This window comes from Macaca fascicularis, chromosome 1 (genome assembly GCF_037993035.2).
Source record: "Macaca fascicularis isolate 582-1 chromosome 1, T2T-MFA8v1.1".
Lineage (NCBI taxonomy): Eukaryota > Metazoa > Chordata > Mammalia > Primates > Cercopithecidae > Macaca > Macaca fascicularis.
The window spans coordinates 14,309,699-14,370,646 of NC_088375.1; the positions used below are offsets into that span (position 1 = coordinate 14,309,699).

The 60,948-nt window shown below is 46.7% G+C and overlaps 1 long non-coding RNA gene and 1 pseudogene across 1 annotated transcript; one reads left to right on the forward strand and one right to left on the reverse strand.

The window, feature by feature from the left end:
• Positions 1-1,986: 1,986 nt before the first annotated feature.
• Positions 1,987-4,643, reverse strand: LOC135970722 (uncharacterized). Its single transcript, XR_010586593.2, has 2 exons — positions 4,103-4,643; positions 1,987-2,383 (listed from the first exon to the last, which is right to left on the reverse strand). It is a non-coding gene; the product is annotated as an uncharacterized lncRNA (long non-coding RNA).
• A 31,536-nt stretch (positions 4,644-36,179) lies between these two features.
• Positions 36,180-60,380, forward strand: LOC102127934 (uncharacterized; annotated as a pseudogene).
• The last annotated feature ends 568 nt before the right edge of the window (positions 60,381-60,948 follow it).

Below are 60,948 nucleotides of genomic sequence, written 5' to 3' on the forward strand. Positions count from 1 at the left end.
GCTTGCAGGGTTTGGCTTGCACGCCCTCTCCCTTAAAGAAGACCAAGGCGGAAGGGAGAGGCTGTGCTTCAGAGGGGAGCCTCAGGCACTGCTAGACTTATTAGGAAAGATATTGCTGGGGTCTTGGCAAGCCGTGGGTGCAGCGCTCCCCATCAGCATTCCGGTGCGGCTGGTTACCGTCACCCTGCCTCCTCCCCGCCGGCCTGCTAGCCTCTCTGTTCCAGATCCAAACATTTCCACATTAGGCAGCCTGCATCTATCTGCATTTCCCCGGCAGTGGAGGGAAAGGCGCCTCTGTGACCCGGGATGACGGATGAAGGAGACTTGCCCTCCTCCCACACAGGTGCACTTGCTCTTTTCTGGGTTAGCCTTATGGTCTGGTGTACAGGCACTGGGCAACATTTAGCAAGCATTCCTCAGTGTTCTGTTTGGTAGTTAATGCTATTGACACAGACGCCTTTGAGAGCACGTGGGAGAAGTTGCTGCCTCCGTTTCCCCCTGCGTTACAGCGCCTGGCACAGTCTGCTGCCCCCTCAGAAGTGGTGGGCGACTTTATCTCCTCTTTCATCCCTAGCCCTCTTCCTTGAAGCTGTCCTGACCTCTCTTTTGGACCCCGCAACGTGAGCAGAGGTTATTACTCATTATATACACACACTGCATCTAGACCCGTGCATGTCTTCTTGGTGTCAGTGACACACCACATTTCAAAGACTTCATGAAAAAGAACGTGAGGTATCTCACAGTGACACGATAAAGCTTTGGACAACGTGGGTTAAGATAAAAATAGGTCATTACAATTAATCGTATCTCCATCTTTTGACCCTTCAGTGGCTCCTGAAATCCGTCACACACGTGGCTTGCAAGTATTTTTGTCGGACAACTGTTGTAGATTGTCCCATGGTGAAACAGTTCCCTCTGGGCCTACAGGACTGCTGTAGAAGGGTCCTGAGGTCCTGTGCCTCCCTACTTTGCAGGTGGTTGCAAACTTCTGTGCCTACTGCTTCCTCTCACTGGATGTTTCCTTCCTGCCCTCCTTCCTGAGGAACTCCTAGTCCCTGTTCAGGATGCAGAGCTGGAGTCTCCTCTCCAGGAAGCGTTCACATTGTTGCCAACATGACCCCCTGCACAAATGCAGCATTAGGCATTGTTGGTCTGCCTGGCTGTCCCTGGGCTATGCTGTCCCTGAGGGCAGTTTTTGTGTCTAATCCCCAGAGAACGCACGCTTATCCAGACGTTAGTAAGCGACCCTAAGGGGTGGAGCAGTCAGACTCCGGTTTTATTTATTTTTCCCCTGCAAGGAGCAATCAATTATTAACAGAAGTCATGATACTTTCGTTGCTGTTATCAGCACATGAAAATATCAACCAAGGCTGGGTTTCAGAACTGCCTGGTACTATTCAAAGGAAATTGTTTAGTAATTCTTATTTTATTAAGAGCACTAGTATATTCAGATCAAGTAAAATTTCACATATAACAGATTCATTCTTCTATATGAAATGTTTGTGGGAAATCTATCATGCATCAGGTGATCTCAGAAGGTGGAAAGGTGTACATGTCAACCTCAAAGGCTGCAGTGTCCAACATGGCACACAGCTTGTGTGGCTCTTAGCACCTGAAGCACGTCCACAGTGAGATGTGCTGAAAATGTAATATATACCCAGATTTGGAAGACTTCGTAAAATATCTCACTAGCAATTTTTTTATATTGATTGCATGAGGAAGTGATACTATTTCGGGTTGGTTAAGTTAAATATATTATTAAAATTCATCTCACCTGTTTCTTTTTAAAAGTGGCTTCTAGAGAATTTTAATTGACATGTAGCTCACACTATATTTCTATAAGACAGTGCTGTTCTAAGGCGATTATGCTTTGTTTGTTTTGAGACACTCACAGGTGTATGTGAGCATTTCAACCGGGTTTATAACAGCTTAGGAAACTGGGAACTTTGACTCAGAACTTTCCCGCCAAGCGACAAAACATCCGTCCAGTGATAAAATTTTAATTCTAGTTCCTCCAGCTAGATCTTGCCTGGAGGACCTATGTTGACTTCCTCTCTCCAGAAATGGCCCCACTGGCATTCTGGGGGAACTCCTGCATTCTGCAGGGACTTGCCAGGTAGTAATTACAGGTGTGTAGAGACCCTCCTGCTTCATACACTCACTCATCATTATTTACTTTTGCCAGGCACCAGTGGCGTGATGTGAGCTCCGCTGAAAGAAGAGAAGACTCAGCAAGCACATCACCTTGAAGCTGACCTGTCAGCCAGATTTCACAGCACCTGCCTGTTCCAGCCTGAGGGGCTGCGATGCATTCCTTGGGAAAGAGCGCTGCAGATTCCGTCTCCAGGCCACAGTCCAAATCCTTGCTCTTCTCTCGAAGGTTCTGGAAGACAGAATGGAGGCATCTACAGAGCAAGGGACATGTTTTCTACCTGAATTGGCTTTTCTGACACCTTCAAACCATCTCTAAGAAATTGATTTTTTAACATACACATAGACAGGTAAACATTTAAATCTGTGCCATAATGTACTTGCACTTCGAATCCCCCGGAAGTCCTAAGTCACATGCTTCTCTGCATAGGGGTTCTGTCTGAAGCAGAGACCCCTGGATTGGAGCAGTGGGAAGAATCCTGATGAATCAAGTGTTCCTGCCTGTTTACATTAACTGGGCCCCCCGCCTGCCCACCCCACATGCTGAATACTGCTGGGGAGAAGAGAAGAAACGTTTATTAAAGGCAAGGAAAAATTAGGGCCTTTTCATTGAGGTCAGAAGATTTTTGAGGTTGGATCGGCTGGCCAGGTGCATGGCCAATTTTCTTGGCTCCTTAGAAGCAGCAAAGTATTTGAAAAATAATGGAGCCCTTAGTCCTACCAGTAAAAACCCATTTATCTTGGGAATTTTTTAAAAAGTGCTGGCGATGGAAAATTTCCGATGAGATGCACTTCTTCCTGCCTGAATGTCTCGAATGCCTGCTGGATTCGTCTCCCCGTTAAGACACTCACACTTGCAAATCTGTGCTTTTCAAGGTGGGGAGATGAAAATAAAAAGTCTGTGAGATGTATTTCTGGGAGGCCCGAAAACAGGAAGCAAATTGGAACCACAGCATGTGGGGCACGGATGCTGGATTCTGGGGGATGTTTGCTTATTTGGAAAGGCTGCAAACATTCCATCCTACCCACTGCTAGGAGCTCTGCACTTTGCTAACGTCCCATGGAAACCAAGGTTCTCTTTGGGACTCGACAGGACTGGCTTATTTTTCTCAGCTTAAATTGTTTTTATATGGTTATCCTCAGTCCTTTTTTCAGTTTTGGGATATTTTCATACTTTTTATTTTTAAAAAACCCCAGAACATCTTGATTTTGAAAAGGTACATTCACCCAAATAAGGTGCCCAGAGCATAGACAAGGCTGCCTCAATATTTCATGTGTCAACAGCCAATGCCCCCGGTACGTGCAGAAAAGCCTGAGAACAAGGAAGGAAGAAAAAGGTCCGGTCCTTACTCTGTGGGTGTTTAAGCATCTCTCAGCCGCCTCCTCTGACTTCTCAACTATGTTCACCTCTGTGGCCTCGAATGGAGAGAACTGGGGTTATAGAAGAGGATATTAGGTATGCCGGCTATAGAATGAGGAAGGCATTTCAGGATGCGCTTGGGGAGGACATGGAATGAATGGCAAAGGGGATGTTTGTCCGTGAGGGTGGTCCCCGATCTCTGGGTGAGGGACGTCTGTGCAGCTCCCTTCACGGCCTCTCATGGCCCACACAATAGGCAGTGTTTTCCACACACAGCCCCTGGACAAAGTCACAGAGTGGTGTTGGTATCATTTGATAGGAGGGGTCCTAAGGGACATTCTAGGAAGTTCTTCATCCGCTTAGGAAGGTGCAGGCTCTGCAGCCATTAAACACAGTCTACCAGTCAGAGAAGCCCAAAAGCTGCTGCTCCCGCTGTTCTGCGTGGTGTGGGAAACTGGCATGGGCACAACTTGGGGAGCTCTCTTTGATCTCATTTGTCTGCATTGCCCATACCCTTCGAGTCACCGAGTGTCATCGTTCTCCCCTGGGTTGTCTCTGTCTTCCTTCCTTTTCTGTCCCCATGACTCTTACCTGTGTCCAAAACTACGGCGTTTCAGGTGAAAGAGCCAGTCTGCAGGAGCTGCTTCGAGGAAAGCCTTGCAAGACTGCCGTCTTCAACTTGGTGCTCAAGCTCCCCTCTGGCTTCACAACTTGCATGGTTGCCTGGGTCAGAAACAGGTTCTCCAGGAACCTTGGTGTTGCATTCAGTCCATAGGCCTTGGAAGACACTCAGTGGCTGACTATTAGATCATCTGCCTGTCATTTTGGGGATGTGAAGGCTGAGACTCAGAGAGGTCAGGCAACATGTCTGAGGTCATTGAGCCAATTAGTGGCAGACCCAGAGTTGTCACCCAGATTTCCCGACTCCCCATTCATTCCCCAGAACCTACCCATGCGGAAAGTTCTGCCAGGCTGTTCTCCATCACCAGTGGAGAGACATTGGCTTGAGCACTCGGTTTGGTTTTGAAGTTAACTTATTCAGACACACTTGAGCATGCAGTGAGTCGCTGACTGGGTTCGTTCCCAGACCTGTGGACTCAGTGCATCACCTCACCAAGCCTCCTGCACACTCAGCTTCTGCCCTGGACAACTGCGCGTTTTGAGAAGCTGGAGGAAATTGTTTGGCATGGTGTTCTAGGCCAGCAGTCATGCGATCCTGAGCTAGGCCTGGCTCCTATAGGCTGGTGAGAGCCAAGTGTTCACTGTTCAGGAATGTTTTGAGTTGGTTAACTATTGGTAGCTTGAAAGTGGCCATGGCAGGGGTATTTATATCATAGAAACTGGTACATGTTGCAAACTGCGGTTTCATGTCTCACCCTCCAGAGATGTGATTTCCTAACTCACTACTGATTCTGAGGTAGGACCCCAGCTTAGGAAGGCACTTGCAGGCAAGACTGTTGTGTGGTCATTAGAAAGTGGAGAATGGCCCCATCAGATGCAAAGGAGACTATCACATTTGGAAAAAAATTCTGCCTATTGCGCAAGAGGTAAGAGTCACTGAGACATCCCAGGTGAGTTCCAGAGAAGGGCAGAGCTGTCCAGCTTTATCAGTGGCAGTGAAGGATGGAAGGGGCCCTGATGGTCATCTTGGGACAGCTTCTTAGGGTCACCCAGGAGCCCATGAGCCAGGTATGCCACTCTGGGGTGGGACAGAAACCCCTGTAAAGAGCAGGCAGGCACTCAGTCACCCAGGACCCTCCCCAACACTCCCATTCCCTGCAATCTATCAGCACATCCTATCAATCCCGTCACCAGTAGACATCTGATCGCGCCTTCTCTCCCCTGCGACCGCCGCGACCCAAGTCCAGGTTCCTGCTACATCCTTCCTAAAAGGCCTTCCCCTGCACACTTGCCTACCTCAAATCAACTGTCCCCACATAGCTGCAAAAGTGGTCATCTGAGAAGGAGGAGGAAGAGGGGGAGAAGAAGGAAGAGATGAAGAAGGAGAAAATGAAGAAAAAGAAGAGGAGGAAGAAGAAGAAGAAGGAGGAAGAAGGGGGAAAAGAGGAGGAGATTATGTTATGTCACCCCTTCACCCTTCCCCTGCACACACACACAGACACACACACACACAGACACACACACACACACACACCACAAAAACCCTTCAAGAGCTTCCCATTGTACTTAGAATAAAATCCATGCTTGAGTAAACTCTGCATGATCTGGCCCCTGCAAACCTCTCCAGCCTCCTCTTGCGGGAGCCTCTGTGCTCACAACACTCCTGCCACCCTGGTCTTCTTTCAGGTCCTCGGATGCTGGCTAAGATCTTCGTTGCCACAGGACCTTTGCACCTGGTCTTCTGGCTCAGCTTGAGTGTAACCTCACAGGGCCATTTCCTGCTCACCTGGTGAAAAGTCAGGCCTCGTCTGTTCTCTGTTTTAGCTCCTAAATTTCCTTATGACATTTATTTCAGTCCGCAGTTCTTTTATTTACTTGTCTGCTTACCTTTTGTTATAATCTTTTTTTATACTTCCCCCAACTTCAACAGATGCTCCATGGAGAAATGGGTTAACCAGTGCCTTGCCAGTGCCTGGTATATAGTGGTGCCCAGATAAAGACTTGATGAGTGGGCTGGGCGCGGTGGCTCAAGCCTGTAATCTCAGCACTTTGGGAGGCAAAGGCGGGTGGATCACCTGAGGTCAGGAGTTCAAGACCCACCCCGGGCAGCATGGCGAAACCCCATCTCTACTAAAAGTACAAAAGTTAGCTGAGTGTGGTGGTTGCGTGCCTGTAATCCCAGCTACTTTGGGAGGCTGAGGCAGGAGAATCACTTGAACCTGGGAGACACGGATTGCAGTGAGCTGAGATCGCACCACTGCACTCCAGCCTGGGAGACAGAGTGAGACTCTGTCTCAGGAAAAAAAAAAAAAAAAAAGTTGATGAGTGGTTCATTCTACTGCCACCACCTATGGGAAGACAACTCAGGAATGTTGAAATGAAAGAAGTGCTTGGCTTACTCTGAGCCCCAGCTGGGCACAGGCATCTGTGTTGCATCCAGGTTCAGGTTGCTCTTGGACTCCGAGGACTCAAAGCTCCTGGAGGGCTAGCAGGGAGCTTTGCACACATACAACCAGTTATCACCAAGCAATTGGGGATTTCTGGGTACAAGGGGTTATATGGGTTCAAAGTGTTCCTGTTAAGCTCACCCAGATGGTAAACCGTATTTCAAAACTGCTTGAAAATTCTTACTTGGTGAGCATGCAGTTCTGCGTCCCTTTTGGGCAGAAGATTGGGAAGGCAGCCACCAAGGCCGCCTGCCGAGTGAACAGGGGGAGGGGGCACGCCAGGTGACGTGTGTGCAGAGACCCGCTCATGCCTGACCCACAGTTAGTGCACGCTCACAGTGGCTCCAGTCTTGTCCTAGCGACCCGACTGGCCTGGTTTGTTATTGGAACTAGAGCTGATGATTCACTTTAAACAGATCCTTAACCTCACAATTTGTTTTTCTTGAAATGGTCCTGAGAGGTGCTTTCCAAGAAACGAGGAAAAAACTGACTGCACAGTGGTGACTTGTCTGCAGAAAGCAGTGTGAGTGGATGGTTCATTCCCGTGGCAAAGCCTTTCCCTGTCACCCAGTGTCGGGGACAGTGGAAAAACGGGCCATAGCTTGGGAAACAGGGGTGCTCTGTAGTTGCCCTAGCAGAGGGTCTTCAGGGAGAGCTTATGGGAACCCACGGTGTAGGGGCGGGGGAGGGGGACAGGGTGTGTTCGTTTCCTAGGGCTGCCGTAACAAATTACCACAAATTTGTTAATTTGTGGGGGGGCCTTAAAACAACAGAAATGTATTGTCTCACATTTCTGGAGGCTGGAAGTCTGAAATCAATGTGTTGCAGGACCACACTTCCTCCTTGCTGCTTTCTGGCTCCTGGTGCTTGCCGGCAGTCCTTGGCAGTTCTCGGCTGGCAGTTGCATCTCTCCAGTCTCTGCCTTTGCTGTCACGTGGCCATCTTCCCTCCGTCTCTGTCTCCGTATCCAAATCTTTTTCTCTTTGTGAGGACACCAGTCGTTGGATTTAGAGATCTAAATTAAGCCCTAATCCAGTAGGATCTCATCTTAACTTGATTACATCTGCAATTACATCCTATTTTCAAATAGGGTCATATTCACAGGCACCGGAGTTAGGACATCAACATATCTTTTGGGGCTGGAGACTCGATTCAGCCCATCACAGGAGAGGTCCCCTTGCTACTAGGCGGGTAGTCGTATCACACACACATCTTGTAAACATGCTGAGCAGATGAGAACCCCAAATCTCTGATTTGGATAAGATGTGATTCCAAAATGGAGGGTGCGCAATTTACTAAAACGTTTTGAGACTTAGAGCAAGAGACTGCTGCAATTTAGGAAGACTTCCTCATTCAAAGATTCTCAAATACATATTCCAGGGGTCACGGGGGCAGACTGAATAATGAGCTCTCAAGACATCCACGCCGTAATCCCGGGAGCCTGTGACTATGTTACCTTGCATGACAAATGGGACTTTACGGATGTGTTTAAATGTCGGATCTTGAGATGAGATGATCCTGGATTCTCTGAACGGGTCTTCTGAGAATTACAAGGGTCCTTACAGGAGGGAGGCAGGAGGGTCAGACTTAGAGAAGGAGACGTGATGGCTGAAGCACAGACCAGAGCGCGAGGGGTTGGAGGATGGAGGGAGGATCTAGGAGAGGAATGCAGGCAGCTTCTAGAAACTGGAACAGGCAACGAAATAGATTCTCCCTTCAGAGCCTCCGGAAGGAGCTGACCCTGCTGGATGCTTCAATCCTAGCCGGGTGAGACTGATTTTTCCCTTATGGCAAGTCAGTTGATGTGTTTTAAGCCCCTAAATTTGATAACTGGTTACAGCAGCAATAGGAAGCATTGTAGTCACACAGCCCAGTTTGACGTCTTGTATTATTTTAACAAACTATCCATCAATCCACCTGTGTATCATTTTAGTCCGCTAACACCGAGAATAGAGAATAGTACGAATAGTACGTTACATGTGGAAGACCTTAACAATGAGTTGTTGGATGAATACTCTGAGAGCTTACTATACACTCGGTAGTATGCTGAGCCCTTCGGATACATCCCTGTTCTCCTGTCTATCAGTGTGGAGGAGAATTGGACATTGAATTTTTACAAATAAAAAGTAATTTTACAAATAAAACACACATTGATTTATGTGACAAGTGCTGTCAAGAAAACCACAAGGAGAGGTGACACAGTAGAGTCGGGGAAACCTAACTGCAACGCGGGGTCAGGCAGAGCCTTCCAGGGCACTCCCAGCTGAAACCAGAACTGGACACACCCTCGCTTGGTGCCAGCTTTAAAGACAAGATACTTTGCCCAAGGAGGTGACCCGAGTTGAGCACTCGGAGTGTCCATCATCTTTTCTGAATGGTGTGAGGTTGTCTTTTGTTCCTGGAGCTCATGTGGTGCAGGCCAATCCCCGCTCTGAACTTGAGGCGGTGACGCATTTTCATCTCGGTTCTGCCGTGGGTTTAGTAAAGTGACCTTTGATACATCGCCTGCCCTTCCTGCATGCTGTTTGTGCTCTAGCCGACAAGCAATGATCTCACCAGCCGTCAGCGCTCTGCAGGAATGAAGAGTGACCAGGACGGGGAGGGCGGAAAGGAGCAGTAGCCTTATTGCCACGGCCTTCCCCGGATGTGCCTCTGTGCCTTGGGTCACCCCTGGGGTGACTGGCACCTTCCGAGACAGAGCTGGGGCTGAGGGCTAGATTGTCATTCACTGGGCACCTCTGCACCAGGGAAGGGGACAGGAGCTGAGGAGGGGGCACTGAGCAAGGCGGAATCCCTGTCCCCAAGCAGCTGCTGACAGGTGGAGAGACAAACGCAAATACTCAGAAGGCAAACACACAGTGTCCAAAGCAGAAACAGCACGAGGGTCGTGCGCTCTGCCCCAGGAATTCAAGTGCACAGAAGGAGCTGGGCCTGGAGGGATACTTCGGGGTTTGGCAAATGAAGGTGAGGTCGTGCACTCTGCAGTGGACAACGAGAGAGACGCCTCCCCACACATCAGGGTTACACGTGGCTTGGGGTACGGCTTGCCGCCTCCTCCTGTTCCTCCCCACATGAGCAAGGGCGAAGTCTATTATTTCTCAAGCAATTCCTACGTCTCTGACACTGGTAGATGCTGGACACGTGATGCCTCCTCTAGCCTCACAACAACACTGTCACATCATCACCCCCATTTTTCAGACGAGACTCAAAGAGATGTCATCACTTGTCCAGTGTCAGATGGCTGTGAAGATCCCAGCACAGTCTCCTTGCATTCAAGGCCCTGGCTCGACAGTGAAGGTGGAAGCTGGGGTTCCTCCCCAGCCCCTACCTGTCGTGTGCATACCTGGCCTTCTCTGGGGGTGCATTTCCTGACTGAGGAGCTTGTCTGCGTGTGTGGCTCAGAAGGAAGCCTAGCTGGTGAGTTCAGAATAGGCCCCGTGTGTGATTTGGTGACCTGAGGTCACAGGATACAGACTGCGTCCCAGGAGCGCCTGCCATTTTAGGGGTGGCTCAGGAAAGCCTCTAAGGTCGCCGGAGGAAGTTGTCCCCTCTCCACTGCTGCAAAGGAGAGTTGGTCATGGGGCCAGGCAGACACTCTCCGGACATGCTCATGGAAGAGCTCTTTGGGAGAAAAGCCACTCGAGCATGCCAACAAGAGGACTTGGGGGCCAGAAAGTTCTGCCACTTGCCACTTGCCAACCAGAAACCTGCACCTCCTAATCACCCCCTCTCAGCCCTGCCTCATCAAGTGGGGTCTTGCAGGAACTGCCGGCAGCTCGGCCACCATGGGGGAAAACACCCCAGTCAAACACAGGCTTTCCTGTGTCTTGGCATAGAGGGAAGAGCCAACCCCGCCCCTGCCCCTGCCCGCTATGGTCTCAGGATTCACTCCTTGCTGAAGCATTTACAGGGGAGCCAAATGCCCTCTCACCCAAGGCCCTTCCAAGGCCCTCCCATGTCCTTTGGGTGAATCAGTTTCAGGAGCACCCATTTGAGGGAAAACTTGGTCCCCAGGAGAAATGGCCACAGAGAGGTGAAGGGGTGGAGGTACACTTTGGAGCAGGGCCAAGGCACACGGGGGTGGGCTCCAGCCTTGAGCCTGTCCTTCTCCATGATCCTGAACACACCTCTTCTGGAACTGGGCTGGAAGTTGCCCCTCAGGAGACAGCGGGGGAAGGAAGTTTCGTCCGGATACTCTAGAATGCAGGGTGCCCTTCCCATTCAATCAGGGAGGCTGGTCCAGGCCAAGAGCATCCTTGGCCTTTGTTTAAGCTCCCGTGGGTTCTTGGTTGGCCTGGAGAGGCTGAGAGAGGCCCATGGGACCTCTTTCCTCGTGACCCTTCATTGCCTTTGGATCCAACTCACTTCAGTGCAAGCCTGTGGCCTGCAGGAGAGGCCCTGAGGTAGAGGCACTCAGCCCTGGTACCGTGAGGGACCCTTGAAAGTTTGTGCTCTTGTTTATGGTCTCAAAGACAAGAGGCCAAATTCCTCAGCTGACATTTTTGCTGTCAGGACATGCCAATGTTGTTCAGTTTTTGTTTTGCTTTGCTTATGATTGTCTGGTACCTTGAGATGACGCTGAGTGTGCCAGGCTGTAGGGTGGAGATGTGGGTGGGAGCAGGCAACAGACTGGCCCTGATATTCCAGGTCTGACCACATTCTCTGACGTCAGCTGTCTCTCTGTTCATCTCCTCTGAAGGGCAATGGGCTCCGTGAGGGGAGAGCCGAAGTCTGTGAATGCCCAGCTTCTGAGATACCATAAATACTGTTCACTGCATGAACGGGTGAATTGCAAGTAAGTTGTTGAACACAGTGGCAAGGAGGCTTCTTACTATTTTGGAACCCCCTCCTCTGGCAGGGAAAGTGATTACCAACCTGGAGGTCAACCAGGCCAAGAGGGCTTTGAGATCTATGACACCATCTCCATCTACTGGGTTTGGGTTACATGTTTTAAGTTGCTCAAACTTCCTCTGAAATCATAACAATTGCAATGAATGACGGCCCACCAGGCACTGCCCTGGCTTTTTGCACACACTATCTCTTATCCCTATAAGGACGACGTGGGATGGCCATTGTCATGTTCATTTCACAGAGGTGAAAATTAACACTCAGAGAGAGTAGGCATCTTGCTCAAGGCTAGAATGGGGGTAAAGCCAGTCATTCAATTTATTTATTCAACAAATATTCATTGCTAGCCTGCTATAGGCCAAGCCTCTGGCACCATTCCAAGTTCCAGGAGAATAGCAGTGAGAAAAATGGACAAGAATTCCTGCTCTCCAGGAGCTTCAGTTCTAATGGAGGAAGCAGAGCAACACACAAGATAAAACACACAGCATGCCAGAGGTTGGTAAGTGCCAAGGAGGAAAAGTGGAGAAGGTGGAGGGGAGGGGCTGGTGGGCGGAGGGGAAGGGCTGTTGGGCAGAGGGAAGCTGAGGAAAATCCCACCATGAAGGTGACATTTGCCTACAAACCCGAAGGAGGTAGAAGACTGGCCAAGAAGAGACCTCAGGGAACAGGGGCCTAGGCCCAGACCCAAGCATGAGGGTGGCCAGGGTGTTCTGGGAACAGGAAGACCAGCACTGCTGCGGGTGGGAGGGGATCTGGGGGAGATGAGATGAGACAGAGTAAGGGTATGTTGAGGGGTGACAGATCATGGAGGGCCCCAGAGGCCGTCCTGTGGATACAGGAGCCATTCTTTGAGCAGAGAAGTGACATAATCCATTTTCAGTTTCTGCAGGATCCTTCTGGGCTCTAGGCTGAGAGTGGACTGAGGGATGAGGGTGGAGGCAGGGGCATGGATTAGGAGACTATGGCTAGTCCAGGCAAGGGGGATGGCAGCCTAAATCAGGGCAGCAGCAGGGTCAGGTTTTGGAAATGTTTTGAAAATAGAGCTAGTAGGATTTGCCAACAGATTGGAGCGAGGTGCCAGACCAAGGGTTATCCTCAGCAACTGGAAAAAAAGAGTTAACCTTCTGCATTAGGCTGTCCCAGCATTGCCATAAAGTTATACCAGAGACTGGGAAATCTATAAGGAACAGAGGTTTAATTGGCTCATGGTTCTGCAGGCTGTACAGGAAGCATAGTGCTGGCATCTGCTTTGCTTCTGGGGAGGCCTCAGGAAGCTTCCAATCATGGCGGAAGGCAAAGGGGGAGTGGGCATGTCACATGGCCAGAGCAGGAGCAAGGGGGGAGGTGCCACACACTTTTAAACAACCAGATCTCATAAGAACTCTCTCACTATCTGTAGGGCAGCACCAAGAGGGATGGTGCTAAACCATTCACGAGAAATCTGCCCCCATGATCTAATCGCCTCCCACCAGGCCTCACCTCCAACATTGGGGATTACAGTGAACATGAGATTTGAGTGGGGATACAGATATGAACCATATCATATTCCCTGAGATAGGATGGCTGGGGGTGGGGGGTGAACCGTATTTGGGAGGGAAAATTAGGGGCTCTGTTTTGGACACAATCCATTGGAGTTGCACGTAGCCATTCCAGTGGAGAAGACAAGTGGCTGACTGGCTCTCTAAGCCTGGAGTTGAGGGGGCAATGTGGGCTGGAGACTGGACTTTGGCATCTACAATCATGACTCTGGATTAGCTCATTGATGTGGGCAACAAGTGTGAACAGAGAAGCAGGAGGTGTGAAGACTGAGGTCTGAGGTGTTTAAGGAGAAGAGGAGGAACCTGCAAAGGAGACAGGGAGCAAGCAGGGAGGCAGGTGGAGAGCCGGGCAGGTGGGCTGCAGCCAAACGAGGAGAGGGGGAAGAGAAATGGGGGAAGGGGAAAGACGGGGAAGGGGGAGAAGGTAGGAGGGGGCGGAGGAGGGGGGAAGAGGAGAGGAGGAGGAGGGGCAGGAAGAGAAGGGGAGGAAGGGGAGGAGTAGAGGGGGAAGTGAGGGAGGAAGGGTAGGAAAGGGAGGAGGAGAGGGGGAAGAGGGGGAGGAGGAGACAGCGGAAGAGGGAGAGCAGGAGAGGGGGAAGAGGGGAAGAGGGGAAGAGGGGAGGAAGAGTGAAATATACCTGTCCTGGGATTTGACCTATATTAGAAAATCACTGTGCAGTGTACTGAGTGGCACTGGAGAAGTAAACCTAGAAATAAATTGGATTGTATGACAAGAGATGGGTTCAGAAGACGCAACTGACCGGGAGGAGGGAAACTGGACCAGACTTGGCTGTAGATTGGCTGTGCAATCTTGGACAAATCACCCATCATGCTTTCCTTCCGTATTACATGGAAATGTCTCTGATACCTACTACCCTTACCTCACAGAGTAAAGACCCAACGGAGATGTCATGAAAGCATTTTGAAATGCTACTGAACACTCAGCTCAGTGCCTGGCACAGAGTAGGTAGAACTCAATGGTTGGAAAATGTACTTGGCTGTTATTGTGCCTTTTACATGAAAATATGAAAAGCTAAATAAACCTGAAACATGTTGGGGACTGAGTGAGGGGAGACGAGCACGTTCTGAGAGTCCTAGGATCATGCACTCTTAGAGTGCCCTTGCTATTGTTTTACCTCCCGTTCTGCAGAGGAAGGGCTTGGGCTTGCTGTGAATTTCTCCCTTGCCTACCAGTATTGAGCCAAATAAGGTTTCTGCTTCACTGCAAGGATGCCAAGGATGCCAAGAGAATCCACTGCTACTCCAGTGAGACAAAAAACATATCCAGCGTCAACACTGCCGTCACCATTAGCATCATTGTGGCCATTAGGACGGTTGGCAAGGCAATAGGTTGGCACTACTGCTAGGCAGCACCATTAGTCTTCTTAGTGATTTTTCATAATGGACAGTCTGCAGCTAAAAGCACGAGCCCTGGAAGAGCTCATTTCATCAGACGTGCTGCAGGCAAACACTCCTCCCTTCATACCTTTCCCGCCTGTACATGTGGGGTGATGCCTGTGTTGGGAGGAAATATAGACACAGTGCCTAGAGATTCCAAAGCCCAGTCTCAGAATCCGTGTTCCCTTTGTTTTTTGGTATTTCCCCTCCTTTCCTCCTGCCCTTTAGATCCTGTGCATTTGTGGGTTTTTCCTTTTCTGCTCAGCTCTGATCACTTATTTGCTTTTGTTTTTGGAGAGCTGTGTCCTCTCATTACTCACCCACCCGCTTCATTAGAGATTGCTACTCACCTGCAGTATCTGTGCTCACCTTCTTCCACAATAATCAAAAGCCTGTCTGGCACACAGCTGTCTAGTTAAAAACTGCTTTCCCTGGTATCCCTTGCAGCCTGGTGTGATCATGCAACTAATTTCTGCAAGAAGAGTTTGAGCTTTAGTGTGGTGTGACTTCTAGGCCTTTAAGGAGAGCGGCTTAGTCCTTCCACTCTCCCACCTTTCTCTTCCTTCGCCCTTGTTGGAGTGTGGTTGTCATAGTGATGGTGAACCATCTTGGACCACACGGATGATGGCCACACACTCAGGATGCTGGAGCAACAAGGTGGAAGGTACCTGGGTCTCCACTGCTTATCCTTGTGAAAGGTAAATGCAGCTCCATCTTATCTGAACCTAGTATTTTGAGGTTCTGTTAGAATTGCTGCACCTGTATTCTAACTAATGTCTTCTTTAGGCTCTTTGGCCCACTTACCAGATTGCAGGTTGCAGGAAGACAGAGCATGGTTTTGCTCACCATTAGGTCATCGGGCCTGGCACAGATTGCTCAACACATAATAAATAGTTGTTGGAAGTGTTAATGAGTTACGGTTTTACTCTGGTATCTGGACTTCTGCTTTCCAAAGGATGAGTGGCCCTTGACGCATTGTTCCCTTGGGCGACTGCAGCCTCTGTCATGGGCCAAGTATGGAATGTCCCCAGGAAATAAAATCTCAGAGGAAGACAGAGCTCCTGCCCAGCCAAAAGTCTCCCTGGAATTGTAAGCCTCCAATTAGGCTAGAAGATACAGTCTTCCTATCTGTTGTAGAAACAGAAAATTATTTAGAGGATTAAAACAATCTCCCGGCTTCATGTGTGAAGCCTATTTGAGAGTCAGAGGGTTCCAGCAGAGGCAGGAGGATCATCAGATACACCTGGAGCTCTGGGGATGAAAGAACCCATGAGGGCCTCATAGATTACAGAGTTTGGACTCCTCCAGGGAACCATGATCCAGTGTGCTGGCCTATGGTTCTTTGTGATCCACGGAGTGACAGTGTCCATAATCACCTGATGTGCGGTATTTCCCTGACTTGAGCCTTTGCTCATAACCAGCATAGCCCACAATCTCCAGCCTTATCCCTCAATTCCTGACTCCTGCTTTCCTGTCTTTACAGACGAACCCCAGCTGTGCTAATGGTCCTGCAACCTCTCAGCTCAGGGTCATGCGACCTTCTCTCTGCATGAATCTTGCCTCCTCTGCACCCCACACTTCCACACCACTTCCTCATAAAATGTGTTATCTGACTGCACAACCCTGGAACTGATGTTCCTCCTGAGTGTTCCCAAGCATTCTTGCTATTCTACTTCCTCTAGAAGCCAGGGAGCTTCAGGTGACCGGGTCTGTGTCTTGGGCACCTGCCTTGGTGAGTGACCTCTGGGAATTTCTCACCAAACATTTGTTGAATGAACTAGGAGATGAATAAGCGAATGCCTCTTCTGCCTTCTGCCTACCACGAGCATGGCCTTAAGTGTTATCTGTTGCTTGGCCAAGTCTTGGCCTTGAGTCACCAGTGAGGTGCCCGGCCCTTATTCCTGATGAATAAATACTTTTAGACTCCTGATTATTTTCTTGCTTCCTGATCTATTCCCTAATCTAGTTCTCTGATCTCCCTACTGAAACTTGGCTCCATATTGAGTTCTTTGCCTTATATCCATACTTGCATGGCTGCTATTTGCCACCCAGAGTCCCTGTGCTGGCAAATTCAACATCTGGAGCATTATCATTTTGGTACAATTCCTGGGCACAACTTGCTGAATCTTAGGTACTTATTGTTTCTATCTGGAATACAAGAGGGAGTATATTATGAGGATGATGGTAAACCCAGATCATGGTGCTCAGAGCAGATCTGAAACTCTGGCAGCGTAACACCTCTCTCCAGCATGGACAGATAAGGGTGATTATTATTTAGTTAGACTTTTCATTTTGAGAGAATTGTAGATTCACATGCAAATGTAAGAAATGATGTGGAGATCTATGTACGTTTTATACAGTTTCCTCCAATGGTAATACCTTCAAAACTATTGTATGATTTCACAAACAGGACACTGACATTGATAGAGTCCAGATTTAGAACATGTTTGTCATCACCAAGTTCCCTCATGTTGCCCTTTTGTGGCCACACCTGCGTCCTCTTACTCTCCCCATCTCTGCCACATCTTTAACTCCTGACAACTACTCAACTGTTCTCCATTTCTTTGATTTTGTCATGTCAAGAATTTCATATGAATGGAATTACACAGCATGCAACTTTGACTTTTCTTAATCAGTACAACCATCTGGAGGTTCACTCAGGTTGTGGCATGTGTCAATAGTTTTATCTTTTGTTGCTGAGTAATATTCCATGATAGAGATGTACCGCAGTTTGTTTAACCACTCACCTTCCACCTGAAGGGCAGCTGGGTTTTTCCCCTTTGGGGTGATTACAAACAAAGCTGCTACAGACATTCACATGTGGGTTTTTGTGTGAACCTAAGTTTGTTTTTTTTTTTTAGCATGGGGAGGCGGGGGGATGAATGCCCAGGAGTGCATGCTAGGTGGCACGGGACTGGCACGTTTAGTTTTATAAGAAACTGTCAGACTGTTTTCTAGAGTGATTACACCATTTTACATTCTCACCAACAATGTATGAGTGATCCAGTTTCTCCATATCCTTGCCAGCATCTGTGGTTGTCACTCTTTTAGCCATTCAGTAGTCATGTAATGACATCTCATTGTGGTTGTAATTTGTATTTTCCTAATGGCTGATTTTAAATTACCTCTTCATATGCTTATTTACCATCTGTATATTCTCCTCTTCAGTTAAGTACCTCTTCATGTCTTTTCTCAGTTTTCTAATTTAAAAATTCTTCTTTTTTTTTTTTACTATGGAGTTTCGAGAGTTCTTTCTATATTCTACTTACTAGTCCTTTGTCAGATAGGCAGTTTGCAAATATTTTCTCCCAGTCTGTAGCTTCACTTTTCATCCTCTTAACAGGGTCTTTCATAGAGCAAATGTTTTAACTTTGATGAAGTCTAATTTAACCATTTTTCCTCTGATGGCTCATGCTTTTGGCATCAAGTCTAAGAATTCCTTGCCTAGCCCTAGCTTTCAAATATTTTCTCTTTTTTTCCTCTATAAGTTTTATCGTTTTATGTTTTACATATAAATCCATGATCAATTTGGAGTTAATTTCTGCGTAAAGCGTGAGACTAGATTGAGGTTTATTTATTAATTTTTTGCTTATGAATATTGATTGCTTCCACACCATTTGTTGAAAAGGGTATCTTTCCTCCATTGAATTGCCTTTGCACCCTTATCTAAAGTCAGTTGGAAATTTTGCATGGGTCTATTTCTATTAACTTCCACTGGTCGTTGTATCTATCCCTTCACTAACACCATGTAGCCTTGATCACTGTGGCTATACGGTAAATCTTGACATTAGGTAGACTAATCTATCCCCTTTCACTTCTCTTTTTCAAAATTGTTTTAGATATTCTAGTTTCTTTGCCATTTTATATACATTTAGAATAATCTTGTCTCGATCGATGCAATAATATTGCTGGGATTTTGTTTGCAGTTATGTTAACCCATATATCAAGATGGGGAGAATTGACGTCTTTACTGTTGAGTCTTCTGATTCATGAATTTGTTAATGTTTCTTCATGTATTTTAGCTCTTCTTTGGTTTCTTTCATAGGAATTTTAAGCACACAAGTACTGCACATGTTTTGTTAGATTTACATCTAAGTATTTCATTTTTCTTGAGTGACTGCAAATGGTATTGCATTGTAATTTTGGTGTCCACTTGTTCATTGCTAGTATACAGAAATAGAATTGAGTTCATATGTTTATCTCTTACTCTGTAACATTGCTGAACTCACTCATTAGTTCTAGTTTTTATTTTTTGTTTGTCTTATAGATTCTTTGGGACTGTCTATGTTCATAATCATAGGGATGGTTTTATTTCTTCCTTTCCAAACTATCTGCTTTTATTTTATTTTCTTATTTTATTACACTGGCAGAACTTCCTGTAGGAAGTTGAATAGGAGTGGTAGAGTGGTCATTCTTGCCTCTCCTTGATCTTATAGGGAAAGCATTCAGCCTTTCATCATCAAGTATAATGTTAGATATAGAGTTTTATAGATGTTTTTTAGCAAGTTGAGGAAGTCCCCCTCTATTCCTATTTTTCTGGGAGTTTTTCTAATGAATGGGTGTTGAATTTTGTCAAATGGGGGAAGAGGGTGGTAATTCTTCATTATTCCTTACTGTAATAAGTCTGTCAATGTGAATGGGCATGCTATTATTAAGCACCTATTGGATGTTCAATGTTGTGCTAGGCCTTGTGAGACATATAGGAACCTAAAAATTTGGGCCTTGCCCTTAAGCACTAAGGAAACACAATTTCTAAACCACAATTTAGCGTATACCGTAAGTTCTGCAGAAGGCCCCAGGCGGCGGAGGCCAGTGTTACTCTGGCTACAAGGTGTCACTTAGATGGCTCTTTGGGAAGGAGTAGAACCTAGATACACAAGACAGGGGAGTGAATTAGAGAAAATTCGATGGCCTAAAATTGTATTTTCTAACAAGGACAATGGTAAGTTGATAATTAGTAGGATACAGATAGCTTTTGATTAATGAAGTGGGATTATCTCTGTTCTGTGGATTATCCCTGACAAATGCTTAATCCTGAACTTCTTCCCTTCCTGAGCATTTGGGCTCTCTTTTCTGCCATCCGTCAACATGTTCAGGGGAATGCAAACTAATATTACTATTAGCTAAAGAAAAACATAATTAAGGAGGGCAATCTGTTGTCCCTAAATTGTATCATCTCTTCCAAACTAAATATCAGTGATATGGGTACTATCTTTTGTTTGGAGATTCCACACCACTTCTCTCCCTCTTAAGGCTCAACAAGAGATGACTGTGACCATGATATACACAATACATTTCTTAAGCTGTCTCTCTAACAAGTTAGCTAAACACTTGGGAACTAAGAGTAATGCCTTAGAGATTTTGGAACCCATGACATCTGATTCATTGGTCTTGTCCATATTTGTATGTGTTTCCTCTGACATAAAGCAATAATATAATAGTGCTGTCATCTGCAAAATTAAAAATCCTGGCACATTATTCATGGGTCATGCTTTGGGTTGTTGTTCTAATGGGTTTGATGGATTTGTACAGATCTGGTCCTCTATCTCACTTTGTCCTGCTGGTGACCAGTGGCTTCTCTTGGAGGCAGATGGCCAGGGTTAAGGGTATAATCTGAGGCCATGAAGGAGAGTGAAATTAACTGCTCCCTTCACAAGGGGATTGGACCCCTGACCTTCACCTCATTAGCACAGCACTCCAATGCAGCAATTCCCAACCTCAATTTTATATCACCCCAGGGTGTTTCCACTTATCTCAAGCGGGAGCTGCAGAATTCCTCCAACAAAATTAATTTTAATTCACTTTAATTTAAACATTAAATATGGACCATGAGGCAGGACCTTGCAGGAGTGGGGAAGAATGGCTGTTGTTAATAAATCCCACCACCACAATGCACTGTTATCCAAACACCCCAAAACATTCTCTAGAACCCACTGAACCAAACAGTGTGGGGAGGAAGAAGTCTATAAGTAAGTAGCAGGCACGGAAGGCTTTTAAATTATGGGGGAAGCAACACCCAAGCCTACCAAACATCTGCATTTCATAGAGACTGTTTCATGTGGTCAGCTGGGGTGCACTCTGACATTCCCTGGGCCAGATGGGCATATTTCAGCTCCCGTCCAGCCAGCCCATCCCTTTTTCCTCCTAGGGACTGTGATGCTTTGCATAGTCCCAGGAATTTTCTGCAGGAACATTTTGTGATTTACTAAGAAAATAAATTGGTCTTTGTTGCTGGGGCTTTCTCCTGGGTCAATACAAAAGATTTATCACCTCCATGCTGGCCCAGGGAGAGGTTGGCTCAAAGTACTCTCTGGCCACTGGCTTATTATGGAGGCAAGCAGGGTCCCAGCAGAATCTTTGCAGGGCAGGCCAGCAGCCTGAGTGTAAGGCAGGGGAAGTAACTGTAGGAATCAGTTATTAACGAACATCCTTAAAACTCTTTTTTTTTTCTTTCTTTCTTTTTTTTTTTTTTTTTTTTTTTTTTTTTTTTTTTTTTTTTTTTGAGATGGAGTCTCACTCTGTCGCCCAGGCTGGAGTGCAGTGGTGCCATCTTGGCTCACTGTGAGTTCCGCCTCCTGGGTTCATGCCATTCTCCCACCTCAGCCTCCTGAGTAGCTGGGACTACAGGCACCTACCACCATGCCCAGCTAATTTTGTTTGTGTGTTTTTAGTAGAGACGAGGTTTCACCGTGTTAGCCAGGATGGTCTTGATCTCCTGACCTCTGATCTACCCGCCTCAGCCTCCCAAAGTGCTGGGATTATAGGTGTGAGCCACCACGCCTGGCCGAACATCCTTAAAACTCTTCATTGTAGTTTATTGATAACATCCACATGCATTTTTTAAAGGAGAATAAGCATAGTTCCTTACCCTGGCTGTGCACTTTATATAATTTGTCAAAGAGTTTTGCATGCATTGTATCTCATTTGTTCTTTACCTACCCAGAATTACCATCTTCATTTTATTGAAGAGCAAATAGACTCAGAAAGCTTAAATGACTTGCCCAAGGTCACATAGCTAGTAAATCACGGTGGTAGCACCAGATCCCATGTCTTCTCACATACTGCGCCCTTTTCCCTACACTAATCTTATCTTGGTTTATTATCAACATCCAATGCTTTTGGCAGGGAAGGGTCCAGCATCTTCATTTTACAGAAGAACAAATTGATGTAATTAAGCATTTTGAGTCCTGCCTCTTTTTCTGATGGCACCATGTACCTTTCTTGCTGAAGAGCAAGGAGTTCTTTTGCAGGCACACTCACTTCTGCTCTCAGAGGCCAGGCTCTCAACCGTCATCATCAGTGCCATGGTGCTCGTTGGGCCCCACCCTGCCCTCTGTGTCCAGTGGGGGCTTGCGTCAGCTGTTTCTGGATAGTGAGGGGGTCATACGTGAACAGTTCCTTCACATCTTTTAAAATTGCTCTTTCAACTCTGTAAGTTCAACTAGTCAAAACACTCTCCTTCACACTCCTTCAAAGATGAGTATTTGTTCTACATCTCTTTTTGTAGTCACATTCCGCAAGTGCACACTTTCCCACTTGGGTCCTTAGACACACCCTTTTCCAGGTATGATTCACTTCCTCAAGCTCCATTCTAGACACATATATCTGGTGCCACCTTACCTAGAAGAGGGCTTATCAGGTCCTCCCACCTGGAATACAGCTTAGCCAGAGTTGATTTCTAAGGCATGCAACCAAGAAACCGGACTGATATAAATGGGATATTATTGATTTTATCTGCCTGAGTCTATACATTTCTGAAAGCCATAGAAGGAACTCTATTTTGTTGCATCCAGAATGGTGCTTTGCATATAGTGAGTGCTCAAGGCATGTTTGCAGATGGTGACAAGGATGATTTGATGTCATTTTAAAGGCCGGACATCCAAGAGGAGGTCTGTTCTCTACGTGTGCGTGCACGTACACTTACACACACTCTCTGACTTGTAAGATGCCCTTTGCAAGAGTCCATTTGGGAAATGCAGTGGGCTCACTGAAAATTGGAAGAGACTCAAGGCCATGGGCCAGCTACACCACGGAAGCCCCACAGCCAGCCAAACGTGCTCACTGGCAAGTCAAACCCAAAAGCTGTCATCAAATTCTGCTTCCTGGCAGTCCTGATCCAACAATGCTCTGAAAGACAAAAGAAGCAGAAACTCAAATGAAGATCACCAACGTGTCTTTTTGGGCAACTAGCAGATTGAGCAGAGGGTCAGCACAGACACCAGCAGAGAAGAACATTCTCCTGGCAGGACTCTGCCTCCAAATTCGGCACCACTTCACAGGATCTCAGCCTCACACCTTATGGGATTTATTTTTTTTTTAAAGATCCAACATTTGTTCCTAATTATTCTTAGTAAAACTGCCTTTCTTGATGCGGCACCCATTCCCTCATTCATTCACTCACTCATTCATTCATTCAATGAAACCCCTGTCATCCACGCTCTGGGCTCTTTCTATGGCCCCATGAGATGATCAAGAACTCTGGAAAACAGGTAAGCCATTATCATCAGTGTATATGAAATTATCATCAGTGTATACGAAATATGAAGAAACCCAGTTAGACGGAGATATCTCCTACAACGCATTAAAATCAGAACTCAGACAAGACTCAGATGTTCTAACTTCAAATTCTGAGCAGTAGCCCCTGGATAAAGGATTGTGGAGAAATACTGACCAGAAAAAAAACACTCTTAAAGGGCATACTATGGTGTTTTAAGACAAGGTTATTGGTAGTGCTTGTAACCCCCAAAATACTGTTTTGGAAGTCTGTAGTGATTTTGCAGAATGGCTTTGAGTTACCTCTGGATGTTATCAATCATCGGATAGTTTTCAGAAGAAATCCACTTTAATTTGAGTTAAATAATATGTCATTTAGCCAGATTTCCCCCTGCCTGCTCCCGACCCCCATAGGAGTGAGAAGCTATGGCTTGGGACATTATCTCAGCTTCATGGGAATTGCAGAGAGGGTACCACAGCTTTAGCATTTGCGGTGTTGAGCCTAAACAAAAGGAAAGGGTAAAAAACTTGGGATGGACAGAACATGGAACTACTGTTAAGAGCTTATTGCATAGAGGCCGGGCGCGGTGGCTCACGCCTGTAATCCCAGCACTTTGGGAGGCCGAGGCGGGCGGATCACAAGGTCAGGAGATCGAGACCACGGTGAAACCCCGTCTCTACTAAAAATACAAAAAATTAGCCAGGCGCGGTTGTGGGCGCCTGTAGTCCCAGCTACTCGGGAGGCTGAGGCAGGAGAATGGCGTGAACCCGGGAGGCGGAGCTTGCAGTGAGCCGAGATCGCGCCACTGCACTCCAGCCTGGGCGACAGAGCAAGACTCCGTCTCAAAAAAAAAAAAAAAAAAAAAAAAAGAGCTTATTGCATAGAAAAAGAGAAATTTGAGTTTAAAAAAAAGAAAAAAGGAAGAAAGTAAAGGGAGCCCAAATGGGAACAGTTACCAGAGGAGATTCCCTGGAATTTGAAGGAAGCAGGTTGAGGGATGGTTTCCCAAGCTGAATAATTATAAGAATCACCTGGTACTCTGTTTAAAGCTATCAGTTCCTAGGGCCCCAGTCTTAGAGATTGCATTTAGTGGGTATGGGTTGAGGCCCAGAAATCTGTATTTTTAGCAGAAACCCAGGTGATTTTTATAATCAGGAAAGATTTGGGCAATGTCTGCGTTTGAAGATGTTGTCTCTCAAAATGAAGAAATAACTGGACAAAGCCCAGTCCAAGACAGGGGCTCTAAGTCAAAAAGGCAAGAGCAAAAACAACATGAGCCTTAAAAAAATGTGAATTGGCAAAAAAGCAGCTGTAGCTCATATTTAATAACCTCCCATGGCTTCCAGAGAAGCAGCTGGGTCTGCAGAGTCCTGTTTGTGTACAGGATGAATGGAGCCTGTGTGCTACTCGGGATGCCCCCACAATACGCACATTATCACTGAGGTGCTCCAGCGAGGCATTCATTATGCACTCCCCCTGCCACCCAAAGCCTCAGGTCAGGTTTGCCTTGGACACTCTCCCTTCTCCCTTCTGCCTTCTCTGAGGCTGAGGGGCTGCAGGGGTGGATGCCTGAACTCCCTCCCTCTCTCAGGGATGCCTCAGCTCTATGGGACTTCCTCTGGATCACTGATTGCATTTTCCTGCCTTGGGGCATCCAAAAGGCCTGCCTCTGGGAAGGGGGGTCTAGAGGCATGAGCTTGTCTGGACAACAGAAGCTCAATCTCCACCTCCAAGCAGTTCGGTCCCTCAACACTCTCTGCATTAGGAGGGGAGCCTCTGCAAGTGTGAGGACCAGAGGCCTCTAAATACAGTTTTTTTCTTTTCTTTTCCTTTTTGAGATGGAGTCCTGCTCTGTTGTCCAGGCTGGAGTGCAGTGGCACCATCTCCACTCACTGCAAACTCCGCCTTCTAGGTTCAAGCGATTTCTGGCTAAGTTTTGTATTTTTAGTAGAGATGGGGTTTCACCATGTTGGCCAGGCTGGTCTCAAACTCCTGATCTCAAGTGATCCGCCCACCTCGGTCTCCCAAAGTGCTAGGATTAAAGGCATGAGCCACCACCCCAAGCCCTAAACACAGCCTGAGGCTGGTATCCCAGGAGGCCTTGAGAAATCTCAGGTTTGCTGCTGACAGGTGTGCCAGGAAGCGACCTGGCTGCTGTCTGCAAGTGGCAAAACCCTGAAAATCCCAGAAATAAACAATAAAATGAAATCCTCAATGGTGAGTATACAGTACTATTGTTTATTCAGCCAGGACCTGTGCTAAGCTTTCCACCTACATTATTTCATTTATATTTCAGAGCAATCCTTTGAAGTAGTCATGCTTATATCAATTTTATGGATGAGGTCAGAGACTCCTGCTGGTTAAGTACCTTGCCACTATCACACAGCTAGTTAGTAAATAAACTTAAAAAAATGGAAGTATTATGTACATAAAGACAGGCATAGTGTACAACTAAATGTGTTATCATAAAAGTGAACATACCTGTGGAACCATCACCGAAATCAAGACCTAGAAGATAACCAGCATCAGAAAAATCCCAGACCCACTCCAATAACCTCCTCTTCCCCAGTGGTGACCATTTTTGTCACCAAATATTAGATGGCTAGTTTGTGAATTTTATAAAAATAGAATTCTACACTGTAAATTCTTTTTGTCTGACTTTTTTTCTCCACTCAATATTATGTCTGTAAGGTTGATCTAATGTCATTCATGTACAAGTAGTTCGGTCATTTTTAATGCTATAAAGATGTTCATAGGATGAATGTATCACAATTTATTTATACATTTTTCATTTTGCTGGTTATTTGAGTAGATTTTCATTTTGCCCTATGACAAATAATGCTACTTGGAATGTGCTTGGATAGTTGACCCTTAAACAACGAGGGTCAGAGCAGTAAAAAATTCATGTATAACTTTTGGCTCTCCCAAAACTTAACTACTAATAGCTTACTATTGACCAGAACCCTTACTGATGACATAATTGATTAACACATATTTTGAATGTATATACTGTATTCTTACAGTAAAGCAAGCTACAAAATAGAAAATACTTTTAAGAAAATTATAAGAACGAGAAAATATATTTACTCTTCATTAAGTAGAAGTGAATCATCATAAAGGTCTTCATCCTCACCATCTTCACACTGAGTAGGCTGAGGAGGAGGAGGAAGAGGAGGGGTTGGTCTTGTCGTCTCAGGGATGGCAGAGGTGGAAGAAAATCTGTGTATAAGTGGACCCACGCAGTTCAAACCCATGTTGTTCAAGGGTCACCTGTACATGTGTTTTGTTGTACATATTTCGGTGTGGGATATACCAAGAAATGGAATCCATGGGTCATAAGGTATGTGGATTTTCAGCTTTAGTAGATACTGTTTACATAGTTTTGCAAAGCAGCTGTACCAGTTCAGTTTCAGCTATGAAAGTCCTGGGGCATCCACATCCTCACCAACATTTGATACTGTTGGTCTTTTTTTACTTTTGCCATCCTAACAAATGTGTTTCAGTTTGCATTCCCTGATGACTAATGAAATTGAGCAGCTTTTCAAATGCTATTGGTCATTTGGATATCTATTGGCTTATTCAGGTCTCTTGCCCATTTTTTATTGGGTTGTCTGTCTTTCCTGGTGATTTGTAGGAGTTTCTTTATATTTTCTGGCTATGAGTCATTTGTCATTTATATGGATTGTAAATGTCTTCTCTATGGCTTTTCTTTTCACTCTTAATAGTATCTTTTGGTGAAAAGACGACTCAAATTTTAATGTAGTCCAATTTTTCAATGTTTTCTTTTTTGATTCTGTTTTTGTTTCTGTTATATGTAACTACAACTCACTTTGTATATTGATATTTCAATCCAAGAACCTTGCTGAATTTACTTATTCTGTTAGTTTTTCTATAAATTATTTTGGATTTTCTACATATGCAATGATATAGTCTGTCAATAACGGCAGTTTTTTTCTTTCCATTTCTTAAAATTTTATTTGTTTTCTTGCTTTACTGCAAAGGCTAGGGCCTCCAATACATTAATGAATAAAAGTGGCGATAGGAAGCATCTTTCTTTTATTCTCAGTATTAGGGGAAAAGTATCAATATTTGAACATTTATATGATATTTTCTGGAAGTTTTTTTTGGTAGATACTCATTCATGTTAAGGCATTTCCCATCTAGTCTTACTTTCCTAAATACATCTTTTTTCCTTTTATTATCATCAAGGGTTGAATTTTGTCAAGTGCTTTTTCTGAATCTATTGAGTTGATCAATGCTTTTCTTCTTTATTCTGTTATGGTAAATTACACTGACTGATTTCTGAACACTGAAATAATATCGCATTTCTGGAAAAAAAATATCATGTTGGTTATGATGTACTGTCCTGTTTATACATTGCTGAATTCAGTTTGATAACATTTTATTTGGGATTAGCAACCATGTTCAGGAGAAAGAAATCACCATTTTCTTTTCTTGTCAGGTATTAAGGTTATAAAACTCTCAAAAATGAGTCAAGAAGTCATTTTTATTTTCTAGAAGAGCTTTTGTAAATACTGATGTTATTTCATCTTTAAAGGCTTTGAAGAATTCACTGGTGAAGCCAGCTGGGCCTGGAGTTTTGTTTTTTTGTTTGTTTTGATGAAAAGGTTTTTCATTATGGATTTTGTTTCTTTAATAGATATAAGGCTATTATATCAGATATTCATTTTTTATTTGGGTCAGTTTTAATAAGTTGTGTTTTCCACAGAATTTGTCTATTTCACTTAGATTTAAACATTTATCATCGTCAATTGGTTCTGAACAGCTTTTTACCTTATTTAGGAGCCACAGATTCTATTGTTAGGGCTTCCTTTCCATTCCTGATAATATTTGGGACTCTTCTTTTTAAAAAAAAATTGTCTTATCATGGGCTTATCAATTGCATTAATCTTTTTTTTGAGTCGAAATTTCGCTCTTGTTGCCCAGGCTGGAGTGCAATTGTATGATCTTGGCTCACTGCAACCTCCACCTCCCAGGTTCAAGTGATTCTCCTGACTCAGCCTCCCGGGTAGCTAGGATTATAGGCGCCTGCCACCACGCCTGGCTATTTTTATGTATTTTTAGCCAAGACTCGGTTTCTCCATGTTGGTAAGGCTGGTCTCGAACTCCTGACCTCAGGTGATCTGCTCCCCTCCACCTCCCAAAGTGCTGGGATTACAGGCATGAGCCACTGCGCCTGCCCCTGTATTAGTCTTTTTTAAAAACTTTTTTTTTCTTTGTTGGTTTTTTTAATTGTATTATTGTTTTCTACTTTATTAACTCCTGCTATTTATTATCTCCATTCTTATACTGTCTTAGGGTTTAATATGCTGTTCTTTTACTAAAATCTTGAGATGGAAACTTGGTTCATTGTTTCTTCATCTTCTCTTTTTTTCTAGGAAAGCATTCAAGGCTATAAATTCCTCTTAAGCATTCTTTGGCTGCATCCCTTATATTTCGATATGTTTTAGTTTTATTACCTTTTTATTGAAATATTTGCTAATTTCCATGGTGATTCCTATTTTGATTCGTGATTGTTTAGATATGTATTAGTTCATTTTACATCACCTTAATCCAACCAAGCACTGAGCTCCTTAAAAGTGGTGCAGACTTTCTGCAGGCTGAGTTCTTCCTGGATCACCCCTTTGTGGGGAGTCTCAACAGAAGACCAGTGGTATTTAACCCAGCTCTTCCTCCTTGCTGGGTTCTGAATTCCTTTCTGTGCCTCAGCCCCATAAGAGTCCTGGAAACTCTGCTCAACTTCTCAGTTTCCGAGCCACTGCTGGGGAATCCACACACGCCCAGGAGAAAAGTGGCTGGCACCTTTCTGCTCACACCTTGTTTCTGGGATCTTAGTGCCTTAGTTTCTCACTGCATTGCTGGGTTTTGTTGTTGTTGTTGTTGTTGTTTGTTTGTTTTTTTAATTCTTATTTATTTATTTATTTAGGAGCCAGAGGTCTTGCTAGGTTGCTCAGGCTGGCCTCAAAGTCTTGGGCATAAGTGACCCTCCCGCCTCAGCCTCCTGAGTAGCTGGGACTATAGGCTGCTATTAGCTAGTAGTTTTTGATGTCTTCAAATAGATTTTGAAAAGATGTTTTGTCCACATTATCCAGTGTTCCTGGCACGAAGGGCGTCTGATAAGCCAATCTACGCTTACCAGCAGGGGACATCCCCTGGAACCAGGATTTAGGCACAGATGTGCACACCCGGACCCCAGAGCCCACACCCCTGCATGGCAGGAGGAGCTGCCATGTTGGAGTACGGGCCACCGAATGCGGAGTTGAAAAGGAATGTGAAGCCCTTTTGCTCTCCAGCTCTCTTCTTCATCATCTTCATTATTCTGGATCTAGTCAAGCATTGCCATTTATCTAATCTCAGTTCTAAAATGTGTTGAACACAAATTTCCTAGTTTCTTAGTAAAATTAATCTTTTAAATCACTTACTTTCTAATAATTGTTCACAGGGCATCTGGGACCTCTTTTTCAAGTTCACCTTCTCCTGGTCTGAAATCAAAATGAAAACAAACAGAATCCAAGTGTGCTGTAGCTCCTGACTCCCCTCCGTGGGCTCGGCCAGCCCCTGCGTGGAAGCCTCCGCGTGGGTTCACCAGGCTGTTGTTCGGGCTCTCCCGAAGTGCCTGCTTTTCCGTCAATACATATGGCATGACTGGCCACATCTCCCTTTTTTCTTTGGGTGCCAGGAAGCCTGGATGGTTGAGCCAGCTTTACTGTCCGACCACAGCAACTATGTCAGTGTGCAGATAACTGAAAGTGCCCTTCCCTCCCTGGCTTGGCTTCTCCCTCTTACTTCTCTTCCCAAGCTCTGAATTTGCTTTATTTTTGTGTATTTTGCCATGATATTGTCTCTCTGTGTGTCTTTACATAAAACTTGAATTACTCCAGTTCTGCCAATCTGTGTCATCACTTGGCATTTTTATTTGTGTTCATAATTTTTCAGTCACGGAGACATTTGAAAGACAACAAAATCGATCCTGGAGAAACAGAGATGTGGGCACTATTGTAATTTAGAGAATTTATTGTGAAATTGGACTTTTATGAATCTTTGCCATACATATTCTGTTGCTTAAGGTTTTTTGTAACAAGGTATGTATCTATTGCTTTATGTGAAAGACACTTTTCAAAATTAAAATCACTAAACAGTGTTCTGTGATTAACCAGGAACAAAGGGAGATGGACAACTGCTCAATGAACATGAAACTATGAAGATCAATGTTTTTTCAAGGTCATGGACAAATTAAAGTAGTTAAGTGTTAGAAACAGAGACCATCATGCCATTCCTCATGACTACAATAGACCAATATGTAACTCTAAGTGTATTTCCTTTTAAAAAAATTAACTAACAAAGATGTAGTTAAAGGTGCTACTCCACTACTTTTGATACTATAGTATTTACTGTCGTATTTATTTTTCTATTTTATGGGCATAGCCATCCACAGAAGGGTCAGTGAGAGAGAAATTTCACTGCTTTCCTCTTCTATCCATTATTTTTGTTGTTTCATTTCATAGCTATTACTAAAAATAATGTCACAGAGAAGCAGGGTGATAAAAGGATCCTCTCTGGGGGTCAATCCACGAAGAAAGCTGGAGAAATATCTGCTGAACAGAGTTCATGGCTTCATGTTCTATCTGAGCAAGTCTCATCCTGCTGTCGGCTCTCTTGAGGCTGAGCCAGGTCTTTGCACACCTTTCCTCTGGTTGATGCTTTTAAATTCCCTCTGTCTTCGTCTCTGCTATTGAGTTCGGTCTCCTCCGTGAGTCCCCCACGGGGCCTGGTGAGGACAGGTTCTGTGTGAGCAGCTTTCTGTTTTGAGCCTGTGATGTCTGGCCAAGGAACGCCTGTCAGCTGCCTGGGCTCCATCTCAGTCCAGAGACGTCTTGCTGTGTGGTCTTAAAGCAGGTCACTTCACCCCTCGGTATCTCTCTCTGTAAAACCCAGATAATAATACTTCCCAAATAAAGAAAGGGTTTTCTTTAAGCCCTTTGAGCTCCTCAGATGGAGCTCACCACAGAAATGCCAAATGCGGCATTGTGATCTGCGCTGCCTCCATGTGATTAGGTAATGTGAGATTGGGGTTCATTATGCTTTGTCTGGAATGAATGTGAGCCCCGCCACAAAGCACTGGGAACTCTCAGTTACATAGAAACCCTATGGTAAGCTTGGATTGGCTTACACTTAAATAAAGCACACCAGAAAAGAGCAGTAGTTTCGACGAACCCGGCCCTCAATTAACACTCGTTTGATTTCTTCTGCTGAGTGCGGGCCGTAAGTAAAAGATGACCCAGTGACAGGTGCAGGGGGCATAACCAATACTCTGAGGTGGCTGAGCTGGGGGAAGGGCAGCTCCTCTGCAAAATGTTTCAGGCTCCCAAGGAGGCAGGCCCAGAGTGGGCAGGTCTGGACTTACCGCTGTGCAGAGAAGGGGGGAAATTCAATAGCTACCATTTATTGAGTTTCTACTAGGTGCCAAGAACTCTGCAACGTATGTCATTCTTCTAAACCCTCCAGACAACGGTATTAAACCATATTAATATTCTGAAAACCAAAACAAACACCCACTATACTTGAAACATTTTTTTTTTTTTTTTTTTACATAATGAAAGCCTTTATCTGTTTGGGCCCACAGTTTCAGCCAGAATTTTGACCTGGGGCCTCCTCACTGATCCTGAGGCTTTAAGACCACACAGCATGGGCCTGCGAATTGCAAATGGGAGGCTTACTTTTCCCATTCCTATCCAGGCCTCCAGAAATGGCTCTGGAGCTAGATCCAGCCTCCTTTCTTCTGAGGCCTTGGATACGTCCCACTTAGCTTGACAAACTTTTACCAGAATCCTCTGATTCCATTTCACAGTCAGTGCAAAGGTAGGATGTTGGTTGTGTCTTCCTTCAAGCTGATTATGAACCAGGGGTGGAGACTAGGAAGTAAGGAGCCCTGGAATCAGAGAAGTCAGGGGCAAGCATCTTTTTGGCTTGAGGTTCTCCAGGCACCATAAACCAAGTAGTGTGCATACTAAGAAAACAGGCTGGACAACAAGAGGAGAGAGTGAGGGTCCTTAGGATTGGCTGCTTGTACCATGGCCCCCAGTGGCTCACTAGAGACAAGGGGAATCCCAGGTAAGAAGACTCCTTCGCTCCCCAGTGAGGAATCTATTGTGTCAATTGCTAGGAAACATGCTCAGTTGAACTGACCCTCTATCACCTTACGTGTGTGTGGAATCCATTGTTAGGGAAACCATGGTGAGAAGGGAAGTGAGATGCTCTGGATGGGTGCTGAGCTGAGTGCTGATGGAATGGGCCTTCCAGAAGAGATTGCATATTATCCAAGGAACTGTCATTGCCTGGAGAGTCCTGGGCTGACTTGCTCTCTTAGGAGCTGATGTTTAGGGAATGGGAGAAGCAGCTGGTTTAAAACATCAAACAATGTGAACTTCAGAATCTGCCAAATCCTAAACGTTTCTTGCCAAGCACCATTTTTTCTAGATTGTGAACTCATCTGTGCTTCAAAAGCAATTTTGTTTAAATGGCTTCTTCCCCTTACTCCTAATCCTTGGGAAGCTGTAATACACAGGCAGTAAAGGGGACTCCCCAAGAGATACTCACTAGGGCTGCTGTGAGCCAGACACTGGGCTGACACTGCATAGCACCGAGTGTGTGGGAGACCAGAAGTCAGGAACCTGCTTTCTCAGGGGAGGGGCTGGGTCCCTGCAAGGAAACAACATGTGGTGTGTGTGGCTTCATGATCCACTGGCCGAGGTCTCACAGAAGATCATTTTGCAAATTTCTCCTTCCTTCCTTCCTTCCTTCCTTCCTTCCTTCCTTCCTTCCTTCCTTCCTTCCTTCCTTCTTTCTTTCTTTTTCTTTCTTTCTTTCTTTCTTTCTTTCTTTCTTTCTTTCTTTCTTTCTTTCTTTCTTTCTTTCTTTCTTTCTTTCTTTCTTTCTTTCTTTCCTCTCTCACTCGCTCTCTCTTTCTTTCCTTGCTTTTTTTTTGATGCAGTTTTACTCTTTCACTCAGGCTGGAATGCAGTGGTGTGATCTTGGCTCACTGCCATCTCTGCGATTCTCCTGTCTCAGCCTTCTGAGTAGCTGGGACTACAGGCAGGCAACACCAAGCCTGGCTAATTTTGTATTTTTAGTAGAGACAGGGTTTCACCATGTTGGCCAGGCTGGTCTCAAACTCCTGACTTCAGGTGATCCACCACCTCGGCCTCCCAAAGTGCTGGGATTCCAGGAGTGAGACACTGTGCCCGGCCTGCAAATTTCTGTTTCTAATTGAGCCAGCATTGTCCCCCAAAGGTTCACTGAAAATCGCTGACATGAAGTAGGTTGATGAATAGGAGAAAAGGCATACACATTTATTTAACGTATATACACAGGAGCCTTCAGAATGAAGACCCAAAGATATACGGGAAATTGTCCACTTTTACTCTTAGGTTCAAGAAAGTATGGACGGTCATATGGAAATATGACTGGACAAAAAGGGTCTGATGGAATGCTAGACCGAGTGGGAAGCCCAGCAAGGCCTGTCTGCCTAGATTCTTCCTGGCATTCATGCAGCATTCCTTCCTTCTGGGTATGGGACAGGACCCTTTCTGGAATGGGGGTCTTATGACCTACAGTCAAACAAGATAGGTCAGATGAGTTCTTTACAGCCAGTTTTTACACAGAAAGGTGGAAGGAAAGCTAGAGTCGTATTTTAGGTTTTATGGCTGGCTTTGGGGAAAAGGGGTTCTGGTTTTTATACCCGCCTTGGGGAAGAAGGATTCTAGTTTCTATTGCTGGCCTCGGGGAGAATGAGGGGCAAGAGATAGGAGGGCGGGAGAAGATCAGAGAAAAATTTTGCCTCTGAGGCTAAGCCTTCCTTTTGGAGTATTGTTTTCTGAGTCCCAACACTTGTTATTTGGAATAACTCATTAGAATGCAGAGACTGGGACTATGTCATGTATTAACATCTCCCAGGGAGTTGTCAGCCTCCCTCAGCAAATGCTTCCTGAAAGAATGAATGAATCAGTGAGTGAGTGTTGGCCATGCAAAGTCAGTAGTTTTCTGCCAACCCCATGAGTTCCACGAGGAGTCTCCAGAGATTCCTTGCAAAGAACTTGGTACTGGGGTATGTACTTATAATATCTCCTTCTTTTTCCTTCTATTCTATCATCCTGTGTCTTGTCCAGACTCCAGGAGTTCAGTGAGAAAGGAAAAAAAAGAAAACCAGGAAAAAAAACCATTAAAAAAATCCCACTGCAGGAAGATTCTGCTGCCTCTAGACATTAGGAAAACCACTGGCCTAATTCATTTGCTATGGTGGCTTTTTCATCCTCAGGACTGGTGCTGCCTGTGTAGTTCAGCCTGTGAAGGCTCCCTTTCAAGTAGGCCAGCTGCGTGGTATTCCAGACTTACAATGTGCAGGGCAGATGCGGTGCCCCCTTGAAATACACTTAATGGTGGTCACCAAAATCCAAAGGCAAACCCCCACAAAAATCTAACTTAAAAAAAAAAAAAAACCTTTCTAGATATCAGTCCTCATCTGGATATTTCATTAGGATCCTGCGACATCTGGGGACCAGCAATGGAAAGAAGGAAAGAAACTTCCATATGTGGAGAGCCTATTATATGCTCGCATTGTGCTAAGCCCTTTCCCATATGTTATCTAATGTAATCCCCCATAAAAACCCTGCCAGAGTGGAATTATTCTTCTCATTTTACAAATAAGAAAACAGTAGCTTGGAGATGCTAAGTTACTCGCCCAAGGTCACATAGTAAGTGGGAGCTGCTGAATTTGAATCCAGACAGTGACATTATCAAGGGGTGGTTTGGGAGGCTTTCATTGTAACTGTCATCTGTAGCAGCCCCCTTCTCCACAATTATTCCGATAAACACACAATCTAAGTCGGAAAAGCCTGTAGGAGGCAAAAATGAAGCTTCAATATGTGCTGCCCTGCCATTTCCCTTTCATTGAGATTGTTGCTGCCCCAAACCCTGTCTACACAGGCATTCTGGATTCCATACTAAATCAAGATTTGTCTGGCTCCAAAGACCACGTTCTTTCCAGCACAACCAGGACGCCTCTTCTCTTAGATTCCTACCAAGAAGACCTTGTCTTCTTGAAATCTTTACCTAGAAGAGCCAATGAATCAGTTTAGGATTTCCCTAATGGTGGCTGGCACCACAGGTTCCAAAATGTCACCAGCCAGCTCAAAGTCACAAGCCCTTTAAAAGCCTCTGCACATCTCGGGGTATACTGACACGAGGAGTCACGGTGGGTAAGCATCACTAGGTTGCAGAAGTACTGGGCTAATGGTGTGGACGAGGGTTTCAATTTACTTGGAAACATCCACGGGCCAAGGTTCAGTTCATTTTAGGTTTCGACTAAGTTTTTCCAGGTTGTAAATGTAGAGAGCAGGGGTGTTTAAAGTGACTGTCCTGACACAGGCTGTTGTTCCCGAGGGGCCACTCTAGCTTCCTTCTTGGAACTGTGATGTGGGTCCAGGGTTCAGGCCAGCCATGGTCTTGGATTCCAGATGGGAGTTCATTTTGAGAGACCAAATGGTCATAAGTGAACATGTCATCATGGGCTAGCTGGAAAACACGAACACCAGCTCAGAGTCCAGGAATTCAGGATTGTAAATCCTCCTTCCCTCAAGGTGGTTCACATACGACTACTAGCAATTGACATTCATAGCTCTTGTAATTCACAGTATTTTCATGCCTGGGACTCTGTTTTGATCCCTGCAAGTACAGTGTTATGATACTCCTTTTATGGATGATGAATTGGAGACACCAAGAGGTTCAGAGCTTCTTCCAAAGTCATAGAGCCAATGAGTTGTGAAGACGAGGGGCTCAGTCTTCTGATTTCATGCAAAGGGTTGATGTGACATTTTCAGAGCCTAGTTCTAGCTTCATTGTGCTGGAAAGTGGTCTTTGCCTGAGGACAGCAGGGTGCTTCAGAGTCCAGCCTGATGCCTTTTGGCAGCCACACACCCTCCTGTGAAGGCACCGCAAGCTCCTTGGGATGGAGACGTGTTCCAGGTGTGGGAGTTGCCTCTAGAGAAAAGGTGGCTTCTTCTGGCGAGCCACATGCAAGGTGTCTCGCTGGCCACTGTGAAGTGGGGAAAGATGCCGGGAATAAGCCATGATCTCTGCCAGCGCTGGAATCACCAACATCCTTGAGCTTCCTTCCGTCTGATGCAGAACCTGAGGACGTGGCCATCTCTGGGTGATGTTCCAGGAAAGCAGGAAGTCTTCAGACCTGACTGTCTTCAGATTTCAGCATGGGCTCCCTGCCGAGCCATCTCAGGGGTATAGGGAACATGGATGCCGCCCCGGAGGCAGCTCTCAGGTATGCATCCCCCCGGTGGCCTGGGCCTCTCTGGGGCTGGTGGCTGAGGCTGGAGGGACAGGCGCTGAATGAGGCTGTGTACTAGATTTCTCCCCTTTCCACACACGGGTCTTACCCAGGCAGGTTCAGGGGGTGCTCTGAGGGACAGTGTGCTGTAGGGAACAAAGAAACAGCATCCCCTTCTTCCTCTGAAGGTCTGCTGAAAAATCAACTCACAAAAGATTAATTGGAATAAAGGCATACAGATCAATATGCACATGGGGGAGAACCATGGAGTGATTACCCCACCATCTGCATCGAGGTATAGAAGCTTACATCCCATTTTATAGTTACAGAGAGAATGGGGGCTCAGAGCATGGCCCAAACCAGGCTATGGTGGAACAGCAGGTTATGGTTGCAAGATAGATTATTGAGGGGAAGAAGGGGAGTCCTGGCTAACAAAGGTGATCTTGTTATGCAGGTGAAATCCCACAGATAGCAGCCCTCTAAGAGAATAGATGATAATTCTTTTTTTTTTTTTTTTTTGAGATGGAGACTTGCATTGTCGCCCAGGTTGGAGTGCAGTAGAGCAATCTCAGCTCACTGCAACCTCCGCCTCCCAGGTTCTAGCAATTCTCCTGCCTCAGCCTCCTGAGTAGCTGAGATTACAGGCATGCGCCACCATGCCCGGCTAATTTTTCTATTTTTAGTAGAAATGGGTTTCACCATGTTGGCCGGGCTGGTCTCAAACTCCTGACCTCAGATGATCTGCCCGTCTCGGCCTCCCAAAGTGCTGAGATTACAGGGTTAATCCTTTTTTAGACCTTTAAACATGTCAGACTCTCAGTTAATCTTTCCTAGATCTGGACAAGGGAGGGTCTTAGAGAAGGCCTGGTTGCATCTCTGCAGATGCAAATCTCCCCCACAAAAGACAGCTCTTCAGGGAACCTTCTGTTTGCTGGCTCTCTGAACAACCATCTCAAAATATGTCAAAGACCTATGTTTTCTACTGAAATATTTTTATTTCTTCCAGCGCAATCTGGGATCTCAGGGCCTGACAGCAGATAAGTTATCTGAAGGCGCGGCATGCAGTGTTCCCTGCAGACAGAAGCTACCTGGTGCCCCAGTGATGTGGGAGCCCCTCAGTTCCTGCGCTTCTTGCTGCCTGGGCACATGTCCCTGGAGGACGGCAGGCCCTCCTGCCTCTCCCCTGTCTACTCTTCACCCCCAGGAGCTCTGCTTCTTGAGATAAGACCACCGCTTCCCTCCAGCCAATGTGGTGCTCTTCTGATCTCAAAACCTTGCACTTCCAGGGCTCAACATACAGTGAGTTCTCAAAGATTCGGTAAATAAATGTACAAATGTCTCCCGTTACAGCCACCACATTCAGTGGGGTAGATCTTATGATCATTTTTCTGAGGAAGGGTGCTGTGCTGATGCTCTCAGTCTGCAAATTGCAGAGCTGGGAATCCAAAGAAGGCACCTGCTCTCTGCCCCACCCCACCTCCCACCCCACCCCGGGCTGCCCCTCTCCTCCTCTGGTGTCAGCTCCAAGCATTGTTGGAGTCCCCAGGGGCCCGGATGCTTCCCTGTGTGCCCTGTCCCTGAGGTGCTCACTGTCTCAAATCAAGACACACAGCTGGGTGTGAGAGGTCAGGGAGCCCATGGGAATTCCAGGGGATGCCCTCAGCAGGTTTTGTGTGAGTAACAACTGGCTCACCTAGTCAGGCCTGGGACAAAAGAGCACCTTCTGAAGGGTGACTGGCTGTTGTGCCGGCCTTGTGCTGGAAGAGGGCCTCTGAGAGCACAGGGAACTGCCCCTGGGCATTTTCTCACAATTGTTCCGCGGGTTAGAGGCTGGATCCCAGTAACCGTGTGTGGCCACTCTGTCCTTCTTCAGAGAGAGATTCAACTTCCGGAGCCAGGGTCACCCCTAATGGCTCACTTCCCTTCCTTCCCCTGCCAGGATTTTCCCCCAGATTGTCTTGGGGTTGTCTCAGCCCTTACCACACTTCATCCTTCCCAGCAGTAGCCTCCCGGCCCCACACAGAGTGTTCCACTCTTTCCAAAGACTCAGCCCACATTTCGGGGTCTCCTGCACCCCCAAATGTGGGATTGGTAAGATGCGCGCTTCCTGACGTGGGTTTCTTCTTTCATTTGCAGTTAAAAACCATGACCACAAAAGAGACATCCACAACTCGCTGTAATAGGCACTTGCATAATAGGCTTGGGGACAGTGTTTGGGGGAACAGGATAGGGTGGCTCTGTTTTTCCAACAGTTGTGAGATTCATTTTGGTGAAGTAAGAAGGTTTTACAGGGTCCTCTAAGACAGAAGGGGTTTCCTGAGAGGGAAGTCGGCTTATCCACCTGCCTCCTCTCGTTCACCTGGTGCTAGCTGCTACTTTCCATCCTCTGCCCTCTGCTGAAGGGAGAGTTTCAACATCTTTAATTCCTTTCTTTGCTTGGCAAGATGTGCCGTATTTATTCAACTTGGCATCAAGGTTAAGCACATAGACCCTTGTCAGAAGCCAGACAGCGAGTGTTCAAATCCCAGCTGTGTCACTTACCAGCTCTGTGACCTTGGGGATGTGACTTCGCCTGCCTTGATTTCCTCATCTGTGAAATGGGGATAATAATAGTACTTACCCCATAAACGGGGATAATAGTATGTACTTCATATAATAAGGATTACATGCAAACATTTAATATACATAAAGCTCCTTTTTGTTTGTTTGTTTGTTTTTAGAGACAGGGTCTCAGTCTGTCATCCAGGCTGGAGTGCAGTGGCAAGATGCTAGCTCACTGCAGCCTTGACCTCCTGGGCTCAAGCAATCTTCCTATTTCAGCCTCCTGAGTAGCTGGGACTACAGGTGAGTGCCACCATACCTGGCTATTTTTAAAACTTTTTAAAATATAGATGGGTTCTCACTCTGTTCCCCAGGCTGGTCTTGAACTCCTGGCCTCAAGCACTCCTCCCACCTCAGCCTCCAAAGTACAGGGATTATAGGCATGAGCCACTGTGCCCAGCCAAACAGCGCTTAAACTATACAAAAGCTCTTAAAATAGTGCCTAGCACTGTGTTTACCCTTGTCACTATCTACTTGGATTCTCTGCCTGTTGGTTTCCACTTTGCATAATTATTTGTGGACATTTGAAATGGTCAAGTTCTCGAGAGCCAGTCAGGCTGATTTACCTCCAATGTACGTGTAACATGTTTTTTTCTTTTCTGGAACTGAGCAACATCCTCCAAGTTTGTCCACTCTCCGGGTGTCTTAACTGCCCCCGGTAGAGAGGCATTTAGCAAACAGAAACAGATTACAGAGACCCTCGCGGCCACATGCAATTTGCAGTTGCTCTCAGGAGTGGGTGTGGTCACTTGTTCCCTTTAGCCATCATAGCAGCTGCCTGGGTGAGAGGTCAGTGTGCCAAGCGTTCCTGGTGGGAAATGACTTGATTTCCCATACGAGCCCCGACCTTCACTGGCCTCTCCCTCTTACTCCCATTAACCACCGTGTGTGCCGGTCACTGCTGCTGAACCCATCCACAGGCCTGCCCAGCAAAAGACAATGACTTCTGCAGGGCTGGGGAGGCCGTCCTTGTGCGAACAACCGAATCTACCTGTGTGTGTGGCCTGTGCTGGGGAAACATGGGTGACTTGAATGATGTCAGACAATCAATGCAATTGAAATATGTCAAAAAGGGCTCTGCCAATGCACCCTGCTCGTATCTACCTATACAATGTGAGGCCAGCTTATGAACCGGAAGCATTTCATTCAACTGAAGTCATTTGAAAAGGAATATCTTTGGCACATCCTTGCTGCCCCTTCCCCCATTGCAGTGTCCCTGGCTGTGTGGCTGGCAGCTTGACTCTCGGTGAGTTGCAGCTGCACCTGTGCCCACTTTCTTACCATAGGAGTAGGTGATTCTCCTTTGGGCACCTCTGGCTTTGCACTGTAAGAGTGAAATACGGTGTGGTCCTGCAAGCTGCTTCTCCAGTAACATGAAAAGCATAAGAGAGAGGCTCTGGGAAGGGGCAGATGCTGCAGGTGCAGTGATGCCATCTGTCAAGGACGGTGCCCTGTGCCTGGGGAAGTACATGCTGTAACTGGAGCTCCACCTTGGTACCCCACTGCTGGACCCTCCAGAGAGAGCTCTGACAGGTATAAAGTTTCATATGCTCAATTCCTTTCCCACTGGACTTGTGAGAATTGTATGAGGAAGGCCACTTTGAGGATAATATTCACGCTAGCAATAATGGCATGAAAAGCAACAGTAATAGTAGCAACCATTGTCAAGGTACCAGTTTTCATGCTTAATAGCACAATCATCTCATCTCAGCAACCCCGGAACCAAGCAAGCTCAGTGCTGTTCATCTTCATTTTGCAATTGAGGTAATAGAGGCTCAGTTAACTAAAGTAACTTGTCAGGGGTACAAAGTAAGTATAAGTGGCTGAGCTGTGATTCAGATCCAGGCCCATCTGATGCCATAGCTCATTCTTTTCTCCATGACATCAGGAGGTCTCCTCCTCCCTTGTGTTGCTCAGAGTTCTGATAAGAATCAGATTTCTAGGTGAATCACAAGAAGGTGACCATTCTGGTTAGATAACAGGGGAACGGGCCCCATCATGGCAACAGACTCCTACGACTCATGCATCACAAGAAAGGGCTCCCTACAGCTTTGACAGTAGGGTGCTTCTCTGTTCACCTCCTTGCTCCCCTCCCATGAGAAGGGCTGTTTTCATCCTCATAGCTATTATTTTTCAAACATCAGTTTTAATTTGGGGTACCCGCTCTCTTTGGGAGATTGCAAAAATTAAATCGTTTTTAAGCAACCCAACAACACTTCTGGGGTTTGTAATAAACTTGTGAAATTTGCGGAACTTGGTGGTTGAGGTTCTCTCCGTCCTACTTCCCTGGGGCCCCCAGGAGCTTTCGAGTTGGTTCTTCATGCCCTCTTGTTTGGAGCTGCTTTTGCCAACTGGGCCCAGCCACTGCATCTTGGACCAAGGAGGTGATGAGCCCTGAAACAGTCCAGGGTCTCTAGGAGAGCAACCCCCAAACCATGTTTCTGGCCCTGCCTTCCCTCTGTTATTCTGGGAAAAAAACCGACCCTACATGGGTGGGAGGTCCCATCTGCAGAGACCAGCCTTGTTTGTTTCCATAGGATTTGACTACTGAGGGGCACAAAAATACATAGCCAACTTCCCCTTGGAGAATTCACTGTCTCCCCCTCCAGCAGATGACTCCAGGGTCCCTGGAAGCATAGGAACACACTCCAATGGATGACACTGTTTCCTCTCGTCTGCAAAAGAAGATCCTCTCCACTCACAGAAAACAGCAGCAAGACGGTTTCCAGGCACCAGCTGTCATTGGGCTTGTACCGTCACAGTCCAAGCTGAGCACGCAAGGCACGGTGTGTTTCTGGCTCCCCTTAGCTGGAAGCTCAACTTCATGTGGCCACGTCTTAGATGGTGTCAAGGCCTATAGGGTAAACAGAACTCTCTGAGTCACCTTTCCCTGCTGTTCAGGACCTTTGATATAACAGAGACGGCCATTGGCTCCATAGGGGGATGATGGGGAAGAAGGGCCCAGGAAGGCACTTTGCCTTTGTGTCTTGTCCTTGGTATTTGGTGGCCAGCACCCCTGTATTTTTCTAATCCTGTTAGCTAAGAATCTGGAACCTGGGCCAGAGGCCTGGGTTCTAACCCTATCTCCAACCTTTCTCTACCATGGATACGCCCTGTACTTTCCCTCGTCTGTACAGTGGAGCTCATAATCGTACCTACCTCGTGGAACTATCATGAGTCTTAAATGAGCGTTACCACGCATGAAGTGAAATGCTTACACCTGGCAGATAGTAAATGTGTATTATCAATTTACACTATTATTTGACTATATTTCTACCATACAGAGCAACTATTGCCTGGTCATACGTCCTAACAAATAAACTGTGGTGACAGACAAGTAACTGTCTCAGTGCTTGGTGAGACTCAGAGACAAAGGATACCACTGACCATCAACAGAATAATGCCCCCTAAAGATGTGTAGACCCTAATCCCTGGAACCTGGGAATGTGTTAGGTTACATGGCAAAGGGCAAAGGAAGGATGCAGGCGGCCTGGTCTCTTCTGCAGCTGCTTTCTAAAACGCCAGGACTTTCTTCCACCAACACATTCTCTAGGTTTGATTAGATTTAGGAGGCTGCTAGCATCTGCAACAATAGAAAGAGCGTATATTATTTGGGATGCTTGTGTGGCTTATACAGCTCCCAACCCGTTCGGGAGTCTTAACACAATGTGCTAAAAGATGCTGAAGGCTGGGTTTCCATTTCCCAGACAATTCCATTCTCTTTAAGAAAACTGCCAATAATGATAAAAAACATTCCAGCCAAGTGGAGTCTTGCCTGAATGAATCCCAGGCCCTGCCGCCTTGCCCGCTGGTTCTGTCAGCCGCCAGTGTTCTGGAAAGGCTACCCCAACATCAGGGAAGCCGGATCCTCCCCCACGCAGTGATGGGTTCTAGGCCATTTCTGCTGCCTTGGTCTGGGGGTTTACCATCCTCAGAAGCTCCCAGTGCCTGGAGATGTCTCACATCCTGGCCGAGCCTGCTCCCTTTACCAAACAAGGTCAGGATTTATAACTGCTTTTGTGGTGACATCTGGCTCATTTTCCTCAAGTCCCCCTGCCACTCTTTACATATATATATATGTGTGTGTGTATATATATATCTTTCATCTAAAGTCATTTCATGTCAGTTCAATTCCTTCTCTCTCTCTCTCTCTCTTTTTTTTTTTCTAGTTGTTTGTTTAGCCTTTGGAGATGGAGAACGAGGAGTAAGAGGACTCATTACCCACAGCTAGTGACTTGGGTTAGAAGTGAAAGCACTTCTGCTGGGCCCTGACTTATTTATTTATTTTTGGCCACAGAACCACAAGGCTCGGTCCCCAGCGAGCCGCCCGAGGACATCTTGTGGCACCATCTGTTTGCCCCCACCCGCCCCCACCAACCGCCAGGCTCCGATTGTTGTTGGTGGTGGTGTTTTCTTCTTTTTTTTTTTTTTTTTAAAGTTTTTGTTGACTTTATACATTCTGTAGCTCTGTGTTTTTTAGACTCGGCTTGCTCATGTAAACGCAAAATCAGGACAAGCAGAATAAACAAAGAGAGGCTGGCAGAAGGCTGGGTGTGTCGCCTCAGGGCTGCAGATGTTCTGGGGCCACACTTAGGAAGGCCCCCGTGTGCATGCAGGGCGCTGGCCGGAGTGCCTTAGGATGCGTCTAAAAACTTCTCATTGCCTCGGGGATTAAAATAGCCACACTTCCTGCTCCTCGGAGAGGGTATGCACAGAATGTGGGTGACTCACCGTCGGTGGTTTTCGATGTGTCTGTCATAAGGAGGTATCATCAAAAGCCCGGCCTGTTTCAGATGTTATTTTTTCCACCCTCAGCCATGCAGTGCTGGGAGAGCAGAAGGCCTAAAACCAGTGTTTGTTTTGAGCGGGGAAAGTGAAGGCCGAATCAATTGTGCCGCAGCGAGTAAAAACTGAATGCGCGAGGGGAAAAAAAAAAACTGCAAACAGTGTGAAGACCGAGTTTCAAAGTTCTTGTTTTCAAAAAATTTAATTATATTTCAACTAAAGCCAAACTGTCAAAACACGGGAGAGTGATCTGCCTGCTTTGAAAATGCATTAGCCTTCTTATGTAAAAGCCAATAATTGATATCCAAGACGAAACCAGAGCTGTGGGGGTTGGGGGAAGAAGGAAGACAGCCTCTTAGAACTGCTCAAAGGACACTTCCCTATCAACCACGTGCAAAGCTTTAGATCTAAGTTTGTGAAGTGGGAAATTGGAGAGGAGAACAAAGGCGAAGCTAAAACGCTCCATGAATGGAGAGGGTTTACAATATCAGGCCTGGTTTATGAGACGTGTGGGCCCAGGGGCACTGTGAATTAGAATTTACATAAGCGAGAACCTGGAAGAGATCCTCAAAATTCTCAACAGCTTTGTAAATAACAGCAGGCTGTGCCTTCTTCCTCCTGAGAAATGCCAGGGTGTGTCTGGGCTGCCCCCAGGGCCGGGCTAATGCCTGGGCCCTCTCCTTGCTTCCTGCCCAGCTGGTTTTCAGGTTGTCTGATTGTCTTTTTTTTTTTTTTTCCCAGACTTCACTCAGCCACTTCCTCCAAAAATGGACCCTCGGTGGCTAAGTCTTCGCCCTCTTCATCTCAGTTCCCATTCCTGCCTCTCCTTCAGTGATCTCCTAGAACTTTCTAGTTTCTAGCACAGAGATTCTTAATCGTGATCTTTTGATGGGCTGAGAAGTGTGTGTATTCTTAAACCACTCTCAGATTAAATTAAGCTTGCGCTAAATAAAAAATACTGATGGAAGCCATATAACACGTATTTGGGATAGAGCCAGAGCAGGCATCAAACAGATCATGAGAGTTTGAATAAAGTATCAAAGGGCTGGGAATGACTGGCCTACTGCCTGGGTCCCCAAAGGCAGCCACCATTTCCTTCTTGGGCCAAGCCACTAGCTTCTGGGAGTACCAGGTTCCTCCAGCATCTCTGTCGTTTCCCCTTGATTGCTGATCTTCGAAAACAAGCCCAGGTACCTATACTGTGAATGCTATCAGGCTTTAGAACCCTTTCTTCGTCTACCCTGCTGACATGAGACAGTCATCTTTCTCCCAGCGTGGCTGATCCCCACAAATATGATACATATCCTGTAGCCCAGTGTCTGGTAGAATGGACTTTCTGGTCTATGGTCTAGGACTCTCTATTGACCTTGGAAGAGAGTTGCCAGATAAAATACCGGATGCCTAGTGAAATGTGAATTTCAGATAAACAACACATCCTTTTTTTAGTGCAAATATACCTTAAATGTTATAATAAAAAGAATGCCCCATGCAATATTTAGCGCATACTTACACTAAACAATAATATGTTGTTTATCTGAAGTTCGCATCTTACTGTGCATGCTGCATTTTTCTTTGCTAAATCCGACAGCCCTTCTGGAACCTCTTGCATTCCGAATGAATGTGGCCTCCACAAGCCATGCATGAGAGTGAGTTCTAAAGGGAATGGGAGCCAGATTGGGGCTGTGTTCTCTTTGTAAGGTTCTCATTGGTGCAACCCATCACGCCAGTCATTCTCATTCCTGCTCCATGCCTGGGGTGCTCCGTTCACACCCTGTCAGCGTGCTGGTGATCACTGTCATGGCTCTAGATCTAAGAGAGCCACGACAGTAGTTCTCAGCTTTTCGGGCTGAGGCTATGTTTGCTCATCTGGGGGCCTGGCACACAGTAAGGTACTCAATATATACATAAGCAGAGCTGGTGGCATAGGAAGCAGAAAGCTGGCACCAGGCTTCCTCAGGCCATGTCCAGACAGCAGAGCCCCCCCTTTGACGACCTCCAAATGTCTGGGAAGCCAGCGGAAGCCACCGCACAGCTCACACACATAATGATAGCTTTCTCCTTTCTTATCCCAGACAGTTTGGATGCTGAAAAAATTGCTTGGGGGAATCAGCAGAGGGTGAGGGAAGCTCAGAAACCAGCCGGGAAGGAAAACAGGAAAGAAGCGGCTCTGATTAAAAGCAGCCAGCTCCCAGCTCCCTCTGCAGGGCCGGGGTCCTGCTGGGAAGGGGAGGCTGTCCCCCTCGCCCGCTGGCGCAGGGGGCAGGCGGCTTGCACAGACCCTGCAGACGAGCCCGGGGGCTCTACAAAGAGGAGGGTCAGGGTTTGGTCAAGCCCTCTCCACAAGATGCCCTTGCCCTCACACCTCTCCTAAGTTCCTTCCTCCCCCACCCAGGCTCGGGGCTCGGGTCCACAGCGTGCATCATCTGAGGGGCTCTGCAGAGCCACCTTCCGTTTCTTTCATCGCAGAGAGAAGAGCCTCCTTTCAAGTTATCTAACACTTGCTCTCAGCACACAGCATTTATTGTTAAGCGCTGTTGTTGGCCCCTGCATTTCCAAGATATTTATGCAACAATATATACATTAGGACACAGCCACTCTGTGAAATAAGTCAGTAGTACCCCATTCATTTTATAAATCCAAGAGAAGGCCCGGAGATGGTGAACAACTGGGCCATGGTCACACAGCAAGCCACGCATTTGTATAAGACATGAGTGGTAGGCACAATTGAGGCACTGGAGAGACAAGATGAAAAAAGACACTGTTCCTGATAAAATGGTAAGGAATTCAGACACATGTTGAGCCAACAGGTGTACAGTGGGGAAAGAAAAGAGATGCTGCATGAGAGAATGAATCACACGCGGAGGAGGAAGGGAGTAATTTTGCTGGGGAGCAGGGGTGTCAGGGAGCATGGATAGGACATAGTGGCGAGGCTCCAGGTCAAGCAGCCTGTCGGTGCTGAGGTTAGGCCTCCGGGTAATGGCAAAGAGACATCAGACAGATGGTGCTGGTCAGAAGGGCCAGCTGGCCTGGGGGGCATGTGGTAGGGAGAGGGGAGCAAGGGTTACTGCCCAGAACACCTGAGTGCAGTGTTGCCTCTGGCATTCACAACATTTGGACGAGGGATCTCAAACTCTCTGGGCCCACGCCTGAGTTTCTCAGCTGAAGCTGACTGGGACTGGATTTGATCCTGTAAGAACACTGTTAGCGCTAACATTCCAGGATTCACTGTGAAGCCATGAGCCCTCCAACCATGGTCCATTGCATGGATCCAAACGTAGGCCACTTCAGGCTCAGCACGGTCCACGGAGATGAGCAGTCAATGACTTACTGATATTTACTGTGCACCTCTTATGTAGCTGGCACTGTGCTGAGCCTAGGGCTTCAGTAGAGCAGAAGCAGACACTGTTTGGGTGCCCTGGCAGGGACTGGAGAAAACTAGCTGCAGACAATATTCATCTCTGCACCAAGTTCTTCATGGTCTCTGCACTCTTGCTCACCATCGCTTCTGCACCATGGGTGAGCACAAAGCGATTTCTGGGTAATTTCAGACACACAGCTTCAGCAGGTTCGCACTTTGATCTCAGCAAAGTTGCATTCTGCTGCTGTGGCACGCTCAGCTCCTCCTCAGGGCGTGGGAGTCGCTGTTTAAGTAGATCAGAGTAAGCGGTACCCTGCTGAAGAGGTTTTTCCAAAGCCTGTGGTCAGTCACTGAGGGGCAACGTCAGGAGGGGCAGGTTCACCCCCCAACAGACTCACGCACCAGCCAGCCAGCTCACAGCCGATGGGTGGGTGAGGTCTCTCTCCCTTGAAAATGTCTGTAGCACCCAGAAGAGGCCCTGTTTAAGGTGAGTGCTCAGAAAACTCTGTGGTGTTCAAGAAAGAGTAGTTGAAATAAGCATTCCTATGCTGATATTTGATGGAAATGACTCAAAGGAGTATTCAGACCTTTGGGGAAAAGGTATTCTTTAGACCTTGGGATGTGGGGCAGAACCAGGGAGAGGCAGAAGAGCCCAATGGCAATGGCATGGGGCTGGGAATTTCCCTGCTTTGTTTGCTGTATTAGAAGGCAAGGTCACAACTAAGTTCCTCATGATCAGAAGAGCTGGCCCGGGGATCAGGTATCCCAGTTAACTGGGGCAGAGTCCCATTCCCCACTGTTGTCCTTGCCTAATTATGAATTGTTCCCCTTTCATTCTCGGAAGTGCCATTGTTTGAATAGTGTATTATATGGTCACACTTGAAAAGATAAACCAGATGACTACTTTGAAATCTCAAATAACTAGGATAGAGGAGACAAGCGTCAGAAAGAATGATGCCCACCCAGGTCCTATGACGTGGCCTAGAGCTGGCCACTTCAGTGTAGCAGTCTCTTTCCCAGAAGCTCAAAGTGCTTCTCAGTTAGGACTATTTTCATCAGTTCTTACCCCTTCCCAATGTCAGGTTGACACTAAAGTTCTGGCCCTTAGAACAAAGATTTTTCAAACCCCAAGTTGCTGTGCACACTTTGGAAGTCCTTTTCTTCCTGCAAAGTATCTGTCCCTGCCTTTCCAGCAAGCCTTCATCCATTTCTTCCCATATCTCATGATCTGAGTGCTCTGAAGAGTACATTTTTGGGGGGAGAGCTGCACAGAGCTATCTCAGAATTACTGCATCTGAAGGGAGGTCAGGGAGTCCTTGGGATGTGGTAGAGAGGACCCGGACCTGGGAGTCGTGGAAGTCTTAACTCCAATCCTGCCACTCTGGCCGCATGACTGAAGGCCTGGATTTCTCATAAGTAAAATGCACATATGGTTGATGAGAGAAGTAAACCAAGAAACGAAGTAGGGTGACCAACTATGCCAGTTGTCCAAGACTATCCTAGTTGTAGATCTGAAAGTTCCAGGAAATCCCTCTGACCAGGCACACTGGGATGGCTCGTCATCTTGAATGCTGCCTGAGATTTACTAACTACTGAGTAAATTTTAGCTCTCTCCCCTCTTCCTGAAAAAAAAAAAATTGCATTATTAATGGTGAAATTTAAGAGATAGTGATAGATTAGTTAGTGGTAGAGCTATTTGTGGGTGCAAGGTTTTCCTAAAGCACTTAAAGTAGGGTGCACTCCCTACTCTACTGGCCAAGTTGGCTGTGACTCCACTGGTGAAGAGAACTGGCCACAGACTCTGGGAATCCCAAAGCACTGAATCCACCTATGTGTCTCTGGTGTGGATCTTACCATTTCACCCTTTCCTTGTGTCCATAGAACTGAACTGGCCTGGAGACTGAGATGTGCTGATGCATCTCACGATGGGAAGCATGTTCTTCCTGGAGAGCAGGGAGTTCCATGCCGGGCATTACTCCATGCCCTAGGGATGCAGCAGCCATCAGAACCCTCTCCCTTCCATCTCAGAGCTTATAGTCTGGGGGGAAAATAAACAACTAGCCAGTAAATAATCAGGTACTGTAAGGGCAGGAGTGCTAGGTAGCTGAAGAGCTGGAAACTGAATTAGGAGACTGCTGGTGATGAGAGTTGCTATTCTAGTCTAGATAGGATCATCCGGGAGCACTCTCTGAGGGGGTAGCATTTCGAATAAGCCATGTGATGATCTGTGGGAAGCAATTTCTAGCAGAGAGAACACCCAGGGTCAGGGCCCCAAAGCAGGACCTAATCAATGTGTTTGCGGAAAAGGCAGGAGTGGGCATGCATACAGGATGTGAGACCAAGTGAAGGGCCACTCATACAGCCCACGATGTCTTAGTCCCTCTGTGCTGCTGTAATAAAATACCTGAGACCGGGCAATTTATAAATAATAGAAATTAGGCCAGGCGCGGTGGCTCATGCCTGTAATCACAACACTTTGGGAGGCCGAAATGCGTGGATCACTTGAGGTCAGGAGTTCGAGACCTGCCTGGCCAACACGGTGAAACCCCCGTCTCTATTAAAAATACAAAAATGAGCCAGGCCGTGGTGGCACATGCCTGCAATCCCAGCTACTTGGGAGGCTGAGGAGGAGAATCACCTGAGCTCAAGAGGTCGAGGCTGCAGTGAGTTGAGACTGCGTCACTTCTCTCTAGCCTGGGCAACCGGAGTCAGACCCTATCTCAAAAACAAAAACAAAAACAAAAACAAAAAAGAAGAAGAAGAAAAGAAAGTATTTGTCATAGTTCTGAAAGCTGAAAAATCTATGATCGCGGTGCCAGCAGGTTTGGTGTCGGGTGAGTGCTGCTCTCTGCGTCCAAGTTGCTGCCGCTTGCTGCTCCTCACAGGGCGAAAGGCAGAGAGCCAAAAGGGCCTCACTAGTTCCCTCCAGCCATGAATAAGGCACTAATCCCATCCATGAAGACAGAGTGCTCAGGGCCTAATCACTTCCCAAAGGTCCCACCTGTTAATATCATTGCATCGAAGATTCAGTTTCAACATGAATTTTGGAGGGAACACAAACATTCAGATCACAGCACATGTTAACACCTTTGGGTCTTTTTTTTTTTCTTTCCAATTATGATGAGAAGATTGGAAGTTTTAATCAAAGGAGGGAAGAGATCTGGTTGATGTTTTAAATGGCTCATGCTAACAGCTGCATGAAGACTAGCTGGTAAAAGGGCAAAGATAAACTATGTGGGGAGGCTACTGCAATAGTGAGGGTGAGAGGTCAAGGTGGGCTGGGTCCAGTGGCAGCAGCAGGGTGGTGAGAAGTGATCTGGTTCTGGATATATTTTGCACATTGATCTGATAAGATTTGTTGATGGGTTGGAGATGCAGAGTGAGAGGGAGTTGCTGATGCTGCCAAGGGCCCTCGCCCCAGCTGTGTGGTGATTCCACTTATGCAGGTGGGAGAAGCTGGGGAGGAATAAGCTTAGGACCATCAAGACTTTGGGCTTGGATAGTTCCCCTATGAGATGCTAATTAAACACCTGAGTCAAGCTGTGAAGTAGCAGTTGTACGTATTGTATAACAGGTGTGATGTTACAAATATTCAACAGTTCCTCAGAAACAAAACACAAGATTACCGTATGATCTGGCAATTCCACTTCTGGATGTATATCCAATGAGAATTGAAGGCAGGGACTCAAACAGATATTTGTACACTCGTATCCGGATCAGCATTAGTTACAACAGCCCAGCGTTCATCAGTGGAAGAATGGATAAACAAAAGGTGGTCTATCCATATGACGGAAGAGTATTCAGCCTTGAAAGGGAGGGAAATTTTGACACATTCTACCACAGAGATAAACCTTGAAGACATTATGCCAAGTGAAATCAGCCAGTTAAAAAGGACAAATACTGCAGATGAAATACGTAGAGTAAGGCCGGGTGCGGTGGCTCACATCAGTAATCCCAGCACTTTGGGAGGCCGAGGTGGGCTCCCAGATCAGGAGATGGAGACCATCCTGGCTAACATGGTGAAACCTTGTCTTACTAAAAATACAAAAAATTAGCCAGGTGTGGTAGCAGGCGCCTGTAGTCTCAGCTACTCGGGAGGCTAAGGCAGAAGAATGGCATGAACCTGGGAGGTGGAGCTTGCAGTGAGCAGAGATTGTGCCACTGCACTCCAGCCTGGGTGACAGAGCAAGACTCTGTCTCAAAAAAAAAAAAAAAAAGAAGGAAAGAAATAGAGGAGTCAAACTCATAGAGACAGAAAGTAGAATGGTGGTTGCCAGGAGCTGGGGAGAAAGAAAAGAGGAGTTGGTGTTTAATGGGTATAGAGTTTCAGTTTGGGAAGATGAAAATAATCTGGAGATGGATGGTGGTGGTGGCAAAATAATGTGAATGAACTTAGTGCCACTGAACTGCATAGTTAAAAATGGTTTAAATGGTCAATTTCATGCTATGTGTATTTTATCACAATAAAAGCAATTCAACAATCACTGTGGCAGGGGTACTGACCAGTCAGAGTGGGTACTGGCCATAAAGAACATAAAGGTCTAACTATAGCAGGGAGCTCCGTCAAATGCCAGCACTGGGCAGCAAGTGCATAGTTCAAAGCAGAGGCCTGGGCCCCCATGCAAAGCTGAAGTTAAAACTAGGGCACTGGTAAGATCACCCAGGGAGAGAGCGTAGGTGGTGGGGGGCAAGAAGGTAAAGAAGATCCTCCAGCTTCTCCATGACCAACGCGCCAGAACACGAAGCTGTAAAATGAAGCCTTATGCTGGAGGCAAATCTGAGATGCGCGCAGCCTCCAACTGAGCACATTCATGCTGAGATGCATCAATTTCTGCAGTGCTGGGCTTCTCCTGCAGCCTAAACATACAGACATTCTTCCTTCCACTGTGGCCATCAGTGTCCTCTTTAATGTGTCCGTCTTCTTTGCCTTCTGCGTACACTTAGTTGCCTAATTGACCTTCCCTCCAGTTGGTCCCTCCAACCGGTTCCCAAGGCTACAGTCCTGTGGAGGCTCTCTTTCTTCCTGCCTGAACTAAGCCACCGCCTCCTCTTGCATCCTGGTCTAAGATGACGGGCAGAAACCACATCCAGGGATGTCAGGTGCATCCTGGACAGTGTGACTGAGAGTCACTACCCTGGTAGGACAGTGAGGGGTGTGGAGCGTAGTTCCAGAGACTGTGACCCCACAGGTGAAGCTAGGCTGAGGACACATCAGAGCAGCCAGGTTTCAGAGAAAAGGGCTCTGCCAAGTCCAAGGGTGAGTGGGATCAGGGGAGGAAGAGGAGCAGGACACTGACTCAAGGCTCGCGCGTGAGTCTTAGTGTATTTCTGTCAATCATTGTGTTGCTCCTTTCCCAAAGAATCCTGATTTGCAGCACATCAGCTGCTGGTCTCTCTGCCTCCCATCTGTCCATCCCAAATTTCTTTTTCTAAAGCAGGGTTTGGAGAGGGGTAGTCCTTGCCTTAGGCCATGGGCATGCAAATCTTCAAAGCTTCTTGCTATACAGTTGACATTAACAATCTTACCCTGACATTTGCAACCCTCTGTGGTCTGCAGTTGCCCAGTATTTCAGATCTACATTCACTGCGTGTTTCTCACGTATGACTGCTCTCCCTGCTCGCTGAACAGTCCTGAGCTCTCTGGCCTCTGCACCTTTGTGTAAGCTTTTCCTTGCAGCTGGAAGACTGCTTCCCTTATTCTTTTTGACCACTAGTTGCCAAATCCTGTGCTGAAAGAGGTGAACTTACTATAAGGCTAATGAGTTTTAAGCTTCAGGCTCCTTCCATTTCAGGTTCATCCCTTACATGGGCCTGCAAGTACCCTAGCAGTCAGTTCCCAAGACCACGTGTTTTGCAAAAATAACATGAATAGATTAAGACTTTGGGCTGGGCGCAGTGGCTTATGCCTGTAATCCCAGCACTTTGGGAGGCCGAGTAGGTGGATTTCTTGAGGCCAGGAGTTCGACCAGTCTGGTCAACATGGTAAAACCCCATCTCTACTAAAAACACAAAAATTGGCCAGGTGTGATAGTGCACACCTGTGATCCCAGCTACTCGGGAGGCTGAGGCAGGAGAATCACTTGAACCCAGAAGGCAGAGTTTGCAGTGAGCCGAGATGATGCTGCTGCACTCCAGCCTGGGTGACAGAGCAAGACTCCATCTCAAAAGAAAAAATAAATAAATAAGCAAAATAAAATAAAGACTTTTGTCTCTTTTCACCTCAACTTTGCCTCCACACACCTCATTAGTTTCTTGTCGTATTGAAGTGGCTTTGGACAGTTTTGGCATCTGGTTAGGTGAAAATTAAGTCAGGGAGATATTTAGTTTGAATTTGGTGGAACATTGATGCAATTTGCAGTCTCTTCAGCCTATATGAAGCTATCGCCAGCTGTTCTGATGTAGAAGTGGCTTGCAGGGACATCCTTCAGCTCCCTGTGCTGGCTCTTGTGGCATTTCCACAGGGAGGACAGGGCCTGAGGTCATATCCCAGCATAAACATGTCCTGTGACCCATGTCCCCAGAGCCAGGCCGATAGGAAAGTGGAAACAGGATTCGCAATGTGTGGAGCCAGAGTCTAGTCTTCAGAGAGTTTTTCAGCTATCAGATGTATAAAATTGTAAGGAGAAGATGCTGTTTCCATCAACACCTAGTCCAGATGGAAATTCTCTGCTGTCAAGAATGTGCCCGATACCATAGCAGGACTGGGAACCAACCCAAATGTCCATCAATGATAGAATGGATTAAGAAAATGTGGCACATACACACCATGGAATACTATGCAGCCATAAAAAAGGATGCATTCATGTCCTTTGTAGGGACATGGATGAAGCTGGAAACCATCATTCTGAGCAAGCTATCACAAGGATAGAAAACCAAACACCGCATGTTCTCACTCATAGGTGGGAATTGAACAATGAGAACACTTGGACACAGGATGGGGAACATCACATACCAGGGCCTGTTGTGGGGTCGGGGGAGGGGGGAGGGATAGCATTAGGAGATATACCTAATGTAAATGACGAGTTAACGGGTGCAGCACACCAACAGGGCACATGTATACATATGTAACAAACCGGCACGTTGTGCACATGTACCCTAGAACTTAAAGTCTAGTAAAAATAATTGGCCTATTCTTTTATAATTGTTGGTGTTAAAATGACCAAATAAATTAGTTCACTTCAGTAACCTAAAAAAAAAAAAAAAAAAAAAAAAAAAAAGAAATGAAAGAATGTGCCCGAGAATGCAGACGATACAATTGCGAATGCAAGGAACAGACTTTGGGAGGTGAGGAGGTGATCGGGCGGCCCAAGGTCGATTGAGACACTGGTGGCTGTGGAACCCTTAGAGGGGTTGTTTCTGTGTGGTTGTGAGTGTACATGTCTTTATGCTGGAACATGCCAGCCTAACATTTAGTGTGTGTGTGTTCACGCTACACTACATACATGTAGAGTATTCTATACTATATAGACATAGTTATGATTATCTAGTTGCATAACATACAAAACAGTTATGAATTATAGTCCACGACAATGAAGTCAAAGGAAGCCCAGTGGTTTGTTCGTCACAGAAAGAGTAGAATTTGGGATTTTCATTTTAATCCATTGACAAGCAGGGTTTCCATGTCCTGTGTGCACGGTTCCAGGAACAGTTTGCTCTTACCTGGGTATCAGGAAGGGGCTCCTAGCCAGGGCAATCAGAGAGTCATTCTCACTGACTGCCCCAGCTGACAGTCCTTCTCCTGCCCCAGTAACATCTGGCAAACCATGAGACGGGGGAACAGGAATGGGTTTGCTCAGAACTCTGTGAATGAGGCCATGGGACCTGGGGCACACCCAAAGGAGCAAGAAGCAAGCAGACCCCAAATACATATTGACCCAAAGGCCGATTTTCTGACACAGCCACACACATCTCATCACACATCCTGGGAAACAGTGTCACGTCTGAGCTCCAGAACTCCAAACCTCTCATAGTAGTCAGGAGAACACTGGGATGAGTTTAGCTTTTGAGAACCATAAATGTGCCCAAGTGTTGGTTTGGCTAGCAGACTGGAAAATTCTTAGGGTTCAAATTCAAATAAGAATAATATAGCATTGCTAGTCATGACTACAGTATTTACTTAAATTATGCTCTCAGATCTCTATGAAGACAATCCAAAACATAATTAATACTTTTTTTTTTTTTTTTTACTACAGAGGGTAAGTTTTGATTGTATACACACACACACCCGCCCCCAACACGCACACACTATAATATATCTATACATATATTTGCCATGCAGAAGTAATGGAAAAGTGAAGGGTATTTTCGAGTTGGCAGCAAATGCCCAGAATGGGTGAAACTGACATCCATGCTCTGGGCACGGGGAGCCTCTGAGCAACCCACACTGCTCTGCCCTGGCCTGAGCGTGTGAGCAACCCGCACTGGGGTGTCCTGGCCTGAGTGTGTGCTCAGAGGCCTGCTCTGCCTCTCCATGACCTAGTAAAGCACGGTGGCCTCCTCCCTCCCTGCCCAAAGCATTAGAATGTCAAGCTCCAGTCCCTGAATGCCATTCTCTCCCTTCCCCTCAATCCCCCCAGCTCCCCCTCCCCCACGTCCTGTCTGTTTTAAAGAATGGGCACCCAGCATTCCCCCCTGCTTCTCATTGGGAAGGAAGGCAGGTGTACGGGAGAGATCTGGGTGGTTGTGGAACAGGAATGGAACCTCAAGAGAGTAATGAGGCAGGAAGGGAAAGGGCGTGTTGAGGTGCAAGAGCTGGGACTTCATAATCGCTGCGAGTCCTGGAAAGGAGAGGGGTTTGCTTGGAGGGCGATTGCCTTTCATGGGCTTCTTGGGGGTGGCGGCCTTTTGATCTGCAATGCTGCTCCGTCCAGCCCTGGGCACAGAGTTAGCCCTTTCTCCAATGCATGGGGCTTCCGCACTGGATCAGCACAGAACCTTGGGAAGGAGGGTGAGGACTCTAATACTGCAATGCCCTGGAAAACCACCAGGAATCTTGGTGTCCTGTAGCTGTCTCTCTCCAGGGCCTGGGATTCCTCATCTGCATCTGGATATCCTTCATCTCTCAGCCGTTGCCCTGTCCTTGGTGAACTGCTTGTTAGGATCAAAAGTGGCCCGCGCCTTCCTCTGGGACAGCGCAGAGCACCGGGGCCAGAGGCTCAAAGCACCTCCAAGCTGAGATCAGAGACTTCGGATATCGCTGATCCAGAGGCTTCCAAACTTTTCCTGGTGATTGAATTCTTACCACGAAATCCAGTGAGGAGCTCCAAGGCCTCAAGCAGATGGAAGAGGAACTGCTCTTCTTGAAGGCAAGGCAGGGCTCTCAGATGGCAGGACTCATCCCACCCCCTGCCACGGCCTCTCCAGGGTGACTGTGGAGCCCCAGCGCTCTGTGGAATATGGTTCACAGAACACCTGCATCTGCTGTTGGGATGCCCCCAAACTGTAATAGCAGCACGCTGAATCTTTCATCAGAAAGAACCATCTTATCATCTGGAGGCTGGTCAGGAAAATAAACTCAAAAGCCAGCGCCCCTCCCTTCAGAACTCTGCTCCTGAGGTCACCTTTCAGTCTGCATAAGTCCTCCCAACCTGGGCGCCCCAGAGCTTCTCAGCGGATCCATCCCCTCTTCCATTCTCTCCCAAGGTTTCAGCTGCATTCTGCTCTGCATGGTCTTCCTCTCCTCTTCATACAAACTAGACCTTCACCCCCTGCCCGCTACGGCGCTGCAAACGCCACTGAGATACATTTGTTTGGGTCCCAATGTCTTTTGGGGGCTCCAAAAAGCCCAGAAAGAGTCATGCCTTCAGCCATGGCCCATGGGATGCCTTTTCCCGGAGTCAGCCCCATGGGTCAGTGATCCATGCCTCCCCAGCCTCCCTTGAAGCCTTCAAGTCTGTGTAGAGGCACCTTCTGTTCTCTGGGCATTCCCCACTTTGTTGCAGAGGAATTATTTTCTACTCAGCGGCTTTCAGGTAGAGAAAGTGCACGCGGTATGAAGGATGTGAAGATGGAGGGCTTGACGTCGTAGGTCATGTTTTGTGGTTAATTCCCCCACACAACAAAACAGTGAGCAAATGTTTATAAACAGGAACTCTGTGTTTCAGTAATGAAAGCCTCTAGCCTTGCCACACTGATTGCTGGTGCGTGCACACACACACACACTCACACACCCTGTTTTTCTTACACACACACAGCTGCATGGAGCAGAGAGTGGAAAGGGCGTCCAGAATAGTGGATCAGGCTTATTATTATTATTTTTTATCTCCACCAAACTCTCTCTCTCCTTAAGCCCCAGCTGCCATCCCCGCCCCACCCCCACTGGACAGCATGTTGAAGGAGTAAGCTGCGGGTCAGCCCATAGTTTAGACAGAAAATTAGGCAACCTTGGGAGAGACGGGTTTCCAGTAGACATGCACGGACGCGACGGTGAGGTTGGCCTGAGACGGTCCTTCCTGGATGCAGTCACCCTCCCGATCCCGAATTTTACTCCTTGGGGGGATTGTGGTGGGCGCCTGGGCTCCTCTCGCACCAGCACACGGCCCCAAGCTGGCCTAGGTAGCATCAGCACTGGGGTGAGGGATGAAATGCAGGTTTAAAGTTGGCTGTGGGGACTTCTGATTTCTCCACCCCATAGATAAGTGACTGTGGGGCTTCCTCTCCCAGGCCTTTCCTCACCCTCCTTTGTCTTTCCCTCTTTCTCTGTGGGAAAGGTAGAACGGGACTTGCCACCAGGGACATCCAGGCACATTCCTCTTCCCAATCAGCCTCTACCCATTCTCTTTCTGTCTCGTGTGTATCAGTGAAATTTTCTTGTGTAGCTTCTCGGATTTGCAAGCCCGCTTCACATCCTAGACACAGACCCCCTTCGCTGGCTCTGTGAAGGCTTCACGTTCCTGGGGCATTTGAGACTTGACTTTCCAGAGCAGCTGTGGATCCACCCTGTTCCCCTCGGTTTGTTTTGTTTGGTTTGGTTTGGTTTTTTCTGAGAGGGAGTCTCGCTCTGTTGCCCAGGTTGGAGTGCAGTGGCATGATCTCGGCTCACTGCAACCTCTGCCTACTGGGTTCAAGTGATTCTTCTGCCTCAGCCTCCCCAGTAGCTGGGATTACAGGTGGACACCATCACGCCTGGCTAATTTTCGGTTTTTTTAAAGACAGGGTTTCATCATGTTGGCCTGGATGGTCTCAAACTCCTGACCTCAGGTGATCCACCCACCTCAGCCTCCCAAAGATCTGGGATTACAGGTGTGAGCCACCATGTCCAACCTCCCCTTGTTTTTGACCTTTGTCCCCAAATGTCTTTCATCCAGTTACTATAACTTGTAGCCTTTTTGCAAGTAGGTATCTGTAAGCATAGAAGATTTGCGAAGTGACCCTTAGTGGCACCTGTGATCAGATCCTGTTAATCTGATTTACAGAAGAAACATAGAAAAAAAGGAAACTCTTCTTTTATATTAAAATAAATAAGGTGTTCAATTTCAAGTTTCAGAGATCTTTCCTTTCTTCTCTGAAAATAAATATACAATTGTCTTGAGAGTCCTACAAGCCAAACACAGGATGCCGATGTTCTCACCACTTCAGGCCCTTCACAGGGCGAGGAACCTTAATCTTGAACCAAGCGACTCCCCCAAAATGATGCTGATGTTTGTGAGTGGGTTGTGTGCATTTTCTGGGGGAAGCGTCCCATGTTCTCAGTTGCACGTCACACAGGGGTTCTCAACTCAACAAGGATGTAGAGCTGCTGCCTTGGATCCTCTTTGACAACTTCTTCCTTTTATCCACCAAGGACAATCCATCCCCCAAATTCTTTCTCTACAGTGCCCCTCAGATACATTTCTCCTCCCTGCTCATCTGGATGACACCTGGATGTAGTTTCCCATGACCTTACAACCAGCCTCCAACTCCTGACCACGGTCTTCAATGCCCGCTCTGACAGCTCTCGGTGCTCACTCTCAGCTCCTCTCCCTAACTTCTCGTTGAAGTGGAAACCCAGACTCACCTGGATTTTCCTTCTGGCTCTGCTACTTGAGAGCTGTGTGGCCCCTGATAAGTTGCTTAAGGTCTCTGATCCTTGGCTTTGTTATCTAAAAACTGGGATAACAATACCTCTATCACAGGGCATTTGATGAAGATCAAATGAGCTAGCCCAGGTAACAAACCTGGTACATTCCCTACTGAGTTTTTAAATCAATGCTGCTCCCCGTCCCTTCCCTTTTCCTTAGTCTCACTCCCCACCTTTTCAATCCAACACTGCACTGCGCAGAGTGGCCTCTCAGCAAATGCCTTTGCTTCATGATTTCTTACAACTCAAAGTTGCCTGTGATATCTGCAGCTGGCTTTGCAGAGCTTGTAGATTTGGGTGAGTACTGGGAGGTAAACGCAGGAGGTTTCGGGGAGCAGAGGGGATGGAAGAGGGTAAGGAGCAGGGTGGTTCTGCCGTTCATTTAGCAGGAGGGGGATGGGCTTCTGGATTTTCTTTTCTTTTGAGCATCTGCTGTGATGACTCAACAGCCTCCATCTGAACTCCAGAAAGAAGCCTCTAGAAAAGTCTACAAAGCGGGTGGTGGTCCCGTCATATTAATCACCCAGGTCACTGTGCAGCCTCTTATCACGGGGTCACTTGGAGTCAGAATTGTCCCAGGCTGTGGCTGTGTCTAGACTGTGTTCAGGTAGATGACGGGAGAGGAGCCCTCTTGACTTCCTTGCTCACTCCAGGTACCCTTGCTCCTGTCCTACCTGGCATTTTTATTCCTGGTTTAGAGCAGAAACGGATATTATGTCCGCCAGTCGATTTGTGAGGATAACAGAACCATTATCCCCCATGGAGTAACTTCTTAAAACATGAGTCCTTTTTTTTCTATTAATTGTCCGTCTGTTGACAACGTTTCTTGTGTCTGTAAAGTGCTCTGAGCTCCTCGGAAGAAAGGTGTTACTTAAACACAAGGTATTATTATTATTTTTGTCAATATCATTATTTCATAAAGCAGGACCTCTTTAAAACTGCAATAAGTGTGGAAAACAATTATTTGGTTTGCTTAGGTTCCGTCTGGGGTTTATATCCAGGTGCAACATCCAGAAAACCAAGTTGTGGAGGAAAATGATAACAATGTGTTTATGTGCTTCTTGTCATCTTGTCATTTTACAGCCTTCGGGACATTATTCATGAATCCCCTGGGGTTATAGACAGACAACTCTTGTCCCCCATTTAAAAAACAGGGAGGAGTTGTGGAAGAAAGAGCCCTAAGCTGCAGCACTTACCTGAAACCCTTTTTGGGATGTGCTGGAAACACCCTTTCTACTCACGCACAGGATGGCTGAAAGCCGACGATGTACTTTGCTGGCCAGCAGCTGTTGGAAGGGCAGGGGCGTTTGTGTCCCTTCTGAGCCCTTCTGTGAGGAGGGTTCCTCCCATGCCCTCTTCCAGACACTCTGACTGCTCACGGTGCGGCTGGATGCGCTGAGTGGGTGCCACGTGGCCGGCTCGATTGCATCACACGGTAATGTGCCAAAACTGAGCAAGATAACAACTGCCCAGCGAAGCAATCTCGTAGGTTGTGAGAAAGTTCATGTCTTTCAAGGCTGGGTTTGGATTTTGGGGGCAGTCACAGGTCTTTGTCTGGAGACACTTCCGCTCACCCGGTCTTGCCAGAGTTTGTGAGTAGCGGGTCCCCACATTCTTCCATTGGGGCACAGCTGTGTGGGGAGGAAGTGTGGTGCACTGGAAAGACGGTGGGCCCTGGAGTCATGCAGACCTCTGTTTAAATCCCAAACTCACCTCTTACTAGCTATGCAACTTTGGGCAAATAATTTCCCAGCCTGTTTTGGCATTGGTAGGATGGGAGCCAATAATATCAATAATATCTTCCTTGTGGGGTTGTTGTGAAAATTCTTGTGAATAGTTGTATAGCTCTGACATAGTTTGGGAGGTGACAGGAGCAGCTCCCGCAGGCGGGTGAGGTGAGATTGTGTTTGGTGGCATTACGTTGGTAGCTTC